At 40.3% G+C, this 72,089-nt stretch overlaps 2 protein-coding genes and 2 long non-coding RNA genes across 4 annotated transcripts; 1 reads left to right on the top strand and 3 right to left on the bottom strand.

The window, feature by feature from the left end:
• Positions 1 to 19,324: 19,324 nt before the first annotated feature.
• On the bottom strand, positions 19,325 to 25,741 carry LOC143884557 (uncharacterized). The gene is made up of 2 exons (XR_013252976.1): positions 24,642 to 25,741; positions 19,325 to 19,645 (listed from the first exon to the last, which is right to left on the bottom strand). It is a non-coding gene; the product is annotated as an uncharacterized LOC143884557 (long non-coding RNA).
• A 9,017-nt stretch (positions 25,742 to 34,758) lies between these two features.
• Positions 34,759 to 38,056, top strand: LOC143884552 (uncharacterized). Its single transcript, XR_013252972.1, has 4 exons — positions 34,759 to 34,807; positions 35,847 to 35,884; positions 36,932 to 37,125; positions 37,709 to 38,056. It is a non-coding gene; the product is annotated as an uncharacterized LOC143884552 (long non-coding RNA).
• Positions 38,057 to 47,652: 9,596 nt separating this feature from the next.
• Positions 47,653 to 48,563, bottom strand: LOC143891414 (uncharacterized). The gene is made up of 2 exons (XM_077395988.1): positions 48,288 to 48,563; positions 47,653 to 48,009 (listed from the first exon to the last, which is right to left on the bottom strand). Exons 1-2 carry the CDS (start codon positions 48,561 to 48,563, stop codon positions 47,653 to 47,655), a joined length of 633 nt encoding a protein of 210 aa, XP_077252103.1.
• Positions 48,564 to 55,604: 7,041 nt separating this feature from the next.
• LOC143891391 (uncharacterized) lies at positions 55,605 to 56,651 on the bottom strand. The gene is made up of 2 exons (XM_077395967.1): positions 56,264 to 56,651; positions 55,605 to 56,149 (listed from the first exon to the last, which is right to left on the bottom strand). Exons 1-2 carry the CDS (start codon positions 56,649 to 56,651, stop codon positions 55,605 to 55,607), a joined length of 933 nt encoding a protein of 310 aa, XP_077252082.1.
• Between the last annotated feature and the right edge of the window lie 15,438 nt (positions 56,652 to 72,089).

Genomic DNA, 72,089 nt, shown 5'->3' with positions numbered 1-72,089 from the left:
AAAAGTACACCTCCACCTCTTCTCTTGTTTGAGATTCGGACTAAGAGAGTGGGAGAAAACGAGATGCGGAATGAGGAAGAAAAAACGACAGGGATTTATCAGCGATTCAATGAAGTCTGTCCATTTCCTAGTTTAACTGGGACTCAATCACGCCCATGGATACGGTCTGTAGGTGCAATGACCACAGGAGCCCATGTACATGGTGGTGCCCACAATTTTACACATCATGCGTTAGATGTGGTGGGCCCACTTTGTTCCTCTTATAAGAGTGCTACTATAAATAGAAATGATATTCCCACACGGAACTTAACATTGAATGTCATGGTTGTCTTTCCACGTATAAGGATAGATTTGGTCTTACCAAATTGAGTACAAAAATAGAAATGATATTATGGGCACAGTCGCATTTGGAAAATTCAAACGTCATTAATCTTGGCGTTATCAAATTTGCAATCTAGGAGATTTGTTTTCCCAAATAAAGCAAAGTATAAGACTAATTTTACATAGACCTCAAAATTATTTCTCCACCCCTTAAGAAAAAAACGTGAAAATAAAGAAAGGGGTGGAGATATCACCACCTGCAGGAAAATTATAAAGAGACACCTCGTCTCCTCTTGTTCCACAGTAGGGCTGTGAGAGAAGGGAAGAAAAAGCGGATGAGATGAGGAAGAGAAAAAGACGAGGATTCCTGTTGAGAAGGTGAGTATTTTCACTTTTACCCGAAAGATGAGTATCTATTCAACTAAGTCTGTCCATTATTTGCCTCTAAATTTTGAAGTGGAAACCCATCACTAATAGTTTCACCTCACATCATTGTCTTTTTTTGTTTCCTTGTACTGATATGTAAGTTTCAATTGACAGGATTAACATGTTGAATGGAATGGGTGATATAGGAAAAAGAGGTACGAGCCTAAACTTATTTCCTCTTTATATGTGGATGGAGTATCGATTTCTTTGTTTTTTTTTAATATTATCTGAATTATAAGAGATATTATTTGACATTAATTACGTCAAAAGTTCCACCGATTATGTTAATAATACTGTGTTTGTCTAACTTACTAATTGCTGGTAAACAGGTGGTGCACGGCAATTGCTATTCTCTAAACCCATATGATTATATTTCTTGGAGAATGGCAAGACACTGTGTGATGTAATTCAAGAGCTAAAGAGGAAAACATAGTGTGTCACGCCCCGAACCCATAATTCTAGGTAAGGCGCACGTGACAGCCGCCGCACGCCCATAGGGTCGCCCCCACAAGCATGCAAGGCTCCTTTTTCGATCAACTATTCTCAACAATCAGAGTAACTAATAAATGCGGAAATTTTAGTCTCATAATGAAATACAAATATAGATTAGGTCCATAAGTCTAAATCCAACAATAATTATTTCAAGACAATCACCTTAATAAAATATCAAAGGTTTCTAAATTGGAACAATGAAATAAAGAACAAATCTCCTAGGCTCCAATCCAAGTGCCTGATCTCAGCAAATCTACTGCCGCTCCTCTGTATCTGAAATTTGTTAAACCACATAATGAGCTAACAGCCCAGCCGGTTTTCCAAATCCAAGCCAGCTAATAGGAAAACAAAAACAAACTTGTGCGGAAAAGAAGTAACAAGCCATAAAATTTAACCAATGCAGAAATTGATAAGAATTAAGAAGATCATTTCTACATAAGCTATATAAGAAAATACATGTTTTTACAAAACAGTTCCAACCACTCGGTTATGCAGTTTTTTTTTCACTTGGAAATCAATGACAAGAATATATATTTTCAAACATAACAGTCTTCTCTGTGGCCAATTTCCAACCTTATTGGCAAGTAGCGTAACCCAAGGCGAACACTCGTTCGCAGGACTCACAGGTCCAAAAGTGCGCAATGTCACAATATCAATAGCCAGAGGACTCCCTACTGGCCGCCCGAGATCAACCTTACGGGTAGATAAAATTTGACCGGTCTACGTGATCACGTCCAGTGTACTCACCCACTGGTAGGTTGGGCACTAGATCCCCACCAGAGATCAACCTTACTGGTGGAATCCATTCCATACCAAGACTGCATACAAGTATACATTTATAGAGAGAAGCAATTTTAATGTTTGCAATACCATGCCATAAATTTGTAAACGCTTCAAGCCATAGGGGACTTCCCCCATTTCAAATCTATGAAATCCATATCAAATCCATATCGTAAACAAAGTGCTTTTCAAATTGTTGCTTCATGACCATATCAAATCCATATCGTAAACAAAGTGCTTTTCAAATTGTTGCTTCATGAATTCTAGTTTTCAAAATCATGTTCTTCATAAAGCTTTTTATGTATAGGAATGAAAACATTTCAAGACTAAAAATTACCATGCATAATGATATTCAACTATGTAAAATGACATACTAAAAAAAAAGGTCAGTAAGAATCTTCTCCAAAACAAGTTCCAAGTCAAAGTAGATATGCAAAAATTGAAATAGAAAGCTTTCAACTTAGCTAATGTAAATATTTGATAATACACTGACATAGGGTAGGATCACCTACCTCTTGCACGAATTTCTGACTTTGTTTTGTTTTCTCTAGGACGACGTTGACGTTGACAAAAACTCCTCTTTTTCCCCTTCACATTAGTAAGTAAACCAAGGTCATTTAACTATCCTAATGTGTAACAGTCCCTATTAAATAAGATTTCATATTTGATTGTGCCTCTAAAAAGAAAAGAAATTAGGACGGCTCTAAAAACTCATTTCTAACACATCGCACCTAAACTCCAATCCCATTTGCTCAACCAAATTTATTCGCACCTAAACTCCAATCCCATTTGCTCAACCAAATTTATTTAATTAAGACTACTCTTTTCCTCCTTTTTGTTCTTGTCAAGGAAGGGAATTTGCAAAGCTGAAACTAGAAGGTGACTGAGTAAGAATATGAACTTACAGAATTTTGGCAATTATTCGTGATGAAGATCCACCCAACCGTAGTTGATCTCAAGACATATGTGATGGAATATGAGGTCTTGTAGGCCTTGATTCTTGGACACAAGGTTATGGCAACAAGATGATGGAAAGTAGTTTATTTACCGGCAGCAATAGCAATTTGCAGAGGTTTCTAGGACTGTTTTGCAATGGCTTCTAGGACTGTTTTGCAATGGCTTCTAGGACTGTTTTGCAAGGGCTTCTAGGACTGTTTTGCAAGGCTTCTAGGACTGTTTTGCAATGGTTCTAAAGTGGTGTAGAACTTGGTCTTGTAGGAGAGTTACAAGCATCCCAATGTAGGAGAGTTACAAGCATCTCAATGGCCTCAAACACCACCTATATTCCCTCTTTCTAAAGCCCACAACAACTACATCCAACACCTATATTTCTTCTTTCTAAAGCCCACAACAACTACATCCAACACCTATATTTCTTCTTTCTAAAGCCCACAACAACTAACCTTCATCAACACCACCCCTTTCTAAAGCCCACAACAACTAATCTTCATCAACACCACCCCTTTCTAAAGCCCACAACTACTAACCTTCATCAACACCACCCCTTTCTAAATCCCACAACAACTAACCTTCATCCAATGAGAGAAGAGAGTGGAGAGAAAAAGTTGTAGGCAAGAGAGTGGAGAGAAAAGGTTGTGGTGAGAAAGTTGTAGAGAAGAGAGTGGAGAGAAAAGGTTGTAGAGTGGAGAGAAAAGGTTGTAGCCTCGCAAGGTTCCAAACATCCCACACATTTCTTTCTTTTTCAATATTGAAATGATTGCTACCTTAAGATAAAATATTGAAAATGATTGCATATTTGATTCCTAATTTAACCAACTAACCTTCATCCAATGAGAGGAAGAGAGTGGAGAGAAAAAAAAGAAGAAGGTTGTAGTCTCGTAAGGTTCCAAACATCCCACACATTTCTTTCTTTTTCAATATTGAAATGATTGCTATCTTAAGATAGAATATTGAAAATGATTGCATATTTGATTCCTAATTTAACTTTAGTCATTGATGATAATAGCACATGATTGTTACCTTATGATTGAATATTGAAAATGATTGCATATTTGATTCCTAATTTAACTTTAGTCCATTTGATATTATTACCCATATCAAAGAAAATTCACAACTTTTATTTGATACTAACACCCATTTCTAACAATTAATCTTGGCTTAATTTTTTATAATGACACCCATTATAAAAAAAATCATATGTTCACTTTGATAAGGATAATTACCCAAATACTTGGGACCGGGTATTACATCATACCCCCCTAAAAAGAATTTCGTCCTCGAATTTCACATACCTGGTGCTTGAAAAAGCTGGGGGTACTTTTCCTGCATCTCCTCCTCAAGCTCCCAAGTTGCCTCTCGCTCAGAGTGATTTCTCCACTGTACCTTGACATAGGGAATGGTGCGTTTTCTAAGAACTTGGTCCTTTCGATCAACGATACGCACCGGGTGTTCCTCATATGACATATCCTCTCTGAGTTGCAAAGGGGCCAATTCTACTACACGGTCCGGGTCCGGAACATACTTCCTCAGCATAGAGACATGGAAGACATTATGCACCCCAGCCAAACTGGGTGGTAGTGCAAGGCGATAGGCAACTGTCCCGACCCTTTTAAGAATTTCGTATGGCCCAACATACTTGGGATTCAACTTTCCTCTAATGCCAAATCTGACCACTCCTTTAGTGGGAGACACCCTCAAGAAAACACGATCTCCAACTTCAAATTCAAGCTCACGCCTCCTGACATCAGCGTAGCTCTTCTGCCTGCTTTGTGCTGCTCGGAGACGCTCTCTGATCAATTGAACCTTTTCTTCTGCCTGATGCACTAGCTCCGGGCCCAAAATCTGCCTCTCACCAACCTCATCCCAATGGATGGGAGACCTGCACTTTCTACCATAGAGGGCCTCATAAGGGGCCATCTGAATGCTGGATTGGTAGCTATTGTTGTATGCGAACTCCACCAAAGGTAACTGCCGATCCCAAGAACCTCTAAAATCCAAGGCACATGCTCTCAGCATGTCTTCCAATATCTGGATCGTCCGTTCTGACTGGCCATCGGTTTGTGGATGATACGCTGTACTGAAGTTCAACCTAGTTCCCAAAGCCTTATGGAAACTCCTCCAGAACTGAGACACGAACCTTGGGTCTCTGTCAGACACAATCGACACTGGCACTCCATGTAGCCTGACAATCTCCTCCAAGTACCACTCTGCCATCTGATCCAATGTCGAACCCACTCTATAAGCCAAGAAGTGAGCCGACTTAGTCAACCTGTCGACTATAACCCAAATGGCATCATTTTTCTTCAATGTCTTTGGCAAACCGGTCACAAAATCCATAGTGATGTGCTCCCATTTCCACTCTGGAATAGGGAGGGGCTCTAACTTCCCGGCAGGTCTCTGATGCTCTATCTTGACCTGCTGGCAGATTATACAACGAGCCACAAACTCTGCAATCTCTCGCTTCATGTTATTCCACCAGAAAATTTCTCTGAGGTCCCTGTACATTTTGGTGCTTCCAGGGTGCACTGAATAAGTAGAACTATGGGCCTCATCCATAATCTCCCTCTTGAGATCCGCATCAGCAGGCACACACAACCGAGTTCCGAACCTCAAGGACCCATCCTCATGGACTCGAAAATCTAATTGGGATCCTGCCTCAACTTCTGCCCTGATCTTATGGAGTCTCTCATCAGTACTCTGAGAAATCTTTATTCTCTCTAACAAAGTGGGCTGAACTCTCAGGTTCGCAATTTGCAGACCAGGCTCGTGCTGTCTTACCTCAATACTCAACCTCCTCAAGTCCTCAATGATCTGCCTTTGATTAGTTATCAAAGATGCCATCTTACCCTGGGCCTTTCTGCTCAAAGCATCTGCTACTACATTAGCCTTCCCTGGATGATAGCTGATGGTCAGGTCATAGTCCTGTAGCAATTCAAGCCATCTCCTCTGACGCATATTTAGCTCCTTTTGCGTGAACAAGTACTTTAGGCTCTTATGGTCAGTGAAGACCTCACATGGCTCCCCATAAAGGTAGTGTCTCCAAATTTTCAATGCAAACACTACTGCTGCTAACTCTAGATCATGCGTCGGATAGTTCTGCTCATATGGCTTCAACTGCCTGGAGGCATAGGCCACTACCTTTCCGTGTTGCATCAACACACAACCTAAACCACTCTTAGAGGCATCACTATATATGGTGAATCCTCCACTCTCAGATGGTATAGTGAGGATTGGGGCCGATACTAACCTTCGTTTCAACTCTTGGAAGCTCTCCTCGCACTTATCAGACCATTCAAACTTGGTTCCCTTATGCGTTAGACGGGTCAGTGGTACGGCAATCCGTGAAAATCCCTCTACGAATTTCCTGTAATATCCCGCCAGACCTAAGAAACTGCGAATTTCGGCGACATTAGACGGCCTGCTCCAATCCACTACGGCCTCAATCTTTTGGGGGTCCACAGACACTCCATCCTTAGAAATCACATGCCCCAGAAAAGCCACTCTATCAAGCCAAAACTCACACTTCTTGAATTTCGCATATAGCTGCTCTGCTCTCAATACCTGCAACACCTGCCTTAAGTGATTTTCATGCTCTTCATGGCTCTTTGAGTAGATTAGGATGTCATCTATGAACACTACTACAAATCTGTCTAAGAATGGCTTGAACACCCTATTCATCAAATCCATAAATGCCGCGGGTGCGTTAGTCAAACCAAATGGCAACACTAAGAACTCGTAGTGTCCATATCTAGTCCTGAAAGCTGACTTGGGCACATCTTCTGGCTTGATCTTCAACTGATGGTAACCCGAGCGAAGATCGATCTTAGAGAATACTTTAGACCCCTGTAACTGATCAAATAGATCCTCGATCCTGGGCAATGGATACTTATTTCTCACAGTTACCTTGTTTAGCTCTCTATAATCGATGCACAACCGCATACTCCCATCTTTCTTCTTCACAAATAGCACTGGTGCACCCCAAGGAGAAACACTAGGTCTGATCAACCCCTTATCAAGAAGTTCTTGCAACTGCCCACTCAACTCCTTAAGCTCTACTGGAGCCATTCGATAGGGAGCCTTAGAAATGGGACCCGTGCTAGGTACAAGATCAATGGAGAATTCGATCTCTCTATCTGGAGGCAACCCCGGCAAGTCTTCAGGGAATACATCAGGGAAGTCTCGTACAATTGTGATGTCCTCTAGCCTGAGGGCCTCCTGACTGACTTCTGATATAGAGGCAAGAAATCCCTCACAACCCTTCCTTAACAATCTGCTAGCCTTGCAAGCCGAAATGATTTGGGTGGGCGCACCACCAGGACTACCAATAAAACTGAACCTTCGCTGTCCTGGCATCTGAAAAGTCACTAACTTACTGTGACAGTCTAGGCTGGCATGATTAGCAGCCAGCCAATCCATCCCAAGAATAACATCAAAATCCTTCATCTCCAAGACTACCAAATCAGCGGGTAACTCCCTGTCACCGATCTTCACTGCACACGACTTGCAAATCCTGTCGGTAATCAGGCTACCTCCTACAGGTGTGTCTACACATAACTCTACATCTAAAGGCTCATGAACTAATCCATGCTTCACAACAAACCGGGATGATATAAAAGAATGTGAGGCACCCGAATCAAATAATACACATGCATAGACCGAAGCTATTGGAAGGGTACCTGTCATAGGTTAACCCATTCCCACTATTAACTAAGCAAACATAGGTTAACCTATTCCCACTATTAACTAAGCAAACATCAAAATGCAATACGTTGAAATTTTATAGACATTTATATGAATAAGAATATCAACAACTAACTAATGACATACCTGTCACCACTGCATTAGAGGCCATAGCGTCCTGCTCGGTTAGTGCATAGACTCGGCTTGGGATCCTCTGCTTCTTATTCCATGCCTGATTCTCTCCTGTGGGCGGGACTCGCACCGCTGGAGGTGCCCGATTCTCTCCTGTGGGCGGAACTCGCGCTGCTGGGGGTGCTCCTGAAAACTGAAAATTTCTCTTCCGAGGACAATCTGCTACCTTGTGACCCAACTGGCCACACTCAAAACATGCCCCAGTGATCCATGGGCAATCCTTTTCTGCATGATGTTTCTTGCATTTGGCACACAAGCTAGACCTCTGACCAGCACTCTGATGCTGCGGGCGATGGTCGCCTGACCTCTGCTGTGATCCACCTCCCTGGCGGTAGGAATTAGGCCTCTTAGATGGCTCTCCTGAAATCTGGCCATCCTGCTGACCTCCTGCCCTGAATCTCTTCTTCTGCTGGTCCCTATGCTGTTGGGACCTGATGACTCCTTCCTCAACCTGTAAAGCCTTACTCAACACATCTGCATAGGTTTTAAGCTGGAAATCTTTTACTCGATGCCTGATAGGCTCCCTGAGTCCGTCTTGGAAACGGCGAGCAAGAAGCCCGTCGTCCTCCATGACCGATATGGGTGCAAACATCCCCAATCTCGTAAACTCTGCCTCATAATCTATGACAGATCTGTTCCCTTGCTTTAAATTGAAAAAATCATTTTCCTTAAGAATCCTCACACTATCAGGAAAATATTTGTCATAGAAAGCTGTAGAGAATTCATCCCATGCAATGATAGCGCTCCCCCTGACACGCTTCTCCATCTTCCACCAAGCATCTGCACTTCCTCTAAGCATGAACGTGGCAGCTACTACTTTGTCCGGCGCTGCCATCCCCAGAAATTCAAAGATTTTCTCGGTCTCTTGCAACCATTCATCAGCCACGAGAGGATCAGTGGTCCCTCCAAATGTATTGGCCATCCTCCGAAACTCGGTCATCCTATTCTGCTGACGAGGCTCGACCTGTGGCGGATGATGCTGAGGCTGCTGCTGCTGTTGGGTCACCACCCCAACCAAAGTCTCCATCATCCGCTCTAATCGGGGTAACCCTTGCTCTTCCTGATGAGTCCCTCCCTCTGCAGTATGGATGATAGGGGTGGGAGGCTCCTCCTCTTGCGCCTGATTTGGCTGCACTGGAGCCGGTATAGGGTTTCGCTGAAGTCGGGTCGTGCTACGAGCAAGGTCAGTCATTCTCTTGGTACGAGCCATACCTATCCCAACAATAGCAAACACTAGTAAGGCTCTAGATTATAAAATACCTACATCTAATCGGAAGGTAAGTAGTAAAAATTGTAAAAATACAATTTGCCTTTACCTAAGTAGTAAAAATACAATTTGCCTTTGCCTAAGGTCCTGTAGTAAAAATACAATTTGCCTTTGCCTAAGGTCCTACCGGTTCTTAAACCTATTGCTCTGATACCACTTTACTGTCACGCCCCGAACCCATAATTCTAGGTAAGGCGCACGTGACAGCCGCCGCACGCCCATAGGGTCGCCCCCACAAGCATGCAAGGCTCCTTTTTCGATCAACTATTCTCAACAATCAGAGTAACTAATAAATGCGGAAATTTTAGTCTCATAATGAAATACAAATATAGATTAGGTCCATAAGTCTAAATCCAACAATAATTATTTCAAGACAATCACCTTAATAAAATATCAAAGGTTTCTAAATTGGAACAATGAAATAAAGAACAAATCTCCTAGGCTCCAATCCAAGTGCCTGATCTCAGCAAATCTACTGCCGCTCCTCTGTATCTGAAATTTGTTAAACCACATAATGAGCTAACAGCCCAGCCGGTTTTCCAAATCCAAGCCAGCTAATAGGAAAACAAAAACAAACTTGTGCGGAAAAGAAGTAACAAGCCATAAAATTTAACCAATGCAGAAATTGATAAGAATTAAGAAGATCATTTCTACATAAGCTATATAAGAAAATACATGTTTTTACAAAACAGTTCCAACCACTCGGTTATGCAGTTTTTTTTCACTTGGAAATCAATGACAAGAATATATATTTTCAAACATAACAGTCTTCTCTGTGGCCAATTTCCAACCTTATTGGCAAGTAGCGTAACCCAAGGCGAACACTCGTTCGCAGGACTCACAGGTCCAAAAGTGCGCAATGTCACAATATCAATAGCCAGAGGACTCCCTACTGGCCGCCCGAGATCAACCTTACGGGTAGATAAAATTTGACCGGTCTACGTGATCACGTCCAGTGTACTCACCCACTGGTAGGTTGGGCACTAGATCCCCACCAGAGATCAACCTTACTGGTGGAATCCATTCCATACCAAGACTGCATACAAGTATACATTTATAGAGAGAAGCAATTTTAATGTTTGCAATACCATGCCATAAATTTGTAAACGCTTCAAGCCATAGGGGACTTCCCCCATTTCAAATCTATGAAATCCATATCAAATCCATATCGTAAACAAAGTGCTTTTCAAATTGTTGCTTCATGACCATATCAAATCCATATCGTAAACAAAGTGCTTTTCAAATTGTTGCTTCATGAATTCTAGTTTTCAAAATCATGTTCTTCATAAAGCTTTTTATGTATAGGAATGAAAACATTTCAAGACTAAAAATTACCATGCATAATGATATTCAACTATGTAAAATGACATACTAAAAAAAAAGGTCAGTAAGAATCTTCTCCAAAACAAGTTCCAAGTCAAAGTAGATATGCAAAAATTGAAATAGAAAGCTTTCAACTTAGCTAATGTAAATATTTGATAATACACTGACATAGGGTAGGATCACCTACCTCTTGCACGAATTTCTGACTTTGTTTTGTTTTCTCTAGGACGACGTTGACGTTGACAAAAACTCCTCTTTTTCCCCTTCACATTAGTAAGTAAACCAAGGTCATTTAACTATCCTAATGTGTAACAGTCCCTATTAAATAAGATTTCATATTTGATTGTGCCTCTAAAAAGAAAAGAAATTAGGACGGCTCTAAAAACTCATTTCTAACACATCGCACCTAAACTCCAATCCCATTTGCTCAACCAAATTTATTCGCACCTAAACTCCAATCCCATTTGCTCAACCAAATTTATTTAATTAAGACTACTCTTTTCCTCCTTTTTGTTCTTGTCAAGGAAGGGAATTTGCAAAGCTGAAACTAGAAGGTGACTGAGTAAGAATATGAACTTACAGAATTTTGGCAATTATTCGTGATGAAGATCCACCCAACCGTAGTTGATCTCAAGACATATGTGATGGAATATGAGGTCTTGTAGGCCTTGATTCTTGGACACAAGGTTATGGCAACAAGATGATGGAAAGTAGTTTATTTACCGGCAGCAATAGCAATTTGCAGAGGTTTCTAGGACTGTTTTGCAATGGCTTCTAGGACTGTTTTGCAATGGCTTCTAGGACTGTTTTGCAAGGGCTTCTAGGACTGTTTTGCAAGGCTTCTAGGACTGTTTTGCAATGGTTCTAAAGTGGTGTAGAACTTGGTCTTGTAGGAGAGTTACAAGCATCCCAATGTAGGAGAGTTACAAGCATCTCAATGGCCTCAAACACCACCTATATTCCCTCTTTCTAAAGCCCACAACAACTACATCCAACACCTATATTTCTTCTTTCTAAAGCCCACAACAACTACATCCAACACCTATATTTCTTCTTTCTAAAGCCCACAACAACTAACCTTCATCAACACCACCCCTTTCTAAAGCCCACAACAACTAATCTTCATCAACACCACCCCTTTCTAAAGCCCACAACTACTAACCTTCATCAACACCACCCCTTTCTAAATCCCACAACAACTAACCTTCATCCAATGAGAGAAGAGAGTGGAGAGAAAAAGTTGTAGGCAAGAGAGTGGAGAGAAAAGGTTGTGGTGAGAAAGTTGTAGAGAAGAGAGTGGAGAGAAAAGGTTGTAGAGTGGAGAGAAAAGGTTGTAGCCTCGCAAGGTTCCAAACATCCCACACATTTCTTTCTTTTTCAATATTGAAATGATTGCTACCTTAAGATAAAATATTGAAAATGATTGCATATTTGATTCCTAATTTAACCAACTAACCTTCATCCAATGAGAGGAAGAGAGTGGAGAGAAAAAAAAGAAGAAGGTTGTAGTCTCGTAAGGTTCCAAACATCCCACACATTTCTTTCTTTTTCAATATTGAAATGATTGCTATCTTAAGATAGAATATTGAAAATGATTGCATATTTGATTCCTAATTTAACTTTAGTCATTGATGATAATAGCACATGATTGTTACCTTATGATTGAATATTGAAAATGATTGCATATTTGATTCCTAATTTAACTTTAGTCCATTTGATATTATTACCCATATCAAAGAAAATTCACAACTTTTATTTGATACTAACACCCATTTCTAACAATTAATCTTGGCTTAATTTTTTATAATGACACCCATTATAAAAAAAATCATATGTTCACTTTGATAAGGATAATTACCCAAATACTTGGGACCGGGTATTACATAGTGTACTCCACTCAACTTGTTGGATGATCTGATTAAAACTGCAATTGCTTCTCCAGCCATTGAGAAATTTGCTAAGTTTTTGTAAGGTGATTTATTTATTGCTTTCAAATTTCAATATTTATTATGAAAAATATGTCTTCTATGTCTTTGTTTCAAAAACATTTCCAGAAGTAAGCTTTGAATTTCAACAAAGCTATGGAACAGAAGAGATAATCTCAGATGAAGCTTAATGATATGCCCCATCTAATTTTTAGGTAAGCCAATTGCTGGATTACCTGGATGGGTTAGTATGTGCTCTTTGGGAAGATCAGATCCTAACTTGCATTATCATATTTCTTTCACATATTAATCACATTTAAGTAGGCACACAGATTTATTTGTGCATAAAAGTATTCATCATATCGGTGAAATTATTTACTCATTATGGAGTTTGACTATAGTCGCAAGAATACCTTCACACAATGGAAAAAAATATAAGCCCGATGAACTACAAATTAAGCCAGAGCATGCACTTCCAATGTAATGCAGGATGGAAAATGAAGACAATAGGTATTGCAGCTTTATTACCAATTGATGTAGTAGGACTGTTAAGGGAAAGGGATATCTGCCACATCTAGGGTAAGGATTGGGCTCGGGTTTTAGTCGATTAGATAGGTAATAGGTTAAGGAGGTTACGGAAGTCAATTAGTTATGTCCTTAAAAGATAAGCATAGATGGAAAAGCTAATGAAAGATAATCCTAATATAATTCCTTAATGCTTAATTGCCCAATCTACAACATCTAACACCCTAGATCCAATGGTCAGAATTTACTAGATTTGATATACTAACACAAGTTACTTTTAGTTTAATCTTATTTCTAAAGAATTTTTATATGGTGGCCGAGTGTGAAGTCCTGTGTGGGCAGTACCGCCCTTGATATTTGATCCAACAGCAGCCCACTTTTTGAAGAGGCTACTGTTGGATCAAACATCAAGGGTGGTACTTTTGACATTCAAGCCACGGGAGACTGACCGGCCACCATTTAATTTCTTATTTCTAAATAGGACAGTATGGCTTCTTTGGCTTCCAAAGGGGCCATTTAATGGCATTGCTCAAACTATTATAACCATTATATGCAAACAATGAAACAATCATATTTAACTGAAAACTACTTGCATGTAAAGCATTATATTCAGAGAAGTTATTGCTTCTCTCTCTCTCTCTCTCTCTTTCTCTCTCTCTCTCTCTCTCTCTCTCTATATATATATATATATATATATATATATATATATATATATATATAATTCACAGTAATCATACAGTCTGGATCGTTGATCGATTTCAGTTTACTATGAATGACAATAGCCTAAAAGTCAAATGCGTGTGATGATCCTAGCCAAATGCCTAGAAAATGACAACTAACCTACATTCTAATTTCAAGCTTAAATACTCCAGACCATTCCAGATAAGTAGGTTGAATCAGTGCAGAGGGTTGATCCAAATAATGATTCAATTCTAACCATCTCTCTCTCATATATATATATATAGAGAGAGAGAGAGAGAGAGAGAGAGAGAAGCAATAACTTCTCTGAATACGAGATCAATTTTATTCCTGAAAATGTCGTTCAATTTGGGTTCTTTTAGCTTGGTGCTTCCTCTTCGAGACAATGTTTAAGGCTGAAGAAGAAGTTAATCGCATCCACAAGACGCTCTTTAACCTGCCTTTGTGTGGGAATCAAGTTGGTAGAGAATGGCCAGGCAATGCCATTGGAATGGTCTTTGATCATCCTCAGCGACATGGAGATGCCTATCATTGATGGGTCGCATGTAAAGCATTCTAGTTCTTGTAGGGATAAAATTAGCATTTCATCCTTGTTGGCGCGATCTTCATTTGGTTATGGGGCAAAATTGTCATTCCATCACATCAAAGAAGATACTTGTGTGACACAAATTTCCTCTCTATCATATCTTCGATCTTTTCGAAGATGCATTTTTCTACAACAGAAGTGCCCATATTATTTAATAAAATAACAAATATGCCCGTGCTTTAGTGTACTTTTCAATATTAGTAGTGCTATTTGGGTTAACTTTGATAGAAGATGATAATCGTGTCTCCATATATATTTTCTCTTTAAATATTTTAAAAAAATTTATGTGATAGGCAATGAGGATTTTATGATAACAGGTACTTGAAGCATGATTGTGAGGGTGAGCGGAAACTCGCGGAGCGAGAAGCAGCTCTTCATCGAGACTGGAATTGACGTGTTCTACCTGAAGCCTATGACGCGCACTAAGCTCATCTCTTTCCTCCAAGAAATCGAGAACTGCTAAAATTTCGAGAAATTGTATGGTGAATGCACATGTAGATTGGTATTGGTGGTACGGTAGAAATACCGTCCTTGATATTTGATCCAACAGCAGTATCTTAAAAAGTGTCCTGCTAAGACCACTTTCAATTTATAATAATATCCTTCTAAATTAACCAAAACCATATCATTTCCCTCTAAATTTCGGAAAGAAAAATATTTCTGAGGAAAAGATTTTCCATTAGAAAAATTTTCTTGTAGTCCAAACAGCGCCAAAAGTGATTAAATAATCTTTGGAGTCAATCTTAATTGAATAACAAATGGTTAATAATGACTATAATCGGATCCAAAATTAATTGAATTGAAGATTATAATGCAGTTGCCAATAGTGGAAGGAGTTGATGAGGCCTGTGACTAACTTAGGTGGTTTCACATCACATTACCCTTAGACCTATGGATTTGTTTTGAAAGCATGCTATGCTTGTCTTTTGATCACATACGTCAAAGAGTTCTAATACTAATGCTGATACTTTTTGGACAACTACTTGCTTAGGCAAAGTGAAGATAAATATTTCAGACCCTTTGGCAGGACCACTTTTTTGTATACGAAAGAAGTAGAAAGAAATTGGAAGAACATGATATCTTGATGGAGTGACTATAAATTACGTAGTAATCGACATGATGAGCCTCCACAGCTAGGTGCATTGCAGTAGCTTTGGAACTGCGATAGGGATTGGAAAAATAAAGAACATGGGGACAACTATATATAGTCTCCTTAATTTGGTCAATAACTAATAAATTCCAATGAAGTTACATAGAGTAAATTCCAGTATATTTACAATGACTAAATGGGTGTATATATAGTTACAAATACATTACATTAAAACATCTCCTATATACTTCCTACCAACAAAATATCTCCCAGATACTAAGGGAGTTACATCAGTTGGCAATTTTGGTACCATAGATAGATAGTTGTTATCTTGGTTGTCATTATCTAAACACTGAGAAGAGGAGTGAGGGGTTTTTTTCTGCGAATACGGCATTCGAGGGTAGTCTGAGGTTTGGGGTATTTTGATCTCGTTAGGCAAAGGCGAGAGCTTCTGTGTCAGAGTTTTGTTTATCCCACTCGTTTTTTTCCTTTTTTATGGCTTTCGTCAATGTTAAGGAAAGCTTCATTTCCTTTTTGGTGAAAAATCGGGCCGCCATTTGGGGTGGGACAGATTCTGACCTGCTCAAGGCTTCCTTTTCCATATTCATCTTCAACCTTCAGATTTTGTCATCTGGGTTTGCCGAATCTAAAAAAGTTGGCTTCCTGGGGATACACATCGGATTTCGGACCAAAATCGCCAAGTTCCAAATTAGAGGGTGGTTTTCCGATGGAGAGTGCAGCTTTTAGCCTCTGCAAACGATCCAAAAGATTCGGATATGCTTCAATGACCTTCCAGTACTTTTCATTCTAAGCAATCTTATATGAGAGGAAATCCTATCTTCACCTCTTTTGTTTGTCCCTAACGAAAAGCAAGAACATGAGAAGGAAGTATCACATTCCTTTAATGCTATAGTATAAAGACAATTGGCCTTGCCATCAGTCTTTTATCCTTTCACTGCTCTTTGGAAGCTCTTTCATTCATTCTAGTTAGTTAATTGAAGCCCTAACAAACAAAATTTAGTAAAAGAGTGAAGGTAGAAGATGAAAATATGATTGCCTTTTTCCCTTTCACGTTGCTTACTTGTAAATTTGAATTGACAAGATTAACATGTTGTTAATGGATTGGGTAAAATGAAAAGATGTATGAGTATAAACTTCTTTCCTCTTCTATATTTTGAATTGATATATTTCTTTGTTTTAATTTGTGTGTTATCTCAACAATAAAATCTTACACAACTGTATATCAATGGTAAGAGTATTAGGGTCTCTTTGGGTGCATTGTGCATTAGTCTTTATTTATCTTTAAGATTATTTTAACTTAATTTTATTTCTAAATAATTAAATTAATTAAGAGTTAATTATTAACTAGATATCATTTATGTCTCGTTTAAGTCTTCTATTTCAATTTTCTATTTTTTGAGTACAGTTTTAATAATTAATGCTCTATAAAAAATAATAGGCAACCCATCTAACCCGATTTCCAAAAGACAGCTTTAAGCTAGAGATCGCCTACTAAAAATTCAATTTTACCATCAACAATAAAACGCAAATACCTCAACCCTAGCGCAACCCAACGTAGATCTCAACCGTAACCCAACCCAATCTGAGACTCCGATTGTAAAGTGTCAACCGTGACCTAACCAACCTCTCAATCTCTCAACCCTAATCAAACCCATCTAACCCGATTTTCGAAATTGGGTCGGGTTGGTTTTGGATTGGCGTATCGTAAAAAACAGATACTATACACACAAAAATTAAGATTTTAAAAGCTGCAATAAAAAATTTAGCAGACAACTAGTTGACGTATGGCAAAATTTCACCCTACTACACCATCTCTACGAAAAAGTCAAAATGGTTCTATTCTAAAGTTGTTTCTTTAAGATAACACAATTTTCGAGGAACTTTAATTCCCTTATATGACAATTGGAAAAGACTCAAATATTCTCGCATCTCGGGGATAATCCCAAGAACACTAGAGAATATGGACAATTTTTCATTTTCTTCAAAATAGAAAATTAAAACTTCATTTAATCCTAAGAGGTGAAATGCTACTTTCCTGCTTAATAAGAGTCCTAACTAAATCTCATTCTCACCTACAAAATTGGTAAGAGTCCTAGCTAGTGGTAAGATTACTGCATCATATTCATTTTCTAACTAGGTAATAGCTAATAAGAAGATAAGTGATAAAAAAATCAGAAAAATAGTTCGCATTACTCTCATTCGGCATTACTGGAATAGCTGCACTCTTCTCCATGTCGAAGCTCTTTCATCCGGGCGAGTGTTTTAAAGCTTCGTCTTCGTGGACGTAGGTAATGTTCTATCTTGAAAAGTAAGGGGCCGTTTGGATACGCGGATTTCAGAATCCACGTTTTAGTTTAAAAACAGTGTAAAAGAGGGTTCATGATCAAGCTGCTGGAGGTTGTCATGTCAGTATTTCTTGGATTTTAAGTAAGAAATCCAGGTTTTAGAAATCTCTCCCACATCCTGAGATTTCTAAAACCTGGAAACATGGGATTATCTATTGCTCTCTTGCTGTCGGAAAGAAGAGCAAGAAATCATAAAAGATGGCTGGTCTCTTTCTTCTCTCGTCTCCCTTCTAGAATTTTGAAGAAATCAACAATTCTAAAATCTGCCTGTCCAAACGGCACCTAAAACTTTCCATGAAGGTGTTTTCTACATTTTTTTTTTTTTGGAATTTTGAATTCTGAGATAGTGGAGGTGAGCGGAAACTCGCGGAGCAACATCTGGCCGCGGAATTGACGAGAGTAGCAGATCCTCCCCTATTTCCAGGTTTTAGAAATCTCAAGATGCAGAGGGATTTTTAAAACCTGAATTTCTCACTTAAAATCCAAGAAAGGCTGTTAGGACAGCATACAACAGCTTGATCATGAACCCTCTTTTACACTGTTTTTTAACTAAAAAACTGGATTGTAAAATCCGTGTATCCAAAACGGCGCCTTAAATTTAATGTTTGGAAAAGGACATTCAAATGAAACCATTTTTTACTATAGGGAGTTATGTGTAACAATTTGAAAGCATGTCAAGTTTGTCGAAAAAAAAGTCTAAATGGTGTGTGTGGGTGCGTGGGTGTGGGTGGGACCGGTTCCCACTCTTTCAAACCGCACAAGGTGAACATCGCTCTAGAATATGCTTCATCGAGAGAGGAAGCGAAAGCTCTACTGCAAGACAGAGATGGTATGCAAATACAAGACTTGGAACATGATTATAGAAGTGGACTCTACAAATGCCCCAGCCTGGCCAAGAATTGCCGAGATATTATGTTAGAGAAAATGGGAGGAGTAGGTAATGGGGCAGGCAACGGTACCATGTATGTTAGAACCCTCCTTTCGCCTTGTTTGTTAGAAGGTCAGCTAATTCAGAAGCTGAAATGTTAGCTAGCAAAGGTGTAGCTAGAGAGCACCTAGAGCTATTTGATTTCCTTCCCCTTTGAGGGCGTTCCTCCTTGAGGGCAATCTGTAATCGAGCCCCTTTGTAATTTTTTTTTTTCATATATATTAACCACCTCGGTCACAAAATGACACAGTAAAAAAATTCTTTCATTCATTCAAAAGGAAAAAATTAACCCAGCAACATTCCATATTTTTATTAAATGAGAAATCCTCCAGGCATAAGATAATGGACTAAAAATCATAAAGTTTATCTTTCCTTGGCAAAAACCTAGCCAAGGATTGATGAATCAAAGGCTCAAAGATCATTAGATCAACGTATTCTCAATGTCATTTAGCTGAACTTTATAGCGACCGGTATGATCAACCAATCCAATTATGTTGCTTGTCTTTTTAGCTTGTTTTAGCTACACACCGTCAGAATATCATATAGTTCTTGCAGGTACAAGGGACTGAGGCATGAGAATAACAATCCTAGGATAATGTGTTGATTCTTGCGGTTGAATAGGAGCAAACTAAACACCAAAAAACCTAAATATTGAAATATTATGGCTCAGCTGGGATCTCAATATCCACCTCTGCCTTTCTTAACCTCTCTCAACTGCAACAAATCAACCACTTCAAAAGGGTTCCATGTTACAATAAACAAAGTTCGAGAAATAAGTGATATTCCAATAAGGAAGAAAACAATCATGCACCCACACGAGGAAATGTAAACATCAATGAACCATGTTGGTTTGTTCAAATTCTCAGTGTCTAAGTTTTGCAGAATGCCATGACACTAAAAAAGAGAGCTGATAGATTCAATGAACATTCTTCCCACTGGGTAAAAAGAAAAGCAGACAAATGCATTATTCAAAAGATTCTAGTTTGTGAGTTCCTTCTGATCACCCCTTTTTCTAGTAGTTGTGCAGACAAAATTCATGCCTCTTCGGCAGGTTTCTCGAACTACTTCTTCAGCCAATCGAATGGCTGCAAAACAAATTTCAAAAGAATTTTTTTTTAAATTCATATGCAGGAAAAGGGAGAAGATGATAAAAAGAACATAACATATTAAGACATGCACAGGTGGAAGAATTGTCCAAATCAAGTCGACTCAAGAAAATCGAAGAGACGAGCGAACTTATATCAGCTTGATTTTTCTTTTCCTGATGGTGCTTTCATTTTCATATTAGCCCAATTGCATAAAACAGATGAAAAACTATAGCTCTTGTTTCTTTTCCATATGAAATGCACAAAAATCCGTGAAGAGGAAAATATAAAAGATAGCCCAGAGTCAGCAACAAGAAATATGATCCCATGAAATTGCAGACCAACTTACCATGAAAAGGAAAACCATACCAAAACTTTGTTCTCAAGATAGCCGAGACAGAAGTTTTTTTCCCACGTCAGTACCTAATATCATCTTCTGAGTAAACTACTGAGTTTTATCCCAGGCTTCTATTGTCCTGAACATATCCAAAACACCAAGCTTTATTCCACATTAATATCTAATAAAATCGTCCCCCTATATACTATATCTGCTAAAAAAGAACCGGCCTTGCTGACATTCAAAGATGGTAAAATACAAGTTTTGTTCCATCTCAGTATGCCATCTTATACTAAAATTTCAAGCTGTATCGCAAGCTTTTATGGTGATTATCTAAAAAAGGGAGGGAAGGACCCTGCGAGTTTTTTACAGGGTGGGAAGGACCCCTGCGAGTTTTTTACAGGGTGGGAAGGACCCTGCGATGCCAAACAATCTAAAAAATACGGCACCAAACCCCACAGGCCACGTCACAATGAATGCAGGTATGGTTACCAACCAGATTCCCCAGCCCTCTTGCATAAGATGCACTGATTGGGCAAGAACTGTTTCTTCCTTCTCAACATGTCAATGGTATTGATCTTCTTGTGTGCCACCGTCCAACAAAAACTTTGAACCTTTGGGGACCAGCATACCACACCTTGAACCACTTCAAGACGTGCAAGGACCCCTGATGAAACAGAAGAAGAAAAAGCGGAGAGAAGACATAGTTTGGATCTAGATCCTAGATGCCACTCGTTCGGACCTCCCTATCACGTGAACTAACAACTCTATTTTCTCGTCCTTAAGATTGCGCCTATTACTACTCTCCCCCATTCCCTCTTAAAATAATCCACAACCAACAATCCTTCCCCCAAATTAACCTACGGAGATTCAGGTACTCATGTCATAATGAAGAATGACCAACCATGAATCCCCCCAAAATATAATATGCTCCCTTATTCCCATCCCGAGCCTAATAAAAGCGAGAAAACATCTTGAATATACTATGCTCCTCTACTCCCATCCCGAACCTAATAGAATAGAGGAACACATCTTGAACACTATACAGCGACTATCCCCTTAAAATATAATATGCACCCCTATTCCCATCCCGAACCTAATAAAAGAGAGGAACACATCTTGAACACTATACACAGACCACCATGCACCCAAGCCTCTACCTCTTCCTAGCACTCTTCCCATCCACCCACCCACCCTTGGATGCTCTCTGACACGACTTTTTTCTGAATCCCGTCTTGGCTATATACTTGTAACACTGGTGCCTCTTTAGACGAATAGGAACAGAAGCCACTGCACATGAGTAGGTTGTTCAAGAAGGGCTTAAAGGTGAGGTTGCCTTTGCCATTCGACCAATGCGCGTCAGGCAGATAAAAGAATAAGCATATAAGAAAGCCAAGAAATGAACACACACTATCATGATCCTATGTAAAAATCGATATACTAACAGAAATCCCAAGCGCTAACAACAGACCCTAAGACTCTCATGCTTAAGCCCGAGTCCTCGGATGGTCTGATATTCATCCAAAGAAGCCTACGTATCCCCGCCTCCACGAGAATCAAGGCAACGTAGTTCTTCGCGCCTATTCTAAGCTAGGATGCCTAAGACACCTAGACCTCTATCTTAGACTCGATCTAAAAGACCGGACTAGTTCTTAAAGCTTCTTGTACGATTATTTAAATTCCAGTGAATTGTAGATTTTATAAATGCAGGTTAGCCCTAAGCTAATGCAGGTGGTTCCTACAACATATGTGTAACTAGGCTGTGTTTCCTAAGGAAAACAATGGGATCACTAACGCATCTTAGACCTAGTCATCAGTCGGCGATGTGAATCGCCAATTGACCGGACGGAGGCGCTCCTATAACTCTAGGACAGACCCCTAACTCTAACACAAACACACAACAAGCACACAACAAAAGACAAACTCCTAACTCTGAAACTCTCTATCTAGGACAAAGTCCTAACTCTAGAGGAAGAATTTTTTCGAAAAACAATGTTTTGGAATATTTTTGGTATTTTTAAAAGGGTTAAATGATTTATTTACAAAGGTTTGGCTGGACCTGGGATAAGAATCCCAAGCTGCACTACGTACCTCGTGAAAGAGGATCAAGCCAACGTAGTTCGAAAATCGAACTTTCCTAATACGCTATAAAACTCAACACTTTAGCTGATTTAAGGTTTTTTAATGTTTTTCAAATGTTTTTGATATTTTTAAAGTTTTTAAATATTTTTTAATTTCAAATTTCTAATGTTTTTTGGATTTTAAAGCTTTTCCAATGCTCTGGACCTTTAAATGCTTTCAATCTTAAAGGGAACACGCACGCACAACCACAAACTAGGGCAAAGCCCTAAATCCAAAGGGAAAATCCCGAACAAGCAACTAACGCCTCAAAGAGACGAACCACAACACGTAAAGAAGTGTCCCAAGAACAGAGAAAATAATCTAAGATCCCAAGCAGGGAAGGCTCTATATGACTGAGTTAGTCTCTAATGGAGAAACTCGTAACTAATAACACTAGGGATGGAGTACAAATGAGTCAGAGACATCTCTAATAACACTACCAAGTCAAAGACTCGCTCTAAAAGAGGAGGCCACTCTAACATGAGGCTAGGTAAGCCTCCTAAAGGAAAAACTCTCTATATGAGACAAGGCTTGTCTCTGAGATACAAATGACGTAAACAAAGATTCTGATGAGACTGGACAAGTCTCCTATATACAAATGAGGGGTATGCTACTTGGACTGAGCAAGTCCCCTAAGGATGGGCTTGGGCTAGCGCCTTCATCGCCCTAGCTATGCTAGGAAGGGATGGATAACTAACTATATAGTCATGGACTAAATAAGTCCCCTAAATGAATAGGAAAAAGGGGGGAAATGCTATTGGGACCGCACAACTCCCCAAAAATGATGGGCTTGGGATAACTCCTTCATTGCCCTTGCTATGAAAGATAAGATCAAATATCTGAGGTACATGCCTAAAAGACTTAGAGAGTCTTCTAAAAGAAAGAGGGGAATACTATCAAGACTAGGTAAGTCCCCTTAGTATAGCTTCTCTCTTAGAATTAATCGCAAGGCTCTTTTTATTTCTCCTCTGGTGCAGATGATTGAGACATGGTCAGTTAGGTAATAATTCTATCACAATTCCCATCTCACATTGGATTTCCCAGATTGAACTGACTAAGCAATAAGCTCAGCACACAAAATGATCTAGCATAATCACTATTGAGATATCACCCAAACGCCTTATGTAACAAAAATAAAATTTTAGGCCACACTTATCATCAGTTATGATAACCTGATAGTTATTAAATCATAAAAGGCTACATAAATGATTCCCTAGGAAGACAAAACTGAGGAAGTCACGAAACGACATGTTGAATATATCTCTCAATTCATACGAATATTAAACAAGGTACCAACACAGAGACATGAAGTAAATCTTTCAATCAAAAGCAAAATACCATAAGTCTTTCAATTATAAGCATATGAACACAGGAAACTTGGGCTGAAATGCGCAGAACATGGGATGATTCATGTACTGAGTTGTGGAAGAACTGGGACAGATTCAGGGACCGAACTGCGGGACAACAGCAGGACAGCAACTGAGTGCGTTAAACCAAGACAAATCCTACACACAAAGTGCCAAAAGCCATAGGACAGCAGCTATATACTTTAAAACAGATACAAATCATGGCTGTTGAGTGCATAAACACTGTAGGACAGCAATGGGATAGCAATTCGGACTGTGCATAACAAAGGCTAAATTGCTAACCAAACTATGCCCAAAACAGGGACTGAAACGGGGGCTGGACCTGTGCAAAACAAGGGCTATAATGAGGGCTGCCATATGTAAAATCATAATATAAATGTTCAAAACAGGGGAGTCTCATTATCCAAGGATGCATATTCTCAGGGTTCACTGTTACAGCAGACCCGAAGAAAATATTAGAGAAAGAGGATTGCTCACAGATTATTACTGAAATTTAAGGACCAGGAACAAGGATAAAATCCAAGCAAAAGCATACACATCCTCAAGTCCTTGTGAATAAAGCGTGTACACTAACTTTCCATTCCCCATACCAGCTACCTTTTTAAAAATAAGTGATGAATACCAAAGGAGCCAATACTTCAGATTATTCAGCAAAATGGTGAGTATGAAATCATTTGGAAATCCACACATGAATAAAAGAAAGCTACTCGAGGTTAATCTTTACTAAACCAATTTAAGAACAGGGATCATTAAAGCCTAGCAATATTGGAATTGTAAAGAGACTCTAAGCAAATGAACTGACATGAATACCACCCCAAAACCAATATGCTTCATGTTGAAGCAGAAATCTCCTTTCCTCTGCTCCTTTAAAAGTACAAACCAAAATTCCGAGCAAGATCGGATCTATGATAATGACAGAAACAATGAAAAATTACCCTGCTTACTTTCTCAAAATATCATCATCATTCAAGTTACTCGTATAGCAAGGAAAATGTTAATTAGTAAGTCAACTTTATTCAAACAATATGCAAGCATGACAGGCAAGGTCGATTCTCTGAAATGAAATGAAACACACATAATGCGACCAAGAAAGGAAGCAATTAAGATGGCATGAATCAAACATACTGATGATGACATAGATGGAGAGAGGAATACCAAGGATGGAGGATACCTTTTCTGGATGATTATGTAGCCCTTTTTTACCCAGTGTTAATGCTGCAACAAGGCGGATCTGAGTTGCAGAAGAAGGTTTCTGAGGCCGCACGACGAAGGTGGTCGGAATTTGAATAAGGTTTCGCTGGATCCGGTCGCAGATTGCCAGAGGAGATGACTATATCCAACGAATCTTGTCCGAATTCAGGAAATGGAGGACGGTTTGGATGGTGGTTGTGATAAAATCCGAGAAGGGATGGAAATGAAATTGATGAGGACGATGATGGGTATTGGTGGAATGGGGTTTGGTGGAGACAGAGGTGGCCGGAGAAGGAGCCGACGAAAATGGGTTTTGGATCGGAAATGGCCGGAGGTTTGGTGGGAGATGGAGGTGGGTTTGAGATGGGTTTGGGTCGGATTATGGAGGTGGGTTTGAGATGTAGGTGGCTGTGTGTTGCAGAGATGGAGATGATCAAAGGTGGGTTCGAGCGTGGGGATGAAGATGGGTTTAAGGGATAGAAATGGGTTTTGAAGTGGGTTTCTATGGGGGTTTTGAAGTTGAAGATGGTGGAAAGGGGAGTTAGAGCAGAAGAAGGATTGAGAGAGGGGTTTTAATGGAGGTGGCCGGCCGGAGTTAATGGGGTATTGGCCGGAGCATGGTGGTGGTGGGAATGGGTTTTGGGTTTTAGAAAAAAAAAGGTAAATGAAAGAAAGAAGAAGAAGAAGATGGTTATGGTTTGGATTGTAGAGGAGGAGGAAGATGGTGGTGGGGAGTTGGTCGGAATCGATGGGTTGGACGGACAAGAGGGAGTTGCCGGAGAGGATGCGATGGTGGCTGGAGAAGAAGAAAAAGAAGGAAAAGAATGGAGGTGGAGATTGAGAAGTGGTGGTGGGGATGGGGATTCGTGATGGGACATGCCGGATTTAATGGCGGCCGGTGGTGGTGGACTTGGGGAAGAAAATGGGTTTCTGCAAAAAAAAATAAAAAATGGAGATGATGGTGGGATCGTGGTGGTAAAAATAGAAGAAGAATGGTAGAGGCCGATCGGAGTCGGGAGGGAGGCCGGAGAAGAAAGCTCAGACTCCTCTCCTCTCTCTCTCTCTCTCTCTCTCTCTCTCTCTGTGATTTCTTTCCCTTTTTCTTGCAAAAATGAAAATCCTCCCTTCAAACCCCATTTCGCTGGGATTTAAGGAGAAAGGGAGATGATATATTCGACCCCTCTTCTTTCCCAGGCCACCTCCCTTGGCAGTGCATTTATAACTAATCCATAATTACGAGGTGGTATCTCGAGTAAGACAAACCCAAGCGAAATGTATTGAATTGGATCCCCCTCCTTTTCCATGGACAACCAACCCTAGTGTATTTATAATTACTTTTTATACCAGCAGGGGGGACCACGTAGAAAACAGGGGGGAAATAATCTTTGCAAAAAAAATATCTTCTCTCCCTTTGATCTTAACCCTTCAAATCACCTTTTGATTCAAGGGTTAAGATCAAAGAAATCCTAACCAACTAAGATTCCCTCTAACTAATCCTAGTCTTAAGCATCTCACTAACCTAGCTTAGGGCTTAATGGTGACTTGGAGGGGAAGAAAAGCATCTTTGCAAATTACGAAAGTGCCCTGGTTCAGGATAATACACCCCCTAATTTTATTACACACTAATCCGCACACCCCTATATCTCCCTGGACAACTCATTACAGAAAATTTGAATTGGATTTCTAAGCTCACGCGCACCCTTATTACTGGCTAAGTCGTCACCCTTATTCCTACACTACACTACTCTACAAACATCGTCCGTTTGCTAGGCAAACCGCGACGGATCCGGACGAAAATTTACGGGGACCTAAATGAGACCCTAACCTATTCTAGGAACAAATTTGGGATATTAAAACACTAGTTTAATAGGGTTTCTACCCTAACGACTCTATTAGGGTTCGGTCAAAATGGGGTGTCTACATTAATTAGTAGTTAATTATTAACTAGATCTCATTTATGCCTCGTATAAGTCTTTTATTTCAATTTTCTAATTTTGAGTACAGTAGCAACTCTAATAATTGATGCTCTATAATCTATAACAATAGAAGGCAACCCATCTAGCCTGATTTCTAAACGAGATATTTGACCCAGAGATCACCGACTAAAAATTCACTTTTAATATCAACAATAAGAGGCAATTACCTCAACCTTAGCACAACCCTACATAGCATTATATGAACCCTAACCCCAGCCAATTGTGAAGGGTCAACCATAACTAACCCGCCTCTAAATCTCTCGACCCTAATCCAACCCATCTAACATGAATTTTGAAATTGGGTCGGGTTGGTTTTGGATTGGCATATGGCAAAAACCAGAAAAAAAATACAAAAAAATTACTTTATGATTTTAAAAATTGCAATAAAAAATTTAGTAGACATCTAGTTGGTGTATGGCAAACTTTCATTGTACGACGCCATCTTGACGAAAAGAGTCAAACCCTTCTGAAGTCGTTTCTCCAAGATAACACAATTTTCGAGAAACTTTAATTCCTTTATGCGACGCTTGAAAAAGAGACTCAAATATTCCCATGTCTAGGGAAGAACACTAGAGAATATGGAGAGAAATAGATAATTTTTCATTTTCTTCAAAATAGAAAATTAAAACTTTATTAAATCCTAATATGTGATCAGCAACTTTCCTACTCAATAAGAGTCCTAGATAAATCTCCTTCTTAGCTACAAAATAGGTAAGATTCCAACATAATATTCATTTTTTAACTAGGTAAGAGTTAGTAAGAAGATAAGTGATACAAAATCAGATAAATAGTTCTCATTACTCTCATTCGGCGTTACGAGAAAAAGTGTTTTCTTCTCCATGTGGAAGCTCTCTCATCCTGCCAAGTGTATTAAAACTTCATCTTCGTGCACCCATTTCAGGCATCAAAACCAACCCTTAGTGCATGTTTGGATGTAGGTAATATTCTTTCTTGGAAAGTAAAACTTCGCAACAAGGTTTTTTCTATTTTTTTTTGGAATAAATTCTGTGGTCTGTGGTTCACATACTTCAATTTTCAAGACTTTTAAATTTTTATGTTTGGCTCATGTCCCACTCATAGTTACCCGATGCACGTAGTTTACGGGTGATTGCATGCATCCATAGGGATTAGTCCCACCCAAAAAAGGGCTGAGGATACCCTATGTTATCAAAAAAAAAAATGTTTGGCTCACGTCCTTTAACTCTCTAGAATTGATTGAGGAAAGTTTTATCTGATGAAAACTTTACCTACATCAAAATATGCCCTTAGGACTCTTCGCTAGCAAAATCCTTTTCTGAATCTGGTTTCTAACTTCCATGAAAAACAAGGAGGTGAGTTACTGCACATTAATTACTGTCCAATACTTTCATTATAAGGAAAAATTATATCTCCACCTGTATTGTTTGTCCGTAACTAAAAGCGTGAATATGAGCGACGGGAGTGGAAATATCACTTCCCATAAGACTGCAATAAACGTACACCTCCACCTCTTCTCTTGTTTGAGATTCGGACTAAGAGAGTGGGAGAAAACGAGATGCGGAATGAGGAAGAAAAAACGACAGGGATTTATCAGCGATTCAATGAAGTCTGTCCATTTCCTAGTTTAACTGGGACTCAATCACGCCCATGGATACGGTCTGTAGGTGCAATGACCACAGGAGCCCATGTACATGGTGGTGCCCACAATTTTACACATCATGCGTTAGATGTGGTGGGCCCACTTTGTTCCTCTTATAAGAGTGCTACTATAAATAGAAATGATATTCCCACACGGAACTTAACATTGAATGTCATGGTTGTCTTTCCACGTATAAGGATAGATTTGGTCTTACCAAATTGAGTACAAAAATAGAAATGATATTATGGGCACAGTCGCATTTGGAAAATTCAAACGTCATTAATCTTGGCGTTATCAAATTTGCAATCTAGGAGATTTGTTTTCCCAAATAAAGCAAAGTATAAGACTAATTTTACATAGACCTCAAAATTATATCTCCACCCCTTAAGAAAAAAACGTGAAAATAAAGAAAGGGGTGGAGATATCACCACCTGCAGGAAAATTATAAAGAGACACCTCGTCTCCTCTTGTTCCACAGTAGGGCTGTGAGAGAAGGAAGAAAAAGCGGATGAGATGAGGAAGAGAAAAAGACGAGGATTCCTGTTGAGAAGGTGAGTATTTTCACTTTTACCCGAAAGATGAGTATCTATTCAACTAAGTCTGTCCATTATTTGCCTCTAAATTTTGAAGTGGAAACCCATCACTAATAGTTTCACCTCACATCATTGTCTTTTTTTGTTTCCTTGTACTGATATGTAAGTTTCAATTGACAGGATTAACATGTTGAATGGAATGGGTGATATAGGAAAAAGAGGTACGAGCCTAAACTTATTTCCTCTTTATATGTGGATGGAGTATCGATTTCTTTGTTTTTTTTTAATATTATCTGAATTATAAGAGATATTATTTGACATTAATTACGTCAAAAGTTCCACCGATTATGTTAATAATACTGTGTTTGTCTAACTTACTAATTGCTGGTAAACAGGTGGTGCACGGCAATTGCTATTCTCTAAACCCATATGATTATATTTCTTGGAGAATGGCAAGACACTGTGTGATGTAATTCAAGAGCTAAAGAGGAAAACATAGTGTACTCCACTCAACTTGTTGGATGATCTGATTAAAACTGCAATTGCTTCTCCAGCCATTGAGAAATTTGCTAAGTTTTTGTAAGGTGATTTATTTATTGCTTTCAAATTTCAATATTTATTATGAAAAATATGTCTTCTATGTCTTTGTTTCAAAAACATTTCCAGAAGTAAGCTTTGAATTTCAACAAAGCTATGGAACAGAAGAGATAATCTCAGATGAAGCTTAATGATATGCCCCATCTAATTTTTAGGTAAGCCAATTGCTGGATTACCTGGATGGGTTAGTATGTGCTCTTTGGGAAGATCAGATACTAACTTGCATTATCATATTTCTTTCACATATTAATCACATTTAAGTAGGCAGACAGATTTATTTGTGCATAAAAAGTATTCATCATATCGGTGAAATTATTTACTCATTATGGAGTTTGACTATAGTCGCAAGAATACCTTCACACAATGGAAAAAAATATAAGCCCGATGAACTACAAATTAAGCCAGAGCATGCACTTCCAATGTAATGCAGGATGGAAAATGAAGACAATAGGTATTGCAGCTTTATTACCAATTGATGTAGTAGGACTGTTAAGGGAAAGGGATATCTGCCACATCTAGGGTAAGGATTGGGCTCGGGTTTTAGTCGATTAGATAGGTAATAGGTTAAGGAGGTTACGGAAGTCAATTAGTTATGTCCTTAAAAGATAAGCATAGATGGAAAAGCTAATGAAAGATTATCCTAATATAATTCCTTAATGCTTAATAATTGCCCAATCTACAACATCTAACACCCTTGATCCAATGGTCAGATTTTACTAGATTTGATATACTAACATAAGTTACTTATAGCTTAATCTTATTTCTAATGAATTTTTATATAGTGGCCGAGTGTGAAGTCCCGTGTGGGCAGTACCGCCCTTAAATGAAGACAATAGGATCTGATTTTTTATGGACACCCTATCTATGTGAGGGCCTTAAAAATGAATGGTTTGGATCACCCAAATAATGTGGCCCCCACTGTATTTTAAGCTAGTGTGTAGAGAACTTATCTACACATATGTGTAGGAACCGTTTCTATATATATATATATATATATAGAGAGAGAGAGAGAGAGAGAGAGAGTAGTGTTCCTGCGCGGCTGCTATATATATATATATATATATATATATATATATATATATATATATATAATTCACAGTAATCATACAGTCTGGATCGTTGATCGATTTCAGTTTACTATGAATGACAATAGCCTAAAAGTCAAATGTATAATGCAAGCAAATGCCTAGAAAATGACAACTAACCTACATTCTAATTTCAAGTCAATCCATATGGGCACTTAAATACTCCAGACCATTCCAGATAAGTAGGTTGAATCAATGCAGAGGGTCGATCCAAATAATGATTCAATTCAAACCATCTCTCTCATATATATATATATATATATATATAGAGAGAGAGAGAGAGAAGCAATAACTTCTCTGAATACGAGATCAATTTTATTCTTGAAAATGTCGTTCAATTTGGGTTCTTTTAGCTTGGTGCTTCCTCTTCGAGACAATGTTTAAGGCTGAAGAACAAGTTAACTGCCCTCATTGTGGATGAAAATAGGATTAATCGCAAGATCCACAAGACGCTCTTTAACCAGCCTTTGTGTGGGAATCAAGTTGGTAGAGGGAAGATGCAATTTTCTACAACAGAAGTGCCCATATTATTTAATAAAATAACAAATATGCCCGTGCTTTAGTGTACTCTTCAATATTAGTAGTATTATTTGGGTTAACTTTTATAGAAGATGATAATCGTGTCTCCATATATATTTTCCCTTTAAATATTTAGATTTTTTTTATGTGATAGGCAATGAGGATTTTATGATAACAGGTACTTGAAGCATGATTGTGAGGGTGAGCGGAAACTCGCGGAGCGAGAAGCAGCTCTTCATCAAGACTGGAATTGACGTGTTCTACCTGAAGCCTATGACACGCACTAAGCTCACCTCTTTCCTCCAAGAAATCGAGAACTGCTAAAATGTCGAGAAATTGTATGGTGAATGCACATGTAGATTGGTATTGGTGGTACGATAGAAATACCGTCCTTGATATTTGATCCAACAGCAGTATCTTAAAGAGTGTCCTGCTGAGACCACTTTCAATTTATAATAATATCCTTCTAAATTAACCAAAACCATATCATTTCCCTCTAAATTTCGGAAAGAAAAATATTTCTGAGGAAAAGATTTTCCCTCAGAAAAAATTTCTTGTAGTCCAAACAGCGCCAAAAGTGATTAAATAATCTTTGGAGTCAATCTTAATTGAATAACAAATGGTTAATAATGACTATAATCGGATCCAAAATTAATTGAATTGAAGATTATAATGTAGTTGCCAATAGTGGAAGGAGTTGATGAGGCCTGTGACTAACTTAGGTGGTTTCACATCACATTACCCTTAGACCTATCTTTGTAAGCCATGAAGTTCTTTTCTGGGAAAATTTGTTTTATTTTTCCTGTTTTTAGCTACTTAGCTCCATCTCTTCACTCATAGCCCCCTCAAATTCTCTCCCTCTGGCAAACTAATATTCCTCGGAAAAAAGAAATCATGGTGGCCAAACATAATGTTTCGATTCAATGAGAATGACATTCTTACGAAACCATTTTTTGACTCTTGGGAATTGTGTGGATTTGTTTTGAAAGCATGCTATGCTTGTCTTTTGATCACATAGGTCAAAGAGTTCTAAATAGGCATTGGACAACTACTTGCTTAGGCAAAGTGAAGATAAATATTTCAGACCCTTTGGCAGGACCACTTTTTTGTATATTTCCACTTTTGCGCTTGATACGAAAGAAGTAGAAAGAAATTGGAAGAACATGATATCTTGATGGAGTGACTATAAATTACGTAGTAATCGACATGATGAGCCTCCACAGCTAGGTGCATTGCAGTAGCTTTGGAACTGCGATAGGGATTGGAAAAATAAAGAACATGGGACAACTATATATAGTCTCCTTAATTTGGTCAATAACTAATAAATTCCAATGAAGTTACATAGAATAAATTCCAGTATATTTACAATGACTAGATGGGTGTATATATAGTTACAAATACAATACATTAAAACATCTCCTATATACTTCCTACCAACAAAATATCTCCCAGATATTAAGGGATTTACATCAGTTGGCAATTTTGAAAATGAAAAGGAAGTATCACATTCCTTTAATGATATAATATAAAGACAATTGACCTTGCCATCAGTTTTTTATCCTTTCACTGCTCTCTGGAAGCTCTTTCATTCATTCTAGCTAGTTAATTGAAGCCCTAACAAACGAAATTTAGTAAAAGAGAGAAGGTAGAAGATAAAAATATCATTGCCTTTTTCCCTTTCACGTTGCTTACTTGTAAATTTGTATTGACAAGATTAACTTGTTGTGAAAAGATGTATGAGTCTAAACTTCTTTCCTCTTCTATATTTTGAATTGATATATTTCTTTGTTTTAATTTTTGAGTTATCTCAACAATAAAATCTTACACAACTGTATATCAACGGTAAGAGTATTAGGGTCTCTTTGGGTGCATTGTGCATTAGTCTTTATTTATCTTTAAGATTATTTTAACGTAATTTTATTTCTAAATAATTACATTAATTAAGAGTTAATTATTAACTAGATATCATTTATGTCTAGTTTAAGTCTTCTTCGCCTTAACCCCAGCTTGCCTATCAAAAAAAAAAAAAAAAAAAAAAGTTTAAGTCTTCTATTTCAATTTTCTATTTTTTTAGTACAGTTTTAATAATTAATGCTCTATAAAATATAATTGGCCACCCATCTAACCCGATTTCCAAAAGACAGCTTTAAGCTAGAGATCGCCTACTAAAAATTCAATTTAACCATCAACAATAAAACGCAAATCCCTCAACCCTAGCGCAACCCAACGTAGCTCTCAACCGTAGCCCAACCTAATCTGAGACTCGGATTGTAAAGTGTCAACCGTAACCTAACCAACCTCTCAGTCTCTCAACCATAATCAAACCCATCTAACCCGATTTTCAAAATTGGATCGGGTTGGTTTTGGATTGGCATATGGTAAAAAACAGATAATATACAAAAAAAAATTAAGATTTTAAAAACTGCAATAAAAATTTTAGCAGACAACTAGTTGATGTATGGGAAAATTTCACCCTACTACACCATCTCGACGAAAAAGTCAAAATGGTTCTATTCTAAAGTTGTTTCTTTAAGATTACACAATTTTCGAGGAAATTTAATTCCCTTATATGACGATTGGAAAAGACTCAAATATTCCGGCATCTAGGGGATAATCCCAAGAACACTAGAGAATATGGACAATTTTTCATTTTCTTCAAAATAGAAAATTACAACTTCATTTAATCCTAAGAGATGAAATGCTACTTTCCTACTTAATAAGAGTCCTAACTAAATCTCATTCTCACCTACAAAATAGTTAAAGAGTCGTAGCTAATGGTAAGATTACTGCATCATATTCATTTTCTAACTAGGTAATAGCTAATATGAAGATAAGTGATAAAAAATCAGATAAATAGTTCGCATTACTCTCATTCGGCATTACTGGAATAGATGCACTCTTCTCCATGTCGAAGCTCTTTCATCCGGGCGAGTGTTTTAAAGCTTCGTCTTCGTGGACGTAGGTAATGTTCTTTCTTGAAAAGTAAGGGGCCGTTTGGATATGCGGATTTCAGAATCCAAGTGTTAGTTTAAAAACAGTGTAAAAGAGGGTTCATGATCAAGCTGCTGGACGTTGTCATGTCAGCATCTCTTGGATTTTAAGTAAGAAATCCAGGTTTTAGAAATCTCTCCCACATCCTGAGATTTCTAAAACCTGAAAACATGAGATTATCTGGTGCTCTCTTGCTGTCGGAAAGAAGACCAAGAAATCAGAAACGACGGCTGGTCTCTTTCTTCCCTCATCTCCCTTCTACAATTTTGAAGAAATCAACGCTGCGTATCCAAACGGCACCTAAAATTTTCCAAGAAGATGTTTCTAAGGTTTTTTTTTTTTTTGAATTTTGAATTTTGAATTTTGAATTTTGAATTCTGTGATTTGGTTCACATACTTCCGTTAGCTTTATTTGGAGAAAAGAGTCTTCTACTTTGACAATTTGCTAATAGAGTAATCAAGTTTGGTTGAATTTTGCAAATCAGGTCATGCGAACTGTCCACCAAAAGAGAGAGTAATGGGCGTTACCAAATTGTCAAATTGTATGTCCATGTACAATGTAATTTAAACGTCATAACTTCGAGCGTTACCAAATTTTCAATCTAGAAGATTCTTCTTTTCCAAATAAAGCAAAGTAAGAGTTATATGGCAAAAACCTCAAAATTATGTCTCCACCCTATGAAAAGTATCGTGAAAAAGCAGAAAGGGGTGGATATATCACGACTCTTACTATTATTATAAAAGCATCCCTCTTCTCTTCTTCAAACATTAGGGCTGAGAGAGAAGAGAGGATGAGAAAGAAAAAGCGATGGAGTCCTCTTGAGAAGGTGAGTACGTCCTTTCAGTTTTCACTATTGGGTTCTCAGTTTTTACCCGAGTAATAGATCTAGGGTTTTTAGTTTTCAGTTTTTTAATCTTTTTTCTCAAATTTATCCTCTGATTCTGTTAATTTACTCTCTCTTAGAACTTTCTAACTCACATGTGAATGAAGAATTATGTGTAGCTCATTGCTTTGGGCCAAACTATTCATTTTCTTAGGAAAATGTTTTCACCAGAAATATGTCCCTGCAATCCAAAAAGGGCCTTTCTGAATATCATCATTTGCATATTTTAGCATGCGGCAATACGTTTATTGGGTTAGAATCGTTAGATAATAAAAAATACTTACCTCGTGAGATTTGGGGAAGAAACCAAAGTTGGAAAAACAAATCACAAATGCCTCTTTCATGCAACAGCCAGCCGCTAAATTGCTTGCTACGAAATCATTCAAAAAAAAAAAAAAAACCCTGCTATGAAAGTCCCTAGCGAATCCTTTTTTACACACTATAAAAGATAATTTGAACCAACCTTGTTCTATTTTTATCTAAAAGGTCCTTCAATTTATGGTGATAACCAACCTATTAAATTAATCGTAGTCATATTATTTCCCTTTAAATTTTGAAAAGGAAACCCATCATTAATAGTTTTACATCACATCACACTATAGATTCAGACTACAGCTTAAATGGTTTCACATCACACACCCTTTTGTTTCTCTCGTAACAGAAAGCATGAAAATGAAGAGCGTGGAAATATTAAGAAATTATTTGGTAAACACGCACGTAGATCGGTATAGGTGGTACAACAGAAATACAACTCTTGATATTTGATCCGCCAGCAACACCTTACAAAGTGTATTGTTTTTGGATCAAATGTCTAGGGTGGTACCGCAAATACCGATTTACATGCGCATTCACCATTTAAAATCTTGCAGATATCACTTTTAATCGAAGCTCTAACAAACTAGCTTGATTAAAAGTGAAATGGCTGAAGTAACCATTGTCTTTTTTTGTTTCCTGGTGCTTATATGTGAATTCCAATTGACAGGATTATATTTTCAATGGAATGGGTGATATAGGAAAGAGGTACGAGTCTAAACTTCTTTGCTCTTTTATATGTGGATGGAGTATGGATTTCTTTGTTTTTTTAATATTATCTTAATAATAAGAGATATTACAGTTGGATCAGGTTGCCCAAGACCTTAGTCATAACCCAATCGGGTTGTCTTATCCCGACCCAACCCAAGCCAAAATCGAGTTGAATCTGTCAGATTCAGGTTGAGCCTGACCCAAGTTGCACCCCTAGTTACACTTGAGCAACGGCTAATTCAAGATGGGGAAACCAAAACACGACCGAACCACAACAGGCTTCCATCCATCCTCAAACCGTTTTCTACTGTTTTCTAAGCTACTAACATGGGCTATAGTTGTCAATATGTCACCAACAACCGGTAAGCTTTTAAAAATATTCAGTAGGTCTTAAGCAAGCATCTTTGGAATCCAGTTTCCTATTTGCAAATAAGCTTATTTTAATTTAATCTTATTTGCAGATGCGATATTGAGACCTCTTAAGAAGCCACTAACTCTAACATTTCTAAGACCGTTATAAACATTATTTGCAAATAATCATATTTAACTTCAAAACCATTTTCATATAAGATTTTTTGCATTTACTTTGATAGAGATCCAGAAGAGACCCGTAGAACATCTTTAGCAACCATTAAATGTTTTTTCATGGAATATTAGCTTACCAAGTGTTGAAAACACCGCAAGGACAGTAGGAGATGGAATTGAGAGGGTATGAGTGAGGAGACGATGCAAAGTGGCTGAAAAATAAGGATAGCAAAAACTCTCTTCGGAGTAGAATTTCTTCTTTTCGTTATTTTAACCACTTTTCACCCTCTCCTCACTAATCCATTCCTGCCCAATTCCTCACTAATCATCATAATTGTGGGAATGACACACAGTAATCATACACTTGGTTAGTGCATCTTAATCACACTCACACGCACACGCCATGGCACGTGCACGCACGCTCGCACACATACTACCAATAGCATAAATCTAAGATGATTAATTTTAAGAAGAGAGCAATTTTATTCCTGAAATTTCATTTAATTTGTGTTCTTCCAGCTTGGGGAAGTTGAAAAGCGTTGTTAATGGGAGGGGGTCCAAACTTGGTGCTTCCTCTTCTTTACATCATTTGAGCCTCAAGACAAGTTACCTGCCCTTATTGTGGATGATAATAGGGTTATCTGCAAGATCCACAAGACACTCTTGAGCAGCCTTGGTGTCAAAACTGTGGAGGTGGAGACTGGTCAGCACAGGTAAGGCTTCCAGTTATTGTTGGGATAAAATTGTCCTTTCATTCTTGTTGGTGCGATCTTCATCTGGATTTAGCTATACATTTATGCAATCAATTACATGAAAATTGAATAACAATTCTTTCCATATGGTCTATGTGTCTCATCCCATGCAAAAGCTAGGTATGGAGCAAAATTGTCATTCCATCACATCAGACTCAATCAGGATAAAATGACTAGAGACTTTACCCCGTAACAGCATCTAATTTTGAGTCAAATACAATCTGTACTCAAAATCAATTATCAAACGGAAATGATGTCAGCACAACCATGTTTTGATAATTTTCATGAACTCACTTTGTCCTATGTGCTTAACCAGTTGTTACAAATCCCAAAAGGCTTTCAACCTTCTTTAACAGCTGGTTAAAGCATATGCGACAAGTTGAGTTCGTTCCTTTTTTCTTTTCTTTTTTGAAATGGTAATATTATAAGTTGAGTTCGCATATCCGACGAGTTGAGTTCGTTCCTAACACCTTGATGGAAGATGAAAATCGTGTCTCCATATTTTTTTCCCTTTAAATATTTAGATTTTTTTCTCATGTGCTAGGCAACGAGGATGTTAGGCCAATGGGCATTCGAAGCGAGATAGTGGGGGTGAGCGGAAACTCGCGGAGCAACGTCTGGCCGTGGAATTGACAAGGTCTATGCGAAACCTATGACTCGTACTAGGTTCATCTCTCTCCTCCAAGAAATCGACAACTGCTAAAATTCCTCTCCAACAACACTGCCACCTTATGTTTTATGTTACAGGAGAGAAATTATATGGTGAATGCGCATGTAGATCGATATTTATGGGGTAACAGAAGTACCACCCTTGATATTTGATTCAGCAGCTGCTGCTGATAGCACCTTCAATTTGTAATAATATCCCTCTAAATTAACCGAAAGCATATCATTTCCCTCTAAATTCAAGGAGAAGTAATATTTCCTTAGAAAAAAATTTCCATCAGAAATGTTTTTCTTCCAGTCCAAAGAGGGCCTAAATTTATTAAATAATCTTTAGAGTCAATCTTAATTTAATAGCCAAACGGTTAATTATGACTATAATCGGATCCTAAATTAATTGAATTGAAGATTACACTGCAGTTAGCAATAGTGGAAGGAGTTAATGGAAGATAAGGCCTATGACCTTAGCTTAAATGGTTTCACATCACATTACCCTAGGCCATGTTTTGAAGCCAAGAAATTCTTTTCAGGGAAAATTAGATTTATTTTTCCTGTTTTCAGCTACTTATCTCTAATGGTGTCAATGGATCCAGACGGTCCAATGGATCGTCCGAATCCGAACGTTAATGAACGGGATCTAAACATACGAATAGGATCCATGGGCTTATTTCGGACCCTAAAATCTGGGATCCGAAAAATTTCGGATTGGGTATGGGCACGGCAGAGATGCCCATTGGATAGTCACGATCCGAAATGTTTGACAAAAATACCCTTCAAATTTTGTAAATGCTATTATTTCTATGAAGGGTATTTTGGTCAAAACATCTCTTATCACTAATGAATAGGATAAGGCAGCGTGATTTCCTTATTTTCAGACTTTCAGTTTTTCACTTTTCAGCCGTTCCATTCCTCCTTTTTAACTTTTACTTTCAGTCTTTCACCGTTTCAGTTTTCACTTTTCACGGAGGAAAGAAAAAGGGATTTTAGGGTTTTGTTCTTTTCTCTACCATTAACAACAACGGTGTGTATCTCTCAAGCTTTGAAGGTAAGGTTTGATTATGTTAGTTCATAAACTCACATATTACCCTAGAAAACACATGCATTAAATTTGGGGGTTTTGCTTCTTTTTTTTTCATGAGATACCCATAAACCCTATCCACAAAAAATAGGGACAAATCAAAACCCCAATCTCTAACCTGATATCAGCTTCTTTGATTCCCAATATTCAAAGCCCGCCCAAACCAAATCCAAGACTTCGAAAAGGGGTAAAATTAAGGAGACCCACTTGCCTCAAATGACAGAAATTTTTTTCAATCTCCCCAAAATACCATAGCATAGCCTGCAACATCCAAACCCTTCTCAGAAAGAAACCTACAGTGAATAACTAAGGGTTTTGGAAAAGACCCAAAACCCAATACATGAATTTCAAGTAGAAAACAAAATTTTTTTTTAGGGAAAATGGTTTTAGATAGAGATTCCCCAAAACCCAAAAAACAACCCAAAAAATAAACACCGAAAAATCAAGAAAGTTATTTTGAAGCATCAAGCATACCTTTTTGAGGGCTTTCGTTAGCTTTAAAGAGATAAATTGAGACTCATTTGTCAGATTGTTGGAGGATTAAATTTCAGAAATGAAAATTTTGAATTTGAAATAGTGTTGGAAAAAGGTTCTGGAATTTGTAGAAGAGTCTTTTTGCAGATGGTGAGGATTAAGAACTATTCCTCACCCCTTGTGAAGTTAGAATCTCTTTCTTTTAAGCAATGTTTATACATTGAATTGGGCTGGGCCTTCTTAAATATTAATGGGCTAAATGATCTAGATGGTTAGGATCAACCCTCTAACATTCAGATCGAAGGGTTAGGATCAGCCTATGGAAATGATTTTTGGGACACAACCTATTTCAGCCGTGGCCCATCTAATGGACGGTTTGGATCATCCTATGGTGCAGGCAATACTGTACTTTTAATAAAGTGAAGGCAATAAGTTTTCATGGTTTTGGATCATCCTATGGCCCATCTAATTGCGCTCCCCTTTTAGCGGAATTGTGGGCAGACTTAACACTTTTTGACGTGGGGTGAAAAAATCCTCGCTCTATAAGTTTTCATGGTTTCCAAACATGGCCTTTTGTTTATGAATGCTTTTTATGTACAATTCAGAAACTCATTTACATTCTCCTGTATTAATCTCGCCTTGTATCTTTCTTGATTGTAATGAATGATGCTAAACTAGCTAAACAATATCTATGGTTATTTTTACATGTTATACAGGAAATTATTTCAACAATGTCTGAGGATATTGTGGATGATGATGTTAATGATGGAAATCACTCACCACCTAGCCCTAGACGACATAAATTAAGGTCAGTCATTTGGAATGATTTTGAAAAAGAAGAAGATTCAAATGGGGTTTTGTGGGCTAAATGCAAACATTGTAAGAGGAATCTCACGGGTTCAAGTACTAGTGGAACTACTCACTTAAAACGACATCTTGCGCATTGCCCTAGACGACTTAATTTTTTGTTTTGCATTGTTGAATTTATGATTCACATATATTTAAATTAATTATTTTGTTCCTTTGTATGTTGGTGTAGGGTATATCGACAATGGATTGGAGATTTTTTTGTTTAGTTGTGCCAATCGCAAAAACAATGGATTGGAGATATTTTTGGTTTAGTTGTGCCAATTGCAAAACCAACATGGCAACATTGTGTTTTTGAGTTTGATATTTTTATTTATTACTTTGTGGTTACACGAATCTTGTCAACTTTTGCAGACCTATGTATTTATGGTGGGTTGATGTTATTATTAGTGAACTATTTACAAATGACTCATTTGATTTGTTGTCTTGGTCAAGCATCATTTTTCTTATTATAAGTTTCCCTATTTCAGTTGAAAGTATACACAATTCTTAGATTTTGCAGGAATTTAGAAATGGTTTAGAAGAGCAATACTATTTTTGGATGGTTCCGCGTCATGCTGGTGAGGATTATCATGGTGAGTCTTTTTTTTTCTTGATTCATTTTCTCAGTTTTTACTTTCATTATGCTGGTCTATTGAACATATATGCCGTCATGAATATATTATTAGTTCATCAGTTTTTATTACTGAATGTTATTGTTATGAATCATATTCCTTGATAATAGTTATACATTATATTTGTGTATGTAATTTTGATTAGTTTTATTGTTTACAAGCATTATTTTACACATAGATTAAACATAGATAAATTTTTAATCTAGTAGAAGAAAATGCATAGAGACACACTAATAGTGGACTGCCATTCTTACTCGTTTTAAAAAAAATAGTTGTTTACTTAGCTTAGTGGGACATAATAGGACACTCCGATGGACGGTCCGAATTAAAATGGATCGTGATCATGACTTGGAAATTAGGATCCGAAGAACAATCCGAGTCCGACCCGACCGATAAGGAATTTGAATGGATCGTGACTGTGACATAGGTGGATCCGACCCGAAGTGGATCCGTTGACACCCCTACTTATCTCCATCTCCTTACTCCTAGCCCCTCAAAATCTCCCCTCTGGCAAGCTAATATTCCCTGGAAAAACAAAATTATGGTGGCCAAACATACCCTTAAGAGCCGTTTGGATGCACGGATTTTAGAATCCGAGGTTTCTTCAAAATTGTAGCTAAGAGAAGAGAAGAAGCTGACCAGCCGTCGTTTTTTACTCGTTTCTGACTTCTCGCCCTTCTTTCCGTCGGCAAGAGAGTAGCAGATCCTCCCATATTTCCAGGTTTTAGAAATCTCAAGATGCAGGAGAGATTTTTAAAACCTGAATTTCTCACTTAAAATCCAAGAAAGGCTGTTAGGACGGCGTACAACAGCTTGATCATGAACCCTCTTTTACACTGTTTTCTAACTAAAAAACTAGATTCTAACATCCGTGTATCCAAACGGGCCCCTTAAATTTAATGTTTGGAAAAGGGCATTCAAATGGAACCATGTTTAACTATAGGGAGTTATGTGTAACAATTTGAAAGCATGTCAAGTTTGTCGAACAAAAATCAAAATGGTGTGTGAGTGCGTGGGTGTGGGTGGGGTGGGACCGGTTCCCACCCTTTCAAACCACACAAGGTGAACATCGCTCTAGAATATGCTTCATCGAGAGAGGAATCGAAAGCTCTACTGCCAGACAAAGATGGTATGCAAATACAAGACTTGGAACCTGATTATAGAAGTGGACTCTACAAATGCCCCAGCCTGGCCAAGAATTGCCGAGATATTATGAAAGAGAAAATGGGAGGAGTAGGTAGTGGGGCAGGCAACGGTACCATGTTTGTTAGAACCCTCATTTCGCCTTGTTTGTTAGAAGGTCAGCTAATTCAGAAGCTGAAATGTTAGCTAGTGTTAGACCGAAAATCGGTAACAGGTACGACAGTGACGTAAGAGCTGAGCTGGATGACCAGAGGAGCTGAGTCCTGCACAGAGGCAAGCGAGGTCAGAAGACCAACCCGGGTTTTACTCCGGACAGGCCCTTCGACACTCAAGTCAGTATGAGCAGGAGTGCAGAGCTAGTCTTAAGAGTTTTGGGTGGAGAGAGGGTTTTTCATATTACCCATTGGTTTGGGCTTTGAACCCCTATTTATAGGGGAAAACGTGGTGACGTGAGAGGACCTGTGCGAGGACAGGTGGTGGCCTGTGAGAGGCTGGAGTTCACCTACTCCAGGACAGGTGGCGGCCTGTGAGAGGCTGGAGTTCACCTACTCCAGGACAGGTGGTGGCCTGTGAGAGGCTGGAGTTCACCAACTCCAGGACAGGTGGCGGCCTCTGAGAGGCTGGAGTTTTTACACCCCATCAGTTGCCCCCCAGTTTTCCAAGTCCTTGAGTGACTTGGGAAAGTGTGGTTGATGGATTATCTGGATGGGTGGGCGTCGTATGGAAGTGAATCGAGGGGTTCAGTCGAGAGGTCCAGTCCGGAGTCCGGCTGGAAATGAGTCCGGAACTCCAGTCCGGAGTTCGGAAATCCAGTCCGGAGTCCGGCTGGAAATGAGTCCGGAAATCCAGTCCGGAGTCCGGCTGGAAGTGAGTCCGGAAATCCAGTCCGGAGTCCGGCTGGAAGTGAGTCCGGAAATCCAGTCCGGAGTCCGGCCAATCCGGCTGGAGATGAGTCCGGAGTTCGCGAGTCCGGAGTTGAGCCAGTCCGGCTGGAGATGAGTCCGGAGTTCGCCAGTCCGGAGTTGAGCCAGTACGGCTGGAGATGAGTCCGGAGTTCTCCAGTCCGGAGTTGAGCCAGTCCGGCTGGAGATGAGTCCGGAGTTCTCCAGTCCGGCTTGGGCCGGACTGGTTTTTGTCGTCTTGCGTCCAGTCTGGCTTGTGCCGGACTAGTTTTTGTCGTTTTGTAGAAACGCGTTATATCCAGTCCGGCTTGGGCCGGACTGGTTTTTGTCGTCTTGCGTCCAGTCCGGCTTGGGCCGGACTGGTTTTTGTCGTTTTGTAGAAACGCGTTATATCCAGTCCGGCTTGGGCCGGACTGGTTTTTGTCGTTTTGTAGAAACGCGTTATATCCAGTCCGGAGTGCGGAAATCCAGTCCGGAGCGCTTTGGAGGTGGAGATACGCGTATTCGTACGCGCGTACTCAATAATATATTTGTCTGGGAGAATGTGTCCGTCATAAATAAGGGACACTTGGCGTCATTTGAGTGCCCTCGAGATGCGTGCTTCGCATTTAATGTCCCACCGCCTTTGAAAATTTATAAAAGGAGGTTTTTACCTCTCATTCTTCACTTTTCACTTTTTATCTTCTCTTCCTCTCCTCCTCTGCGAGTTCGGCTCCGCAGTTCGTATTTGGAGCTTGCGCGCGGATCTTTTAGGAGCTCTCTACTTCCCCTGGTATTTTTCTTAGCCTTTCTTTTTTCTACATGTCTAATAGTAGTTCAAGTTACGAGTCCGGTTCTGAGTCTTCCACCAGTAGTAGCTCAGAACTCAGGCCGCTTCTGAAGCCTGTAATGGCTAGTCCGGCCACTAGAGTAGATATTATAGACAGCGATGATGGCGGTGACAAGGACGAAGTGATATTAGACCTGAACGCCACCCCACTCCCGACTGATAGTCTCCACCGAGTAGGGGGGAGTGGGGGTAGTGACTTTGCTGAAGCGTCGACAACGTTTCTCCCTGGCTGGGCCGTGGAGGTCATCGCTAGAGCACGGATAGAGGCCAACCCTAAGTATAACATGCGGGCTTTGATTGAAGAAAATCACCTCACCGTGTCCATGCTGGGGGACATTAGAGATAAGTATTGTGTGCCCTCAAGATTTAAGCTGAGGGCGGCTATAGAGGGAGATAGGGCCTGTAACGAGAGTCAGGACCTCTGTATCTATGAGGAGTCGTTGAGAGCAGGACTTCGATTCCCTTTGCACCCGTTCTTTACAGCGGTGCTCCGATACTACGGATTGGCCCCAGCCCAGGTTGCTCCAAACTCATGGAGGTTACTGACTGGGTTTTTGTACCTTGTCCACGGCCGGCTAGAGAGGAGCGTGACCTTGCCGCTATTCCGTGCTTGTGCACATCTGAAGAGACACAAGGAGGGGGGCTAGATTTATATTAGCCAGCGCCCTGATTTGAAAATAATTACTGGCATCCCCTCGTCAATACATACGTGGAAGAATAGGTTCTTCTACGTCGAGGATAAGGGAGCCAGTGAGGCCTGGCCGGTCCCTTTAGTATGGGACACTCCGGATACCACCGGACTGAGTCGCAAACCGCTTCTTGAGGGTGAAGATGCGAGAACATTTGCCTTGATGCGGAAGGAGATTGAACGAACAGGCCTCATCCACTGTTCGGATTTTTCAGGAGAAAATATTCTGGTCGGACTTGGTATAAGTACCGCGACTCCGGCACGTATGTAGCTAGACTTGTCTCAAAATCTGCTGCTTTTTGTTTATCTGTTTCTGACTGCTTGCTTACTTGCAGAAATGAAGAAACAATCAACAGTCGAGAAGATAAGGCGTCTGAGCTGGCGAGTCCGGCCCCGTCACGAGACACTGCGCCGCGCCCGGCTCAGAAGGCAAAAACCACAGTGAAGCTAGTGGGCCCCTTTGCTCAGGGAGGTGGTTCCTCTAAATCTGGTGGATCATCCACTGGAACTGGGGCTGGAGCCCGTCCTCCTGCGAGGTCGAATGACAATGTTTTTCGGCCCAATTGGGCTGTTCAGAAGGACGATACCGCCCTGGGAGAGAGCCGAGTAGCGGCTGAGATTGTGAGCAAGTGTCTCCTTCTGAAGGATAAGCAACAGGTCGTCCACGAGCCGCCGGCTACTGGAGAAGAGGCAGTGTTCTCTTCACTCTATCAGGTAATGAACTTGTTTACTTTCTGTCCATCTTTTGCTTTCTTTCTATACTGATGCTTGTTTCTGTTTGTAGATTGGAATATACTACAATGATCTCAAGGAGAAGAGCAAGTTGTTCTCCGAAGCCATCACCAAATCTGAAGAGGTGAACGGAAAGCTGGCCACTGAGGTCAAGGAGCTCCAAACGAGTATCGGACGGGTGGAGGCTGAGAAGAAGTTACTGGCGGAGGATTTGGCCTTCGAAAGGCAGAAGTTGGACAAGGCTGCAGAGGCCATGGACGCCCAGAGGAGGAGAGCCAAAGAGAGGCAGGAAGTGGCAGTAAAGGGGGCCGTCGAGGCGAAAGAGGCCGAACTCTTCAGCCTGTCGAGTGAGGCTTATAGTCTTGGGTATTACGACTGCCTCCAGGAACTCCAGGCGTGCAACCCGAACTTGGTGATGGCTAATATGACTCTTCCTTCCAGGCCGACAATTGTTGACGAGGAGCCAGAGGCCCCTGCCGATACTGCTGCTGATACCGCTGCTGATACTGCCACCGTCCCAGATGCTTCTTAGTATTTCTTTCTCCTTTTTGTAGTGGTCTTGGAGACCCTAGGATCTCTTATTTGTTCTGTTGTTTTTCTCTCCTCTTTTTTTTTGACGGCCTTTAAGGCCAACCCTGTAATGGTCCTCGAGGCCCTACATTTTGATGAATGAAATTATACTTGTCCATATCTGTTTCTTCTGTCTCTGATAGGCTTTGGTTGAATGACTTGCCCGGCTTGCCCCCTAGTTTTAATAACCTGGGATTGTAGACGATTGATAGCACCCAAGTTTTATGAACTGGGTTTCCAGAGAGTACCCAAGTTTTGTGAACTGGGTTTCCAGAGTGTACCCAAGTTTTGTGAACTGGGTTTCCAGAGAGTACCCAAGTTTTATGAACTGGGTTTCCAATTATAAGTGATAAGAGAGAAAGTGTGGATCTGCAAAAAAATCATTTATTCATATTAATATAAACGTAATTTTACAAAATCACCTGTCAAGCCGGGCGACGTGTCTACTGATAATATTTTCTAAGGTTTTTGGAGTTCCATGCGTGGAGTAACAAATGCTCCTCCAGTGTCTCTAGCTTGTAGCTTCCTGGGCTGATGATTTCTTTCACTCGATATGGCCCCTCCCAAGTCGGGGAGAGTATCCCGACTTTAGTTGGTTGGGAGACGGCCGCTCTCCTGAGGACTAAATCTCCTGTCCGGAATTCTCTGGGACGTATCTTGGTGTCATGATAGTTGGATACCCTCTGCTTGTAGGCGGCGACTCGGATTCGAGATTCTTCCCGGATCTCCTCTAGTAAGTCAAGATTGGCGCGGAGCCCGTCACTGTTAAGCTGCTCGTTGAAGCTGGTGACCCTGGGAGACGGAGTGCCTACATCGACCGGTATCATAGCCTCTGTTCCAAAGGAGAGATTGAATGGCGATTCGCCCATTGGCGTGCGGGGAGTAGTGCGGTATGCCCATAGAACGTGATAAAGCTCGTCCGCCCAGCGGCCAGCTTTTTCATCCAGCCTTTTCTTTATCCCTTAAAGCAGGATTCTATTAGTCACTTCTGTTTGCCCGTTGGTCTGTGGGTGAGCTACTGAAGTGAACCTATGTTCAATCTTTAGATTGGAGCAGAACTTACGAAAGTTTCGGCAATCGAACTGTTTGCCGTTGTCCGTTATCAAGGCACGAGGAATCCCAAATCTGCAAACTATTGATTTCCAGAAGAAGTTCTGCACATTTTGCTCTGTGATCTGTGCTAGAGGTTCCGCCTCCACCCACTTAGTGAAATAGTCGATCGCTACTACCACGAACATGCGCTTTCCGGAGGCCGGTGGAAAGGGGCCCAGGATGTCCATCCCCCATACTGCGAAGGGTAGTGGACTAATAATTGGAGCCATCGCCACGGCGGGCTGGTGGATGGTGGGAGAGAATTTCTGACACCTCTCACACCTTTTAACCAGACTCAGCGCATCCTGCCTTATGGTGGGCCAATACAGACCTCTGAGCAACACTTTTATTGCCAGTGCTTTGCCCCCCAGATGTTCTCCACAAATTCCTTCATGCGTCTCCTGGAGTGTATATGCGGCGTCGCCCGGCCTAAGGCACTTCAAGTATGGGAGAGTGTAGGATCTCTTATACAAGACGTCACTGCTGAGGGAGAATCGGGCAGCTCTCTGTATCACCTTGCGGGCTTCCTTTTTATCCTCACGGAGTTTACCGTCGCGCAGATAACTGATGATCCCGTCCATCCAGCACGGCTCATTCTCTGCCTGCATTGTTTCTGCGGCTTTTCTTTCAATGCTGGATCTTGACAGGAACTCCATGTGTATGCTCCCAAGGGTGGTATATCCGGAGGCAGCGAGTTTTGACAGCACATCTGCCTTGGTGTTTTCTGTTCTGGGGACTCTGATGACTTCAAAACTTTCGAACTTGCTGGCGAGTTGGTGGACCTTGGCGAGGTACTTGATCATACGCTCGTCTCAAGCTTCGTAGACCCCCTAAATCTAGTTTGCAACCAGCTGGGAGTCACAATATGCTTTTAAGTTCCGGGCGCCGGTTTGGATTGCAAGGCCCATTCCGGCGAGAAGAGCTTCATACTCCGCCTCGTTATTGGATGCGCGGAATCCAAATCTTAAGGCATAATCCGCAGTGAAGTCATCGGGTGCGGTGAGGAAGAGGCCAACTCCACAACCACTTTTGTTTGAAGACCCGTTGACATGTACTTCCCAGATTAGTGCGCTGGTCGTGGAGCCCTGCTCGGCTGGCGGATGGATGATTTCTGTTTCTGTTCCCTCTGCTGTACATTCTTTAGGGGTTGCTTTCTCCGCAACTGGGAGCTGCGCAGCTTCAGAATCGACGAACTGCTGGGGATGGTGCATTCAGCTACGAAGTCTGCTAGTACTTGTGCCTTGATGGCTGGCCTAGGCGCGTACTAAATATCGAACTCGCTTAGCTCCACGGCCCATTTCACAAGTCGCCCGGAGATATCTGGTCGATGGAGTACTTGCCGGAATGGCAGATCAGTTAAGACTTTTATGGTGTGGGCTTGAAAGTACGGTCTTAGCTTCCTGGCTGCCATTACCAGCGCGTAAGCCAATTTCTCAACCCGCTGGTACCTTGTTTTTGCGTCGTGAAGAACCTTGCTGACATAATAGATAGGTTTTTGCTGTCGGTGCTCTTCGCGGACAAGGACAGCTGCCAGAGCCGTGGAGCTAATGGAGAGATACAAAAATAGCTCCTCACCCGGCTCCGGTTTTGTTAATAGTGGTGGGGAGGATAGGTATTTCTTCAACTCCTCGAATGCGGTCTGGCAATCCTCCGTCCAGGGCACAGTCTTGAGTCCTCTGACAGCGCTGAAGAAAGGCAGGCACCTTTCCGCGGACTTGGAGATAAAGCGTCCCAGCGCGGCTATCATTCCCGTGAGACGCTACACTTCTCTGATAGTTTTTGGAGCAGTGAGATCCATCACAGCTTTAATCTTCTCTGGATTTGCTTCTATCCCTCGTTGGCTTACCATGATCCCCAAAAATTTTCCCGAGCTGACTCCGAAAGTGCACTTGGTAGGGTTAAGCTTCATGCTGTGCTTTTTCAGGACCTGAAATGTTTCTCTGAGATCAGATACATGATCCTGCACACTGCGACTCTTGACCAGCATATCGTCCACATAGACTTCCATGTTACGGCCGATCTGGTGCTGAAAGAGTCTGTTCACCAGCCTTTGCTAAGTAGCTCCGGCGTTTTTGAGGCCGAAGGGCATAACACGGTAGCAATAAGTCCCTTGATCTGTGACGAAGGAGGTCTTTGGTATATCTGATTCGTTCATCCTGATCTGGTTGTATCCGGAGAAGGCGTCCATGAAGCTCAACAATTCGTGACCCGCAGTGGCGTCGATAAGTTGATCGATCTTTGGGAGCGGATAGCTGTCCTTAGGACAGGCCTTATTTAGATCGGTGAAGTCGACGTAGGTCCTCCATTTTCCGTTTGTCTTCTTGACTAGGACTACATTTGCCAGCCAGTCCGGATATCGAATCTCGAGAATGAAGTCAGCCTTCAGAAGCCTCTCCACTTCTTCTTTTATCGCCTGTCGCCTTTCAAGAGCGAAATGCCTATTCTTCTTCTTAACCGGTCTACAGGTTGAATCAACACCAAGCCTGTGCGTACTGATCTCTGGATCAATGCCGGGCATATCAGCGGGAACCCATGCAAAGACATCTGCATTGTCTTGGATAAACTCAGTGAGCTGGTGCTGAATGCTGCTGCTGAGAGAGGAGCCGATCAGAGCAACTTTCTCCTTGTCTTCTGGGCACAGCGGAATGGAGATAAGGTCTTCAGTGGGTTGAGTCCCCCTGAGTTCGTCCCTTACATCGAATAGTTCGATTGGTAGTGATTCCACTGCATTTTTGCCCTTCAGTGTCATCGCATAGCACTCCCTGGATTGAGGTTGATCTCCTCGAACTTCCCCCACGCCATTGGGCGTTATGAACTTCATCTTTTGGTGATAGGCCGAAGCCACTGCACGGATCAGGTTCTGGCCAGGCCGTCCCAGGATAGCATTATAGACAGAAGTGGCCCTTACTACCAGGAAGTTGACCATGGCGAATGCTTGGCAAGGTGGCTCTCTGACAAGAACTGGGAGCTCAATTTGCCCCTCTACTTTCACCACCTCTCCGGAGAAGCCAAACAGGTCTGAACTTGCCGGCTTCAGGCTGTCGTCTCCTATCATCATCTTCTGAAAGGCGTGTTAGTACAAGATATCCGCCGAACTGCCGTTGTCAATGAGGATTTTCTTTACTTCCCAATTGGCGACGAGCATGGTTACAACCAGTGCATCGTCGTGAGGCAGTATGAGGTTGTCCAAATCTGCATATGAGAAGGAGATCTCATTCTCTGTTCTTGTCTTCTTGCTGGTCGTGTGCACGGCGTGGATCCATCGTGCATACGCTTTGCGGGCAGCAGAGGACGTGCCCCCAGTTGCAGGTCCACCCATGATTGTACCAATGACACCCCTTGGCTGAGATCGAGGCGCCTCTGGCTGCGTACTGGGCGGCTGAGGAGTTTTGTTCCGAGCAGGGGGCGGCTGTGATCTTCGAGGGCTGCGGCCTCGGGGGCTCTTTTCCCTGTGCTCTTGCTTGCGGCCGTCAGTTCAGATATACTTTTTCAAATAACCCCGGCCGATCAGTTGTTCAATTTCCTCTTTGAGCTGCCAACACTCATCTGTGTCGTGACCGTGGTCCTTATGGAACCGACAGTATTTTGAGGGATCTCTCCTGTTTCCTTTGGAGATCATTCTAGCAGGCCACTTCACGAATTCCTCTTCGCTGATCGCAGCCAATATATGTTTTCTGGAGGTGTTGAGGGGTGTGAAATTCTCTCCTCTTCTTTGCGGAAGTGAGGACTTCTCTCTTCTGGGAGGTTTATCCTCCCTGCGCTGCTTGGGGGGATTCTTCTCTTCAGAGGTTATCCTCCGATTTGAATTAAGAGATGCCAGTGTCTCTTCCACCGTTATATACTCTTCTGCCCCGGCCATGAGGTCTGCCAGTGAGTGCGGGTTTTGTCGAGCTACAGCCCGACGGAAGTCATTAGACCTGGCACCTGCAAGGAGCGCATTCATAGCTGCTGAGGGATCTAGATTGGGCAGCTGAAGTGCCTCCCTGTTGAAGCGGCGGACGAAGGCTTTCAGAGGTTCATTATCCTCCTGCCGCAAGGCCATCAAGGATGCTGTTGTTTTCCTTGGCCTGCGGCTGCTCATGAAGTGGCGGACCAGATCTTTCCCGAAGTCACCGAAGTTACTGATAGAGCTCGGTTTGATCCTGGAGTACCAGTCTCTTGCCGCACCAGTTAGCGTTGTTGGAAACGCTCTGCAAATGAAGCCGTCGGAGGCTCCATGGAGGAGCATCATTGTTCTGAATGTCTCCAAATGGTCCACGGGTTCAGTAGTCCCGTCATACTGCGGGATGGCGGGCATTTTGAACCCTCTGGGCGCTGGGGCACCCAGGACATCATCAGTGAACGGCGTTCTACTTGAGAATGCCCTGGAGGCGGGCCGGCTCTGATCCTTCGCCAGTTTCTCTATTCGGTGGTCCATTTCCTTCATTCTCTGTAGGAGCAGATCCGTTCTATGTTCCAGGGACCTGATTCTTCCCACAGATTGGCTTGCCGCGGAGCCAGACTGACTCTCCGGACTCCTACGACGAGGCCGGGACTTCACTGGTGGTGCACGATCTACATGAGCTCGACGCCTTTGTGCGGAGCGGGACCACGACCTTTGACGGTGGTGAGTCTCTGTTCGGGCATGCCTCGCTGTGGGGTGATGGACTTGTCTGGTGGAGTGGTGAGTTCGATCCTCACCATGGCGCGACGACTCTCCCCTGTGGATGTCTGGCCTTTCTTGGACAGATCGCGGAGCCTCTGGAGGAGGTTGTGAAGGCGTCTGAAGCAGTTGCTGGTACTGCCCAACGAGAGCTGTCATCTGTTGAAATAGAGCTTGAACTTGCTCCGGAGTGGGCAGGGGATTCAGGTGCCCTGAGCTAGTAGGGCTCTGCTCAGCTGTAGCAGAGGCCGCCACCACTAGCGAGGCGATTCGTTCACTTCGGGTCCTGCGAGGCAGCACGGCTTGATCAATCCGTGCAGCTGGTACCCGCGCATTCTTCCGCCCTGCCATTTTTTGTGAGAGATCTGAACAACTTTTAGTTCTAATGTCCCACAGATGGCGCCAATCTGTTAGACCAAAAATCGGTAACAGGTACGACAGTGACGTAAGAGCTGAGCTGGATGACCAGAGGAGCTGAGTCCTGAGGGGTCGGAGTGAAGGAGAGCGAAGTGGCAGAGTCCTGCTATGAGGGCTGAGCCCTGCACAGAGGCAAGCAAGGTCAGAAGACCAACCCGGGTTTTACTCCGGACAGGCCCTTCGACACTCAAGTCAGTATGAGCAGGAGTGCAGAGCTAGTCTTAAGAGTTTTGGGTAGAGAGAGGGTTTTTCGTATTACCCATTGGTTTGGGCTTTGAACCCCTATTTATAGGGAAAAACGTGGTGACGTGAGATGACCTGTGCGAGGACAGGTGGTGGCCTGTGAGAGGCTGGAGTTCACCTACTCCAGGACAGGTGGCGGCCTGTGAGAGGCTGGAGTTCACCTACTCCAGGACAGGTGGCGGCCTGTGAGAGGCTGGAGTTCACCAACTCCAGGATAGGTGGCGGCCTCTGAGAGGCTGGAGTTTTTACACCCCATTAGCTAGCAAAGGTGTAGCTAGAGAGCACCTAGAGCTATTTGATTTCCTTCCCCTTTGAGGGCGTTCCTCCTTGAGGGCAATCTGGTATCGAGCCCCTTTGTAATTTTTCTTTTTTCATATATTAACCACATCGGTCACAAGATGACACAGTAAAAAATTTCTTTCATTCAAAAGGAAAAAATTAACCCAGCAACAATCCATTTTTATTTTTATTTTTATTTTTGAAATAGCGATTTGCATTAATAAGAAAAAGTGACAAGGGAGCACCCAAGAAGGGGCAACCCAGAGAACAAAAACAAGAAAGAAGAAACAGAGAAGAAGAAGAAAAGATACAATAAAAATAACAAGATTATATTACGGGGGAAGATGATCGAACCAGAGAATACTCTCCCTCCCAACTCCCTGCTTGGCTAACCCATCCGCCTTTTCCTTTGCCGACCTCCAAACATGATTAAAGACAATAGCCGAACCTGCAACAAAATCCTCAATTTCATCAAATAACGCCAAAAATCTCCAAGGAGGAGCTACACCACCCTTCAACCACCGAATGACATTCAATGAATCCCCTTCAACAATGATATGGTCTAATACTTCTCTACTCAACTTCTTGATCCCAAAATAGGCAGCTTTAACTTCCGCCTCAAAAGAATCACACACTAATAGGACCAGAAAAAGCCCAAAGAATCTCACCAAACTCATCACGGCAAAGACCGCCCACTCCCGCTCTACCCGGGTTTCCAAAACAACCACCATCAAAGTTGATTTTCAACATTCCTAGCATCGGAGGCTCCCATATTTGGACTATGTTAATTTTTCTCTCAGTACTAAAGCACACTTCCCTCCAATGTTCCCAAAGATCAAAGGCCGATACAAAAAGAAAGGATGGAAGACATTTAACCCATGATATGACCAATGCTATAATCCGCATGTACAAATAATAAGGTGATTTGGCCAAACCCTCAAACACTCTAGAGTTTCTTTCCTTCCAAACCACCCACCACGTAGCTAGCAAACACACATTCCACAATAATTTCCCTCTCTTTTTCCATGGCATAAACCCCCACATACTCAAAAGATTCTGAATAGTTCTAGGGAAGACCCAAGTGATTCCAAACCTCAGAAAGATACATCTCCATATGATCCTAGTGAAAGAACAGTGCATGAACAAATGATCCACAGATACCCCATCATTAAGACAAAGAGGGTAGTGATCAATTAGCAACAACCCACTGTTTCTCAAGAAGTTAATGGTTTGTATCCTTTGACGACAAACAGCCCAACCGAAGATACTAACCCGAGGTGGGCAATGAAAATTCCATACCTTTGCAGAAAATGCAGGAACAGAAGGAGGCATCAAACCATTATAAAAAGATTTGATAGAGAAAATGCCGGATGATTCCATTGTCCATATTCTTTTGTCTTGACCCCCACGTTTTACATAGCACTTATTAAGGAGCCGCCGCAACCGAGATTCATCCTCACTTTCCCACTCAAAAAGGATTCTTCTAAAGACAGGACACCATATCAACTTACCACCACTACGATCAAAACATTCACAAACGAAGGGTTCTTTGTTAACAGCCACCCGATACAGCCTAGGGAACAAGATCCTTAACTGCTCATCTTCACACCACGCATCACTCCAAAACTTAATTCTATCACCACCATAGACCCTGAACCTCACCTTTAGATTAAAGGAGCAAGCTAATTTTAAGATATCTCTCCACGCAGTGAACCCCTTTTTCTTATATTCGTCCTTTAATTCCCACCGACCCGGAATACAGCCATACTTACTACAAATCACCTTAGCCCATAAATTAGACTGCTCTTCCCCAAATCTCCACAACCATTTTCCCAATAAGGCATGGTTAAACTCCCTAAACCTCCTAATGCCCAAACCTCCAAACTTTATAGGTACACATACATCGCTCCAGTTCACCAAAGAGATGCCTTTCTTCTCCTCATTTCCACCCTACAAAAATCTACGCTGGATCTTTTCAATACGCAAGGCAACACTAACCGGGCACATAAAAAGAGACATAAAATATATAGGCAAATTGGCCAATACAGCCTTAATCAATGCCAACATACCTCCCCTAGACACAATATTTCTCTTCCAAGTATCCAACCTTCTCCCAATCTTCTCAATTATCGGTTCCCAAACAGTTTTATCAGGTTTACTAACTCCTAAAGGTAAACCAAGATAAGAAGCGGGAAGGTAATCAAGATCACACCCTAAAATTCCGGCCATCTCTAAAACCTCAGCCGAGGGAATATTTATGGCATACATTTTAGACTTGTGAAAATTTGATCTTTGACCAGAGATAAGTTCTTAACATCTTAAAGTAGCTTTCAAATTGAGCACTTGATCCTTATGAGGTTCACAAAATAAAAGGGTGTCGTCCGCAAATTGTAAGTGAGATACTTCTACATTATCACCCCCTATTTTAAAACCCTTAAACATCTCCAGACTGCTACCTTTAGCCAGCAATCTACTAAGAATTTCTGCCATAATTACAAACAAGAAAGGGGATAACGGATCCCCTTGCCTAAGACCCCGGGAGGATTTGAAAAAACCTTTGGGAGACCCATTGATCAGAACCGAGAACCACGCCGAGGATAAGCACATCATAATCCATTGGCGCCATCTTCCCCCAAACCCCATTATATCGAGTAACATATCTAAACACTCTCACTCCACCCTATCATATGCTTTTTCCATGTCCAATTTACACAAGATCCCTTTCAACCCAAGCCTGCGATAATAATCAATAGCCTCATTCGCAATGAGGGAACAATCCAAAATTTGTCTTTTGGCCACAAAGGCACATTGACTATCAGAGATAATCATAGGGAGCACTCTTTTAAGGCGCTCCGCTAACACCTTAGCTAAGATCTTATACAAACATCCCACAAGACTAATAGGTCGAAAATCAGAAACCTTGGAAGCCCCCACAACCTTTGGAACTAGAGTAATAAAAGTAGCCCCAGTACCCTTGTCTAACACCATGCCCTAATGTAATTCCCTAAAGAAACCTACTATATCTTCCTTCACATATGGCCAACATGGTTGGAAGAATGCCAAACAAAAACCATCCGGCCCAGGAGCCTTATCTCTACCCAAGGAGAAAACCCCTCTCTCAATTTCCTCCTCCTCAAAAGGCTTCTCCAAAACTCTGCATTGATCCTCGTCTAGGCGCTTAAAAACTAACTCCTCCGGAGTCGGTCTTTAAGAACCATCCGACGAGTACAATTTCTTATAAAATTCCAAGATCACCCCAGTGATCTCATCCTTATCTATGATCTTTTCACCCTCAGCCTCCAAGAACTCAATCCTACTACCCCTCCTCCTAACACTAGCCATGGCATGAAAATATGTTGTGTTCTTATCCCCCTCCTTTAGCCATTTAACTCTCGACTTTTGTCTCCAGGATATTTTCTCATGCAGTAGTATACCATTGTGCTCCGCCTTAATTCTACCCAACTCCTCTCTGAAGTTGCTGTTCCCATTCCCCTCACCCTCAAGAAAATTTATTTCCCCTATCCTACTCTCCAACCATCTCAAACGATTTTTATCGAAGGCTCTTTTCTCTTTTACCCATTCCCGCAACTTTTTCTTCACAAATCTGAGCTTACGACCTATTACCACATCTAAAGGCCCTTCCGATTTAAGAAAACTCCACCATTCCCCCAACCTTTCCTCCATACGAGGAGCTTGCAACCATGCAATCTCAAGTCTAAATGGAGGAGGACCCCAAGATTCAAGCTTAGGATCTAAAAGAATAGGGCAATGATCGGACACCGAGTGAATCAGGGATCTTTGATACACATCAGGAACCAGATTCGACCAACCGGGACATATAAGAAACCGATCAATCCTGCTCTAACTCTCGCCTCTATTCCAAGTAAAACGAGCCCCAGCCAACGGAAGATCAACTAACTCATGGTTAGCAATGAAATCATCAAATGCTACCATGTTTCTTGTTGTTCTCCTACAACCGCTTCTTTCACCTACGAATCTAATCTCATTAAAGTCCCCTCCTATGCACCATGGAAAGACCCACAGGTCCCGAACCACATTTAATTCCTCCCAAAACCTTCTCTTTTCCACCCTTAAGGAAGGCCCATAAACTCCAGTGAAAAAAACCTTTGATGCATCCTCCACTCGTTGGAGGACAACGGAAAGTGAATGATTTCCTATCCATTCTTCCACACTTATCCAACACAGCTCATCCCATGCTACAAGAATACCCCCCGAGGCCCCTTTGGAACCCATATACGAGAAACTTCAATCCCCCCTAACCCCAAGACTCTTCAAGGTAAACCTATCTATTACTTCTAGTTTTGTTTCCAAAATGCATATCAGAGTTGGTTTTACTTTTCTAACAAGGTCTTTGATTTGGGCCCGTTTTGCCAGGGCCCCCAATCCATTAATGTTCCATGAGAGAATCTTCATAATGAATTTCCTCCCCTTTCTTCCACTCAACTTCTTGGCAGATGGAGAGACCAACACCTCCACCTCACTCGTTTTCCCTTCGTAATTTATCTCGGATTTCAATCTCGCTAACTCCCTAAGACTTCTTAGAACACTCAGCAAAACTAGACTTCCTTGACTCATCCCCCTCCACCTCTCTAATTTCTGCCGACTTTAACATCTCATGGTAATTTTCCACTGGGCTTCTATACTTCACTCCTAATTTTTTACTTACCTCGATAGTATGATCTACCATTCTATCCACCTCTCTAGCCCTCTTTTCTTCAATTAACCCTACACTACGCTCCAACCCTCCCACAGAAGCACCCCTAATCAGGGAACAAGAATCAGGATCCCTTAACGGATGTTCTAAATCAAGTGCTATGCTTCTAGTGTAAGCATCATTTAAATCAGAATATGGTAATGGAATTCTCGGATTTAAGCTGTCAACACATTCATAAAGGCCTCTATAGCCCAAATCAGTTCTCTGCACATCAACACAAGGAGAAGAAAATTCATTAGCCAAAACCAAATCAAAGGAACTCATACCTTCGACGGACATGCCTCTAGGGATACAAACCCCTAACCCCAGTTGTGGTCTGATGAATTGATCCCGATAACTCCCACCCTCTTTATCTTCTACGGGCGAACCGCAAGGGCTACAAATATCATCTTCCATTTGAAACCTGATTGCATGGTTCCGATCATTTGCACCTCCTCTGCCTAGAGGATTTGGACTCCTTCCCTCGCCCAAACAGAGATCTCCACCCGGAACATCAGAAACTTGATCTACGCATGATGATGCTATGCAAGTTGCAACATTAATTCTATGGAACACAACTTCCGTAGAAATATCCTTCTCCACCTAATAATGGCCTCCTCTTCTCACTCGAGGATCTCCCTGGTTCAATATAGAGGAATCACATCCCATAACCTCCTCACCACCAATTACACTTTCTGCCCCACCAGATATCTCCCTCCAATCGCCAAAACTAAGTTCCTGAGCATCCAAAGATTCGATCCCTATCCCAGGAGGCGATAAACACTGGTTTGGAATAGGAGAGAACTCAATCCAAGGTGGAAATGCAATCCCGTGGGACAATCCCCTGCTTCTAGAATTAGAAGGTGACTTGAGCCCATAAGCATGACCCACGTTGGCTTTCAGAGTGCTGACTATATTATCCACCATTTGGATCAAATGATTTCTCAGCCCATTTAATGGTACATCCACCGGGTCAACAGATTCTAACTCATGTTCATTTACAGAAGAGTCCACAATAGGCCTCCTACCTGCCATAGGGAGATCCAGCCCATAAAATCTCGGTAAATCATGACCGGCCAAACCGGTAAGCTGATTGCAAAGATAATCATCACCAACCCCCACACAGCTGTCACCCACAGACGCAAATCCCGAGATCTCCTCCCGCCCACTTCTCTCCAACTGGCAATTAACATGTGTTTCATGAATTTGATTTTCAAACTCATAACTATTTTGCGCGCCAAGCTTATCATTCGCCATAGATCGAACGCCCTCCCTCTCCTTGCTAGTTTGCACCTCCACCATCTTTGTCCCCCTCTCCAAACTGCCTTCAACACTCCTGGAATCTCCATCGATGCTACAATCCATATTTTTATTAAATGAGAAACCCACAAGATAATGGACTAAAAATCATAAAGTTTATCTTTCCTTGGCAAAAACCTAGCCAAGGATTGATGAATCAAAGGCTCAAAGATCATTAGATCAAGGTATTCTCAATGTCATTTAGCTGAACTTTATAGCGACCGGTATGATCAACCAATCCAATTATGTTGGAGGAGCCCAAGAGCCTGTCTTTTTAGCTTGTTTTAGCTACACACCATCAGAATATTATATAGTTCTTGCAGGTACAAGGGACTGTGGCATGAGGATAACAATTCTAGGATAATGTGTTGATTCTTGCGGTTGAATAGGAGCAAACTAAACACCAAAAAACCTAAATATTGATATATTATGGCTGAGCTGGGATTTCAATATCCACCTCTGCCTTTCTTAACCTCTCCCAACTGCAGCAAATCAACCACTTCAAAAGGGTTCCATGTTACAATAAACAAAGTCAAGAAATAAGTGATATTCCAATAAGGAAGAAAACAATCATGCACCCACACGAGGAAATGTAAACATCAATGAACCATGTTGGTTTGTTCAAATTCTCAGTGTCTAAGTTTTGCAGAATGCCATGAAACTAAAAAAGAAAGCTGATAGATTCAATGAACATTCTTCCCGCTGGGTAAAAAGAAAAGCAGACAAATGCATTATTCAAAAGATTCTAGTTGGTGAGTTCCTTCTGATCACCCCTTTTTCTAGTAGTTGCGCAGACAAAATTCATGCCTCTTCGGCAGGTTTCTCGAACTGCTTCTTCAGCCAATCGAATGGCTGCAAAACAAATTACAAAAGAATTTTTTTTAAATTCATATGCAGGAAAAGGGAGAAGATGATAAAAAGAACATAACATATTAAGACATGCACAGGTAGAAGAATTGTCCAAATCAAGTCGACTCAAGAAAATCGAAGAGACGAACGAACCTATTTCAGCTTGATTTTTCTTTCCTGATGGTGCTTTCATTTTCATATTAGCCCAATTGCATAAAACAGATGAAAAACTATAGCTCTTGTTTCTTTTCCATATGAAATGGCCAAAAATCTGTGAAGAGGAAAATATAAAAGATAGCCCAGAGTCAGCAACAAGAAATATGATCCCATGAAATTGCAGACCAACTTACCATGAAAAGGAAAACCATACCAAAACTTTGTTCTCAAGATAGCCGAGACAGAAGTTTTTTTCCCACGTCAGTACCTAATATCATCTTCTGAGTAAACTACTGAGTTTTATCTCAAGCTTCTATTGTCCTAAACATATCCAAAACACCAAGCTTTATTCCACATCAATATCTAATAAAATCATCCCCCTATATACCATCTGCTAAAAAAGAACCGGCCTTGCTGACTCTCAAAGATGGTAAAATACAGGTTTTGTTCCATCTCAGTATGCCATCTTATACTAAAATTTCAAGCTTTATCACAAGCTTTTATGGTTATTATCTAAAAAAGGGAGGGAAGGACCCTGCGAGTTTTTTACAGGGTGGGAAGGACCCTGCGATGCCAAACAATCTAAAAAATACGGCACCAAACCCCACAGGCCACGTCACAATGAATGCAGGTATGGTTACCAACCAGATTCCCCAGCCCTCTTGCATAAGATGCACTGATTGGGCAAGAACTGTTTCTTCCTTCTCAACATGTCAATGGTATTGATCTTCTTGTGTGCCACCGTCCAACAAAAACTTTGAACCTTTGGGGACCAGCATACCACACCTTGAACCACTTCAAGACGTGCAAGGACCCCTGATGAAACAGAAGAAGAAAAAGCGGAGAGAAAACATAGTTTGGATCTAGATCGTAGATGCTGCTATCCAAAATAAAGGTGAACACTCGTTCTGACCTCCCTATCACGTGAACTAACAACTCTATTTTCTCGTCCTTAAGATTGCGCCTAATACTACTCTCCCCCATTCCCTCTTAAAACAGTCCACAACCAACAATCCTTCCCCCAAATTAACCTACAGAGATTCAGGTACTCTTGTCATAATGAAGAATGACCAACCATGAATCCCCCCAAAATATAATATGCTCCCTTATTCCGATCCCGAGCCTAATAAAAGAGAGAAAACATCTTGAATATACTATGCTCCTCTACTCCTGTCCCGAACCTAATAGAAGAGAGGAACACATCTTGAACACTATACAGCGACTATCCCCTTAAAATATAATATGCACCCCTATTCCCATCCTGAACCTAATAAAAGAGAGGAACACATCTTGAACACTATACACAGACCACCATGCACCCAAGTCTCTACCTCTTCCTAGCACTCTTCCCATCCACCCACCCACCCATGGATGCTCCTCTGACACGACTTTTTTTTGAATCCCGTCTTGGCTATACTTGAAACACTGGTGCCTCTTTAGACGAATAGGAACAGAAGCCACTGCACATGAGTAGGTTGTTCAAGAAGGGCTTAAAGGTGAGGTTGCCTTTGCCATTCAACCAATGGGCGTCGGGCTGCTGCTTCGGAGTCAAGGTAGAGAGGGATGGGGTCCCCATTTACTACGCCAGTCGAAAGCTGGCTGAGTATCACGGGCCAGAGTAGGGAAACGAACCTCTTACTTCCCGAGTTTCTAAAAAACAACAATTTGGATTAACCAAATTTTTGTTTTTTAGAAAACTTCTACTACGAAATTAAAAAGTGAGTGAAGTGAGGTCCCTACGATTAGGCAAATGTTTTTTAGAAAACTTCTTCTACTCCAAAGCCATTTACCATTCATAGGGAAATGTTCCCAATTCCAATGCCCCCTACCGATATAAGCCGAAAAAAGTCCCCCATTTAATTAGGTTACTGGTATTAGCACTACCATCTCTAAATTACTGCACAAACTCAGCTTATCTATTCAGTTTTAATTGGCTTCTGAGTGCTTTTTGGGAACTGTAATAACCTTTGACAGTAGTTTAAATAATAAAAGACAAGATGAGTTATTGCAATCATTAAAACATGGTAATGCCAATATCAGTAGCTTTTAAATTTTTTTTGCAGCCTCATTACCTTCTATAGAAAGTCCCTTTGAAACTTTCTCAGTCCTCTTGGTGACCCCAGTCGGGGTCTTGAATAGAGAAATGAAGTAGACCGGTAAATTAACCAAGTCAGCCTTAATAATAGTAACTCTCGCACCAAAGGATAGGTAACTTTTCTTCCAATGAACTACCTTCACTTCCATTTGATCAATTACCGAATCCCAGAGATCCTTGGTTGGGATTCTCAACCCCAAGAGGGAGGCTAAGATAAGAGATAGGGAACTTATCCACGACACAACCAAACGTTGATGCAAGATCCATCACCCTATCATCATCCATATTGATGCCCACCACAAAGCTCATGACAATTAACCTTAACGCCAAAAACTTCTTCACGCCACTAAAGGACACACCTCAAGTTGTAGATTTATGAAAAATGATCGCCAAAAAAGATAAATGTCATCCTCAAATTACATATGAGAGATAACTGGGAGAGCCCTCCCCAAGTCAAAACTTCAATATACCCCAACTCATCAGCTTTAGCATTGAGTCTACAAAGGGCTTCCCCCCACAAGAATATATTGGAAGGGAAAGAGGGGATCACATTGCCTCTTCCACTTAATTAGAACTCTTTAAAAAAAAGCCACAAGCTTTACCATCGATGAGAATAGAGAAATAAGGGGAGGAAATGCACCCCATGATCCATTTCTGTCACTGCTCATTGAACCCGATCCTAATCGTGAGGTACTAAACAAACCCTCAATCGATCAAGTCACTTGCCTTCTCCATGTCAACTTCACAAATTATCCCTAGATGGCCATATCGTTTCGTTGAATCAAGGCACTCATTGGCCATGGGGGTGCCATCAAGGATTTGACAACCATCGACGAAAGTGCCTTGATTTGGAGAAATCAGATCCTCTATTACCTTTATTTATTATTTATTTTGATGGCATAGGGTATCTCCACGCCATTTTAGGGCGGGATAATCCATATGGATTCACGCAATCACCTTTATCAAACTATTAGCTAGAACATTCGCAGTTATGTTACATAGACTATTCACCAAACGAATGAAATGATAGTTCTTCACTTCATTGGCTCCATCCTTGTTTTGTATTAGTGTTACTGTGATCAAGATAACACTACAATATTTGTTGATGGTATCTTTATCAAAGAATAGGGTGGGTAACAGGGCGGACGGGGTGTTTGCATTCCCCAATCCCCTCCCCGCAGGAATTATTTTAATCCCCGTCCCCGCCCCGCACCCTATGGGGGGAAAATCCCCTCCCCATCCCCACAAACAAATTATTGGAATCAAATTATTACATCTTTAATAAGGCTCTGTGTGTTTTGGATTTTGTCATTTTGAGAACTGATTGTGTCCAAAACAGATTATAGACTTTTAGTTTAGTCTTAGAGCCCAATTGATTAGAAATTAGAATAGAAAAATACCTGTGAGGGCAGATTTGGAATTTAAATTTTAAATAAGTTCTTTTTTCATAATGCAAGGACAGCAAGGTACTCGTATTGAACCGGGCGGGATAGAGCCAAAATCATCCCCACCCCGTCCCCGCTACAGGGAATTCTTTTTACTCTCCGTCCCCGCTCGAGGCGGGGCAGGGTGGGGTGGATCCCCATTTTCTCGGGTTAAAATTCCAGCCCTATCAAAGAAATCAGCGCAAATTCTCCACACATCTTAAAACTTTCTTGGAAAAATGTGAATGAGCCTCATCCTTCTCCATGCCAAACACCATCTCTCTATTCTTTTCTCTTGCAAATAGATTGTTCAATCCAATTAGCCTTACTAGTTGCTAGGGAGGGGAAATTAAGCCCATCAACGGTCGGCAGAACCCTAAACTCCTTATCATATAAAGACTTGTACAATTCTAAGATCGCATCTTCCACTCCATTCCTATTCTCCACCACTCTTCCATCCAAGTCTATAGTTTTTATGTGACTGATCCTTCTTCAAGCATTAGCCACCCCATGGAAATAAGTCATATTTCTATCTCGTACCTTCAACCATAGGGCCTCAATCTCTTTTTCCATCTCCTCCCACCTAATGACATCTTGCAAATCCTTATGGCTTACTTTTTTTCCTCCCATTTCCCTACTCATCAAGGGGCTGATTGTCCTCAATTCCCTCCATCAAATCATCATCTAGTACATCCTTTGTATGAAAAATACTACCAAAGGAAGAAGTTTTCCACTCCTTGATCTTCAGCTTATAGTCCTTACGTTTTCAACAGACGCTCCTACCATTCCCCTCAATCATCCCCAAGCATTCCTAGAGATTATTTTTAAATTCAGTCAACCCCAACCAACCATTTTCAAATCTGAACGGTCTCAAACCAGAATTGAAGCCATTTGATTCAAAAAAAAAAAAAAAAAAAACATTGGCAAGTGGTCCAAAATAGTTTGAGAAAGACCCGATTCACAAGCACTAATAAATCTGCTTTTCCAATCCTTACAGATAAGAAATCAGAAATCTGTCCAGCACACCCATCAACAAGTCAATTGGCAGGACCACTTTTTTGTATATTTCCACTTTTGTGCTTGATACGAAAGAAGTAGGAAGAAATTGGAAGAACATGATATCTTGATGGAGTGACTACAAATTACGTAGTAATCGACATGATGAGCCTCCACAGCTAGGTGCATTGCAGTAGCTTTGGAACTGCGATAGGGATGGGAAAAATAGAGAACATGGGGACAACTATATAAAGTCTCCTTAATTTGTTCAATAACTAATAAATTCCAATGAAGTGGCATAGAATAAATTCCAGTATATTTACAATGACTAGATGGGTGCAGGGGCGATGGCACATGAAAGGGAAGGGGGATAATTGACCCCCTTAATTTTTGGGAAAAACAAATACCTTTATTTTTTAGAGGAATGCTAGCATCAAGTGGCTAATTAGCCGCTTGAATGTACTCTGGATATGATTGGTTACAAATTTGCCAAGCTAGCATTTTTCTTGCAATAAAATCCGTCTCTTTAACTAGAGTTAAAGAAAAATCCCTAATTTGTCGCTTTCCCACTTTTATCAATTATCTATATGCTATTTTTTCGTTCCAATAAAGAATCCATAATTAGATGGTTTTCCTCTTTAATAAGTTAGCTTTAACCCTGTTAAGGCAATTTTTTAGTTGCAATGCAGTGAGAGATTGATTGGGATAAGCTTTAACTACATCTTCGTCTGAGAGAGAAGATTGGGATCATCTTTACGGGACCCACTAACATCCAAACTAACATATAGCTTCTGGCCCCTCACCATGTGTAGTATGGAATTGGATCCATTGATCTGATCGGCTCACGAGTATGGCCCATTCCCGTTGCACCCACATTGATTGGATGATCCTGGCCCCTAGATCCATTAATCGTCAATTATCTTTAATCCAAGATAAGTTAAACCACTGAATGGGTGTATATATAGTTACAAATACATTACATTAAAACATCTCCTATATACTTCCTACCAACAAAATATCTCCCAGATATTAAGGGATTTACATCAGTTGGCAATTTTGGTACCATAGATAGATAGTTGTTATCTTGGTTGTCATTATCAAAACACTGAGAAGAGGAGTGAGGGGTTTTTTCTGTATGTAAGGCATTCGAGGGTAGTCTGAGGTTTGGGGTATTTTGATCTCGTTAGGCAAAGGCGAGAGATTTTGTTTCTGAGTTTTGTTTATCCCACTCGTTTTTTTTCCTTTTTTATGGCTTTCGTCAATGTTAAGGAAAGCTTCATTTCCTTTTTGGTGAAAAATCGGGCCGCCATTTTGGAGTGGGACAGATTCTGACCTGCTGAAGGCTTCCTTTTCCATATTCATCTTCAACCTTCAGATTTTGTCATTTGGGCTTGACGAATCTAAAAGGTTGGTTTCCTGGGGATACCCATGGGATTTCGGACCAAAATCGCCAAGTTTCAAATTAGAGGGTGGTTTTCCGATGGAGAGTGCAGCTTTTAGCCTCTGCAAACGTTCCAAAGGATTCAGATATGCTTCAATGACCTTCCAGTACTTTTCATTCTAAGCAATCTTATATGAGAGGAAATCCTATCTTCACCCCTTTTGTTTGTCCCTAACGAAAAGAATGAAAATGAAAAGGAAGTATCACATTCCTTTAATGATATAATATAAAGACAATTGACCTTGCCATCAGTTTTTTATCCTTTCACTGCTCTCTGGAAGCTCTTTAATTCATTCTAGCTAGTTAATTGAAGCCCTAACAAACGAAATTTAGTAAAAGAGAGAAGGTAGAAGATGAAAATATCAATGCCTTTTTCCCTTTCACGTTGCTTACTTGTAAATTTGAATTGACAAGATTAACATGTTGTGAAAAGATGTATGAGTCTAAACTTCTTTCCTCTTCTATATTTTGAATTGATATATTTCTTTGTTTTAATTTTTGCGTTATCTCAACAATAAAATCTTACACAACTGTATATCAATGGTAAGAGTTGTTAGAATATGTGAGATCCACCGTTGGATTAGGTGTAGATCTCACTATTAGATCTTCTTGTGGGAGATTAGGCAAGTTGGTTAATGAGGCAACCCACTAGAATAGGCAGCTAGACTTAATTAGTGAGTAGATTAGATTAGAATATTCCATCATTATCTCTTTTCATAGTCTGCTTGATCTCTTTCTATGTTTATCATGTATGTGCTCAATATAAGCACACCTTGAGCTCCATTGTAAATCAGCCAAAAGTTTAGTGAAATCTCCAAAATTTATCATGGTATCAGAGCCAAAGGTCTCGAGTTCAAACCTCCTGAATAGCAAAAATCCACATGCGATGGTCGGCCCAAAGTGGGACCACATGTGCCACGTGTTTGCCAAGTGGGCCACACGTGCGGGGGAGTGTTAAAGTATAAAAGATAAATAACGCCTCTCTCCAACAGCTTAAGCTTTTGGAGAAGTTGGTAAGTTAACATGGTATCAAACGTATATCGATTTTCAATCCATATACGTTTGAGGGGGCATGTTAGAATATGTGAGATCCACCGTTGGCTTAGGTGTAGATCTCACTGTTAGATCTTCTTGTGGGAGATTAGGCAAGTTGGTTAATGAGGCAACCCACTAGAATAGGCAGCTAGATTTAATTAGTGAGTAGATTAGATTAGCATATTCCATCATTATCTCTTTCCATAGTCTGTTTGATCTCTTTCTATGTTTATCATGTATGTGCTCAATATAAGCACACGTTGAGCTCTATTGTAAATCATCCAAAAGTTTAGTGAAATCTACAAAATTTATCAAGAGTATTAGGGTCTCTTTGGGTGCATTGTGCATTAGTCTTTATTTATCTTTAAGATTATTTTAACTTAATTTTATTTCTAAATAATTAAATTAATTAAGAGTTAATTATTAACTAGATATCATTTATGTCTCGTTTAAGTCTTCTATTTCTATTTTCTATTTTTTTAGTACAGTTTTAATAATTAATGCTCTATAAAATATAATAGGCAACCCATCTAACCCGATTTCCAAAAGACAGCTTTAAGCTAGAGATCGCCTACTAAAAATTTAATTTTACAATCAACAATAAAACGCAAATACCTCAACCCTAGCGCAACCCAACATAGCTCTCAACCGTAACCCAACCCAATCTGAGACTCGGATTGTAAAGTGTTAACCGTAACCTAACCAACCTCTAAATCTCTCAACCATAATCAAACCCGTCTAACCCGATTTTCGAAATTGGATCCGGTTGGTTTTGGATTGGCATATCGTAAAAAACAGATAATATACAAAAAAAAATTAAGATTTTAAAAACTGCAATAAAAAGTTTAGCAGACAACTAGTTGACGTATGGCAAAATTTCACCCTACTACACTGTCTCGACGAAAAAGTCAAAATGGTTCTATTCTAAAGTTGTTTCTTTAAGATAACACAATTTTCGAGGAACTTTAATTCCCTTATACGACGATTGGAAAAGACTCAAATATTCCCGCATCTCGGGGATAATCCCAAGAACACTAGAGAATATGGACAATTTTTCATTTTCTTCAAAATAGAAAATTACAACTTCATTTAATCCTAAGAGGTGAAATGCTACTTTCCTACTTAATAAGAGTCCTAACTAAATCTCATTCTTACCTAGTTAAAGAGTCCTAGCTAATGGTAAGATTACTGCATCATATTCATTTTCTAAGTAGGTAATACTTAATAAGAAGATAAGTGATAAAAAAAATCAGAAAAATAGTTCGCATTACTCTCATTCGGCATTACTGGAATAGCTGCACTCTTCTCCATGTCGAAGCTCTTTCATCCGGGCGAGTGTTTTAAAGCTTCGTCTTCGTGGACGTAGGTAATGTTCTTTCTTGAAAAGTAAGGGGCCGTTTGGATACGCGGATTTCAGAATCCAGGTTTTAGTTTAAAAACAGTGTAAAAGAGGGTTCACGATCAAGCTGTTGGATGTTGTCACGTCAGCATTTCTTGGATTTTAAGTAAGAAATCCAGGTTTTAGAAATCTCTCGCACATCCTTAGATTTCTTTTTTTTTTTTTTTTGAAATGGTGCATCCTGAGATTTCTAAAACCTGAAAACATGGGATTATCTGCTCCTCTCTTGCTGTCGGAAAGAAGAGCAAGAAATCAGAAACGATGGCTGGTCTCTTTCTTCCCTCATCTCCCTTCTACAATTTTGAAGAAATCAACGCTGCGTATCGAAACGGCACCTAAAATTTTTCGAGAAAATGTTTCTACGTTTCTTTTTTTTTTCTTTTTTTTTTTTTTGGAATTTTGAATTCTGTGATTTGGTTCACATACTTTGACAATTTGCTAATAGAGTAATCAAGTTTGGTTGAATTTTGCAAATCAGGTCATGCGAACTGTCCACCAAAAGAGAGAGTAATGGGCGTTACCAAATTGTCAAATTGTATGTCCATGTACAATGTAATTTAAAATTTTAAACGTCATAACTTCGAGCGTTACCAAATTTTCAATCTAGAAGATTCTTCTTTTCCAAATAAAGCAAAGTATAAGAGTTATATGGCAAAAACCTCAAAATTATGTCTCCACCCTATGAAAAGTATCGTGAAAAAGCAGAAAGGGGTGGATATATCACGACTCTTACTATTATTATAAAAGCATCCCTCTTCTCTTCTTCAAACATTAGGGCTGAGAGAGAAGAGAGGATGAGAAAGAAAAAGCGATGGAGTCCTCTTGAGAAGGTGAGTACGTCCTTTCAGTTTTCACTATTGGGTTCTCAGTTTTTACCCGAGTAATAGATCTAGGGTTTTTAGTTTTCAGTTTTTTAATCTTTTCTCTCAAATTTATCCTCTGATTCTATTATTTTACTTTGGAAAATGTTTTCACCAGAAATATTTCCCTGCAATTTAAAAAGGGCCTTTCTGAATATCATCATTTGCATATTTTAGCATGCAGCAATACGTTTATTGGGTTAGAATCGTTAGATAATAAAAAATACTTACCTCATCAGATTTGGGGAAGAAACCAAAGTTGGAAAAACAAATCATAAATGCCTCTTTCTTGCTACGAAATCATTCAAAAAAAAACCCTGCTATGAAAGTCCCTTGTTCTATTTTTATCACAAACACACTATAAAAGATAATTTGAACCAACCTTGTTCTATTTTTATCTAAAAGGTCCTTCAATTTATGATGATAACCAACCTATTAAATTAATCGTAATCATATTATTTCCCTTTAAATTTTGAAAAGGAAACCCATCATTAATAGTTTTACATCACATCACACTATAGATTCAGACTTTAGCTTAAATGGTTTCACATCACACACCACACCGTTAACTTAAGACAGAATTAATTACACGCAGATATGCTTGAATGACCGTCCAATACTTTTCATTCCAAGCAAGTTTACATGAGTGTAAATCCTATCTCCAACCTTTTGTTTCTCTCCTAGTCCTAACAGAAACCATGAAAATGAAGAGCGTGGAAATATCGAGAAATTATATGGTAAACACGCACATAGATCGGTATAGGTGGTACAACAGAAATACAACTCCTGATATTTGATCCGCCAGCAACACCTTACAAAGTGTATTGTTTTTGGATCAAATGTCTAGAGTGGTACCGCAAATACCGATTTACATGCGCATTCACCGTATAAAATCTTGTAAATATCACTTTCCTATTATAATTTTAATATAAAGACAATTGCCAGCCATTTTTTATCCTTTCGCTGCTCTCTTAAAAAAATTTCTCTCATTCTAACTAGTTAAAGACAATTCCAAGTTGAAGCCCTAATAATTAATGCTCGTTAAACAATAAAAGGCAACCCATCTAACCCGATTTCCAAAAGAGGGCATGGCTACAAAATCAGCTGTTACTATCAGTAATAAAAGGCAATTACCTCAACCCTAGCCTAACCCAAGGTAGCATTATCTCAAAGCGAATCCAACCCATTCTGAACCTCGGTTTGGGAAGGGCCAACCTTACCCAATCTGCCTCTGCGGCAAAAACTGAAAAAAAAATACTAACAAATAACTTTAAGAGTTTAAAATCACACTAAAAAATTAGGTGGACATAGTTGGATCGGGTTGCCAAAGACTTTAGTCAAGCCAAAATCGGGTTGAACCTGTCAGATTCAGGTTGAGCCCGACCCAAGTTGCACCCCTAGTTACGCTTTAGGCACAGCTAATTCAAGATGGGGAATCCAAAACTCGACCTAACGACAAGTTTCCATTCATCCACAAATTGTTTTCTACTATTTTCTAAGCTACTCACATGGGCTATATTTGTCAAATATGTCTCCAACAACCAGTAAGCTTTTAAAATTTTTCATTAGGTCTTAAATAAGAATCTTTCGAATCAGGTTTCCTATTTGCAAATAAGCTTATTTTAATTTAGGGAAAATTACATTTACACCCCCTCTAGTTTCTGACACATTCAACTCTAACCCCGACTTTCAAAACGTGACATGTACACCCCCTGAGGTTTCAAAATGTGACAAGTACACCCCCTCCGTCAATGGCCCGTCAGTTGAACCTGACGGAAAGACTGAAACTAACCATGGTTAATATTTTGAGGACAAAAATACCCTCATTTGCAGAGGGATTAGGGTTATGCCATTTCCCACCACCGCCGTCGCACCTCCGGCCACCGCCGTCGTCCCCACCTTTGGCCACGGCTGCCTTCACCACCACAGACAATGAAACCCCACTCATGGCTACATCAAACCCACATTTCAAGAAAAAAAAACACTGATAAAAACAAACAAAAAACCCCTAAAATATTAGGTTTTATGTGCAAATCATGATAATGGTGTGAATGAAGACAAATAAAACTCCTAAATCGAGGGCTTATGTTGATAAATAAACAAGGGTTTGAATCAAACCCTAATTTTCAGTTTTCAAGTATGAAAACCCTAATTTTCAGTTGGGGAAGACGAGGGCATTTTGGCCATTTTCGCCTCGCCGTCTATTCCGTCACGTTAACAAAACCTCAGGGGGTGTACTTGTCACGTTTTGAAAGTCAGGGCTAGAGTTGAATGTGTCAGAAACTAGAGGAGATGTATCTGTATTTTTCCCTTTAATTTAATCTTATCTACTGATGGGATATTGAGGCCTCTTAGGAAGCCATTAACTCTATCATTTCTAAGACCGTTATAAACATTATTCGCAAATAATCATATTTAACTTCAAAACCATTTGCATATAAAAAATTTTGCAAATAACTTTGATGGAGGTCCAAAAGAGACCCGTGGACCACTTTAGCAACCATGAATTTTTTTTTCAAAAGGCGCAAGGACAGTAGGAGAGAGAATTGAGAGGGCATGAGTGAGGAGATGATGCACAGTGGCTGAATAAGGACAACAAAAACTCGCTTCCGAGTAAAATTTCTTATTTTCCCTATTTTCAACCACTTTTCACCCTCTCCTCACTAATGCATGACCGCCCAAGTCTCGCCCTCTCCCACCACTTGATAAACCAATATTCTGTGGAAACAACTTTCATTATTGCTAAGCATGGCCTTAGGGCCTCTTTGGATGCTACCAAAAATTATTCTTAGTGACAGATAACATGAAAATGATGAATTTCAATTAATCTTGGACAATTACAATTAACTATAATATGTACTTAAGTAATCTCCTTAAAAGATAAGCATAGACAGAAAATCTTATGAAAGATGATCCTAATCTAATAACTAACTGCTTAATTGCATAATCTACAACATCTAACACCCTAGAGACAATGGTCAGATTTTACTAGATTTTATGTACTAACGAAAGTTTCTTATAGTTTAATCTTATTTCTATATAGGACATTACGGCTTCTTCAGAAGCCAAAGAAGCTATTAAATATGACATTGCTAAAATTATTATAACCATTATTTGCAACAATGAAATAATCACATTTCACTGAAAACTACTTGCCATATTTGTGGGAATGACACAGTAATCATACACTTTTTGTTAGTTCGTGATAGTTTTTTCAATAAGATATGGATCATTTATCCTCTTTGGTTTACTATGGACGACAATAGTCTAAAAGTCACATACATGTGATGCTCCTAGTCATCCAAGCAACTGCCTACAAAACTGTAACTAATCAACATTCTAATTTCAAGTCAATCCGTATGGACACTTAATTACATGCGACCATTCCAGATAAGCAACTGCCATTTACCAAATTTCGGGCGAA

Source organism: Tasmannia lanceolata, unplaced genomic scaffold (assembly GCF_043159265.1).
Source record: "Tasmannia lanceolata isolate RefF3 unplaced genomic scaffold, GAP_Taslan_0.1 ptg000002l, whole genome shotgun sequence".
NCBI classification, from domain to species: Eukaryota; Viridiplantae; Streptophyta; class Magnoliopsida; order Canellales; family Winteraceae; genus Tasmannia; species Tasmannia lanceolata.
The sequence above is the reverse complement of the archived record's forward strand: the minus strand, read 5'-3'. Positions and strand labels throughout refer to the sequence as shown.

What these genes read in the sequence shown, in the direction of transcription:
- LOC143891414 (XM_077395988.1), bottom strand. Translation starts at nt 48,563, where the DNA reads ATGATAGCCGCGCTGGGACGCTTTATCTCCAAGTCCGCGGAAAGGTGC. An exon ending in CTATCTATTATGTCAGCAAG is followed by an intron (nt 48,010 to 48,287) that starts GTTCTTCACGAC and finishes CATCCCCAGCAG; the next exon opens with TTCGTCGATTCTGAAGCTGC.
- LOC143891391 (XM_077395967.1), bottom strand. Translation starts at nt 56,651, where the DNA reads ATGGGTTCCAAAGGGGCCTCGGGGGGTATTCTTGTAGCATGGGATGAG. An exon ending in TACTTGGAATAGAGGCGAGA is followed by an intron (nt 56,150 to 56,263) that starts GTTAGAGCAGGA and finishes CTATTCTTTTAG; the next exon opens with ATCCTAAGCTTGAATCTTGG.